The sequence below is a fragment of the Pagrus major genome, chromosome 22, assembly GCF_040436345.1.
Source record: "Pagrus major chromosome 22, Pma_NU_1.0".
NCBI lineage: Eukaryota > Metazoa > Chordata > Actinopteri > Spariformes > Sparidae > Pagrus > Pagrus major.
This window is the reverse complement of record NC_133236.1, coordinates 6,296,031-6,356,978: the sequence shown is the minus strand read 5'-3', so window position 1 is coordinate 6,356,978 and position 60,948 is coordinate 6,296,031. Positions and strand designations below refer to the sequence as shown.

The 60,948-nt window shown below is 41.1% G+C and overlaps 2 protein-coding genes across 2 annotated transcripts; one reads left to right on the top strand and one right to left on the bottom strand.

Moving 5' to 3' along the window:
• Window positions 1-1,703: 1,703 nt before the first annotated feature.
• On the top strand, window positions 1,704-15,807 carry stxbp6l (syntaxin binding protein 6 (amisyn), like). Its single transcript, XM_073492416.1, has 6 exons — window positions 1,704-1,857; window positions 7,808-7,938; window positions 8,179-8,506; window positions 8,599-8,711; window positions 14,470-14,622; window positions 15,784-15,807. Exons 1-6 carry the CDS (start codon window positions 1,704-1,706, stop codon window positions 15,805-15,807), a joined length of 903 nt encoding a protein of 300 aa, XP_073348517.1.
• A 27,882-nt stretch (window positions 15,808-43,689) lies between these two features.
• LOC141018320 (gap junction delta-2 protein-like) lies at window positions 43,690-45,754 on the bottom strand. Its single transcript, XM_073493253.1, has 2 exons — window positions 45,684-45,754; window positions 43,690-44,533 (listed from the first exon to the last, which is right to left on the bottom strand). Exons 1-2 carry the CDS (start codon window positions 45,752-45,754, stop codon window positions 43,690-43,692), a joined length of 915 nt encoding a protein of 304 aa, XP_073349354.1.
• Window positions 45,755-60,948: the final 15,194 nt, after the last annotated feature.

Below are 60,948 nucleotides of genomic sequence, written 5' to 3'. Positions count from 1 at the left end.
ACAGCCAGTCTTTGTCCCTCAGCATGGTGTGCGTACATGCTTACATAATGTCATGACTTGGTGTTCTTTGATGAGATGTTTACTGTAGGTTTGTACACATTATGGGAGCTGGTGTTGGGTTTGTTGATCACATATGTTGGGATGTCGGTTCACTGGGTGCTCGATTGGTTTAATGATAATTATGGTTGACTGTCACTTATGATGCACTTATGGTGGTGCTAAAGAGCACTTTGTTTAAAGTGAAAAGTATATTTTACAATTATGAAGTTTCCTTTGCACAGTCACCAGCATGAATTTGTTAATCATTATTTATGTTGTTTATTTCCTCTATAGGAAACCACACCAAACAGTTTTCAATCATGCTCAATCATCAATAAAGAAATAAATTAAACCTGAAATACTATAATGGACTATGATTCTGACAGATAAACTATGGTGGGTTCGTTTCCCCACACTGGCAACAGTCTCGTCAGGATAGCCACAGTCAGCCAATCCTTCTTTTCATATATTATGTAATATTCTGAGACTTTAGTTCACATTTCAGTTATTTTACATGGGTTTGTGTATTTTTCTAGATGATTTAATATTGTCCTTAACAATTTGGATCTCCATATAAGATCAGCACACAACCACCGCCCCAGCTGGTGCCACCCCTGCCCCTGCAGCAGTCAGCGCTCGCTCTGTCTATGAGACAGCTGGTGTCTGTTCTCTGACTTGCAGCCTTTAACCACGTGCACATCAACCTCTTGAAATGGGATGGACTGTGGTTTATTTGTGCCTTCACAGCAAGGCACGCCGTTTGGTGTGCCTGGGTATAAATACCTGACAGAATCCTGGGAACTATTTAATAAATCTAACTGCCTACTAATTTAACGCTTGAACTAACGACAGTCTCCCTGTACTAGAAGACACAACAAGACTCAAGTGTCAGGCTTTTGGGCGGATAAAAGGACAAGAACAGGTAGGCTTCTTTGTAGGTCAAACCTTTTTGACCTACAGACTCATTAATTATAATTTTACTGTAGGCATGAAATGATCAATCCATCACTACCTGCTTTGTAACCTCCTGAGTATATACTGAAAGTGTTTCTGTGAATGTACCACTTGGTTATCTTACAAAATTGCTATTCATGTCAATCATCATCCCGTTTTCCCAGAGTCAAGGTGATGTCTTTAAATGTGTTTTGTCTAACCTACAGTACAAAATTCAGAGATGTTCAGTTCAAGAAAACACAAAAAAATCTAAAATAATAAATGACCAGAATTGTTAATAAATAACTCACTTCAGCACTAGATTTTATTCTTGACTTAGTGTCATGAGCATTTATTCTGCTAATATTTCTGATTATAAACATATTAGGATGCTAACATGACATTATTGTTTGAATTAACACATGAATTGCTTTATGATACCATTATACTATAGAGTAAATAAAGTAATTCTTAGAACATTTAAGCACTTTCAACAAACATTTTCAGTTTAAGCGCCACATGCAGAAAATCAAACAGACTTTTTCTATATTGTGAGGGCTGTGATCTGAGGTCATCTCTTTTGGTTTCTATTGCTCGTTGTTTTCTTTGCAGTTACTTGTTGGCAGGAAACAACTTGCCTGATTGTCAATCTTTTTGCCCATCTACACTGCCTGAGAGTTGGTCCCGTGTCTAACAGGCCATCCATCACCTGTGTAGGTCTGAGGACTACAATGAACATTCAGTCTGCCATCAACAAAGAGCTCTTCATCCCTCGTGATGAGCGGATGCTGGTGGCAGTGGAGGTGCGGAGGAGGACAAGGAAGAGGATGTCCTCCCTGCTCCCTGGAGCCAAAGCAGACTACACCACATTCATCTGTGTTTCAGGTTAAATCTGAATTTTATACTTTCTTTATTTCAGAGGTCTGAGCTGCTTGCCCCAAGCCATTGCTTCCCATAACATAATACAAACACTTCCATTATTAACATAATACAAAAATTATAAAATGTATTTAAACATTGCACTAGGCTTGTCGTGGTATTCAGTGTTCCTGATGTTACGCATGATCAGGCTTGCACCAATTACATTACCTGCCCTACGAACCCAAACCATCATTTTACTCTTAAAAAATCAATATTTGGACGATGGACGCCACGATTACAAGCTGAGGCATCTACTCCATGCAGCAGCGAGGCCAGCAGCAGAGTCTCAGCACAGAGTAACTGGAGTCACATTTCACTTTAGCTTGGAGAGAGTATAAATTTGTTTGCAAAATATTGATTTAATCCATCTATCCCATTGCAATTCCATTTCCACGCTGTTTCTTTTTGCTATTAGCTTCTCGATTTGCTTCGTCACTTAGCTTCTCCTTTTAATGCAAATTGGTCATGGGATGTAAACGCTCTAAATTAATTAGAGCCACAGACCATAATTGCACTGCACATTCGCATTTTCCTCTGACGTTACGCTCATTGTGGAAGTTGTCATGTTGACATGTATGTATGAAACATAATAAAAGCATAATGCAGCCCAAACTACTGTACAATACACATGAAAATGGTGAGTGTAAAATCAGTTTCTTGGACTTAATGTTAAACATACAATATGTAACGTCTGCCGCTAGGGGGCGCTCTGTCAGTGTTGACAGGGGGGGAATAAGAGGGAGCGAGGGAGAGGAAGTGAAAGTGACAGAGTGCACAGAAAAGAAACTGTCCTTCACCTGTTGTGTGTATTTTCTTCATGTCTGTGACATGTTCTGCACATACAGACATTAAAACTGTAGTAAAATGCTGACATGATGTCCAATGACTGTCTACAGGTCGTTTTAGGGCTATTTTAGCCAAGAACTGCACGCATGTCGCAGTAGAAATAGGCGAGACTCTGAATCTCTAGATGATGCGATGCAGCAGCCACGCTTGACATACAGGAGAAGCGCGTCTCATGTATCCAGCATGAATAATCTAACCTATTAACATGGACGCCACACTGCAGCACTGCACACGCATCCAGTAAAATATACAATTTTTTTCTTACTCCTTTATGCCTAAGTTAACATTTAAAGGTGTCATTTGTAAAATATGGTCAGAATTTGAAGGCGGCTCCAAAAATATAGGGAGCAGCATATCACCAGACTTACCAACAACTGCTGCTCTTTGCTAACCATCCTTGGCTGTAGCTAGCTACAGTTTAGCTCAGGGCTCAGTTAGATGTGGATCTAGCGGCCCTTGAGTTTGCCTTGACAGAGACCTGGATCGAGGGGGTGGGGTGTTGAGGGGTCACTTCGGGCAACAGGGCACAGGAGAGGCATGAAGCGGCAGAGGAGAGAGAGAGTGTCAGACATCAGCAGTTGGTGAAAATGGCGTGTATAGCCAGAATATTTTCACATCTCACCCTGTGAATTGAGGATTTATTTGGACCAAACCAGAGGTGATTGTGGAAAGGCAAACCAAGACTGTCTTGGTGAGTTTCATTGTGTTGCTGTCAAGTTTGAATGATGTGTGTTGATGAGTTAATGAAGCATTTAAGCTGGTTTTGGCTTCGGTAAAAGAGAAACACTTGAATTCAGGAGGTGTGCGGTTGTATTTTTCTGATTGGTAAGGAAAAGACAGGAAAGAGAATTCCCTTTCTTGACATTGTGTTCATTTGTTTTGTTCCTTCATTAAACTAACATTCTGACCATATCTTTGTTTCTTTAAGAGCATTCTGAATTTTAATGCTTGCTGCTCATTTTATTTTTTACTGCCTGCTGTTCCTCATAAGACACAAATAGACTACTATTATTAGAACTGTACACTGTCACATTTTCTAAAGGAATGTGTGTGAAAGTGAAAGTTTAGGTTTAGTGGTTTCGTTAATGTGGTAATGTGAAAAGGTAGTCTTTCTGCTGCCTGCCCTATCTGTCTACATGGAGTTTGCCTTTAAGAATTATCAATAACTATTATACACACTAACTGAAGCCAATCTAATTTAATAGTGAGATAAATGCAGTGGCTATTGGTATTAAGAGCTACATGAATATTAAAATCACCCACAATCATTACTGTAGCTGTTTTAAGGACTAAACTTGAGAAAAACTCTGAGAATTCAGATAAAAATCCAAAATATGGACCAAGGTAAACTATAACAAATAGGATTGGCTGTAGAGTTTTACAGGTTGGGTGAGAAAGACTAAGAATAGGGCTTTTGAATGAATAATAATTGAGTTTAGGTTTGGGAGTGATTAATAAGCTTCCTTGGCTGGTGTCTCGAGGAGTGTGAGCATTAATATGACTGGGGAGGGAGCACACTGAGGGACAGGTTTAGGGTGGGTAACTGCTCTATTAGAAGGGCAGAGGAGCGTGGAGGACTGCAACTCTGCCTCCTGGTCTGAACTCTGTGTTGTCGTGGTTTTGGTCCAATAATAAACTTGGTCAAATTTCTAGATACCAGAGTCACTCCATCCAAATTGGGATAAACGCTGTTTCTCCTAATCAGACCAAGTCTTCCCCAGAAAGTGAACATGGCATACTCTGAAGGTCTGTTGGTTCTGAAGCATACTGGTGAGGGTCCAGGCTGGCTGGGATGTTGTCTTTGATGTGCTGTACAAGCAGTTTCTATAAGTACTTCATCAGAATCGGGGTGAGAGCCACAGGGTGGTAGTCAGTACGACTAGACACGGCAGACTTTTTGTACAGGGAGGATGACTGCTGTCTTGAAGCAGGTTGGGACACTCTCCTGTGACAGCAATATGTTACAAATGTCAGATTGGCACATGTTTTTAGTACAGAGAGGGATGTTATCAGGACAAGCAGCTTTTCTCCTATTCATTCATTCAGGACGGGATACTGACAGTGTCTGGTCCTCTGGAGGTGAAGTAGACATTGTCGAGGAGGATCAAAGCAAGCATAAAACGTGTTAGCTCATCTGGCAATGTGGACTCACACATGATGGACACACTCCTGCTTTTGTTGCCTGTGATATCCTGAATAGTCTGCTTCATATCTTTAGTGCTGTTGGTGTTGAGGTCCCTCTCTAGTCTTTGCTGATGTCTCTTTGCCTCTCTGATGCCAGGCTTGCATTACACTGGTGGGAACCCCGGGAAATGATAGTCTTTGTGATCACCACACCATCAACACAACTATGGCGTGGCTGATGTGTGTTCCTCGAGATTGATGTTGTAATCTGTGCACTCATAACAGTCCTCAAGAGCTGCTGTAGATTGATCGGTCCACAAAACATTTCTGGAGTTCCACAGCAAAACGGCGTTGCAACATTCTCCTAAACAACTGAAGTAGATGGGGACTTGTTTTAAAATGTAATTAACAACTAAAAAAGAAAAACCCACATAAAATGACTTCATGCAGCCAGTGTATTCCAGGTCTCTGGAAGCCTCGAGGTCCCAGATTGATTTTAAAAGAAAATATTTACACCCTTGATTTGTGGTCAAGCTCATGCCCCACTTCAGAGGGGGAACAAGGTAACCTTTTTAGCTTAGCAACTACACTGAAGATTTTGGTTTGAAAAGGGGTATAAATAAAGTCTTTGCAGTTCAATTTGGGAACTCTGGGCTTCTGACATGGATTACGCCAGACAAGCTGTATGGAGCCATTTTATGTTTTTTCCAGTTGTGTTTTAAACATTCAAAACAAGTCCCCAGCTACTTCAGATGTCCTGTAGTATATTAAGCAGTAACCAGAATACACTCTTGCATAGGTCATATTTTATGTAGCGCTGATAAAAAACAAAAGGTATTTGGTCACAAACAAGCTCCAAAACTGAAAAGCACCTCTTGTGTTATAAAACTACATATATGGGCGCATAGCCGATAAAATGTATATGCCATTTGCGTAGGTAATGACTTTGGTCTTGTCTGCTCTCACATCTAGAGGCTGGTTAAAAGCTGCAGGGATAAGTTTTTGCGCTCCTGTCACCTTTTTCTGCCTAGCTCTGGTGATTCACACATCTGGGTGTTGTCTGTTATATGTTCGCATGTTGGACGTATTTCCACTCACAATCCGTACAGCTGCTGCATTTTTGGGTGAACTTATCCTTTAGTTATTCAGGGTAGCAAAACGCTAGTTAAACATAAAATTCAATGTTCTATTGTAAAATTATTATTGAAGACTTTCAAGGTTTTTTTTTAATAGACTTAAACTGTACTGTAAACAGTACAGACAATATATTGTATTTAATGTTCTACCTCATTAATTTTATAAACACAAGGTACAAGGTATTTTAGTCACCATTACACAACACAGGGTTGCTTGAAATGAAATGAAAGTTTGTAAACTCCTTCATGCTACACAAACTACAAAACATATGTACAGTTATTTATATACAAATACACAAACACAGAGCAGCAGCAACAAAATGGATAAGATAATGTGGTCGGCATCTTCATATTCAAAAGTTCGACATCTGAAAAACACTTTGTCTGTGATCACCAAGCATCGATATTAGTTCAGCTCCCCTCTTCCAGCTGTAGTCCTGTACTCTGTCGGCTCAGAACATGGTGCGTCTGTCCAGTCCAACAGCTAAATATGTGCTTATTCTGAATTTGATGGCAACAACACGTTTGAAACAAGTGGGGAGTTCTCAAAAACACCTGTTTGCAACATTTGACAGGTAAACGGGTTCATTGGTAACAGGTGATAGTACCATGATTGGATATGAAAGATGCATCCTCGAAAGGCTCAGTCATTCACAAGCAAGGATGGGACATGTTCACCACTTTTGACACTTGCAGTTACTTCCTGAATCCTCAAACTTTGATTATTTCCAGGTTAATGTGACAGTTTTAGAGATTTTCAGTGTGGCCTCAGACTTGAGGAAACCTGCGTGTGTGCGCTGCAGCGCAAGTTTCATTGCTAGTTTTAGACCGACGCCTGAAAGGCTGCTTTCAGTAATTCTTTAAATATTACCATGCATGCGGTAATGTCACTGCAGCAATTATTGTGCCACAAAACTAAAAGCCGTTTAAACTTGACAGGACGGAGGAAACTCTCCAGAAGAAGCAGAATTAAATGTTAAGCCTCTGAAATAAATATAAAAACTTTAAGACAGCTCTAATGGAGCTCAGGATTTATCAGGACAGCTGCTTTATTCCAAACAATTTTTGTGGGTGGGGGTGTGGGGAAGAACACAGAACTTTAATTAACACGAGTGACCTTTCCTGTCTGTGGGTCAGGAAATTTAAGTAATCAATGAAGTCAATCCGATGTGTCTCATGTGCTGGCTTTCTCAACAGAGAGACACACTTGCTGCAGGTAATGTAATTAATATATTCCTCCATTAAAGGCGTATTTCACCCACCCGCATTCCATCCGTTATTAATCAGCATGATACATTTCCTGAGCCGTGCTGCCTGATCCATGCATCACCGTTACATACACAGACGCGCATCAGCCCTCCTCCTCAGTTAAATATAATTTATCATTGTAATTTCTCATATGTAGTCAAACAGAGTTGTTGATGGGACAGAGGATTGGGAAATGGCAAAAGCAGATGGTCTACCAGCCAAGGACCAAATACCTGTCTCTCAGTGGAGATGAGTGCTGCTGTATACATAGCAACGTGCGGTCCTGGTGCACATAACACTGTGATTGGTTTAATTAATGTTATGCCCAATACGCACCCATGACTAATTTAAAGTCTAAATGTATCCCTACTGTGTCTTGCGCCTTACTTGCACCCAGATTACCTGCTGTTTATCCAACAGAAGGGAGTTGGACATGCCCTAAACACATTTATCCCATGCACTTCAGAACAAGCGCTATAGTTAAATTTATCATTTAAATAGGGCCCATGGTCATAGTAGTTCATCAGGGATATCATTGTTTGTATGATCTGTTTACCTAGTGACCAACACGAGGCCACATCAGCTCCTCATTACAAAGGTGAAGCGGTTTGGTGGCTCCTCCTCCTTCACCAGGAGGTCCCAGTGGAAAGTGGAGCAGCTCAGACAGGTCAACGGCATCAACCCCAACAAGGTCAGCAGCATTTAGGCACTGTTCTTACCCATAGTGGTCCATAAAAGCACCTGTAATGATACGTTACATACACCCCCCTAAAAAACTTTAAACAATTTAGCGTTGTTGATGTACTTGCATTTTGGGGTTCTATCCACATTGTTGAATGCACTTGTAAGTCATGTTTGACAAAAGCATCAGCTAAACAAATGTGATGTGATGTGATTGTTAACTTTGTTCTCTTGTACTCTGCTCTCCTAGGACAGCCCTGAGTTCGACCTGGTGTTTGACAATGCTGTGGACCAGTGGGTGGCCAGCTCATCAGCAGAGAAGTGTATCTTTGTCCAGATCTTGTATCACGCCTGCCAAACCTATTGGGAGGGGAAAGCAGGGAGTCTGGGAAAGGCAGGGAAACTGGGCAAGGTGGGACGCAAAGGGAAACCAAGTCAGCGTGTTCAAGATGAAGTTAGAGCTGGTCCAAGTGACTCCTCATCAGGCTCTGCAGCAAAAACCCTGCGGGCCCGAAGAAAGAGCTATGTCCCCCCCAGACAGGCAGAGTTCATCAACTGCCAGTCCAAACTCACAGGAGGTAGTGTCACATAATTATTGAGGTTCATAATACTGTGGAAATCATTTAGTTTGTACGTGAATTAACATAGTTGTAATGTGTTGTTCTTTCAGATGCCTGCACTATGAATCTGGTCATCTACCGCTGCAAAGCCTTCTTGAATCGTATGAAGAATATGATGGTTGCAAACCAAAGATCATCAGGTCGAGGTAAGGCAGTGACTGAAGTGCTGTATATTTAATTTATATTCAGTTGGTATGCTTGTATTGCAGAAACCATATCAGAAACGCAACCCGAGTAAACAGTTGAAAGGCCTCACCAGGGGTTGGCAAATCAGATCTTCATCAGGTGTAACCAAAGGCTATTTTTTTCTACACAACTAAACTTCTTTTCTTCTAATCTAAACTATCCCATCTTTCACAAAAAATAAACGGCTAATTTCAGAAATGTACTGGTTCAAGCAGATATTGTTTTTAGTGAATTGAATTTATTTTAGTTTTTGAGACAACTTTGTTGTGATTTGTTTTCATAAAATGAACAGAATTTGCTTTGTTACTGTATGTGTGGCACAGTGGCTCATAGGGCTGGGTATTGCCTGAGCTGAACTTGCAGCAGAAAAGGTTATAAACATTACTGAGCTGTAATTAAATGGAAAAAATAAAGTGCATATACACTTAAATGCAAATATTTTCTCTTTGTTTGAGTTGAAATGTAAACAAAGTGCTACTATAATAAGGCTGAGGAAGTGCCCTAGTTTTGGACAACACAATAACTCACATAGGACTGATGGATATAATAAAAGACCAGTGAGACTCTTCAACTCCATTCGTAACTTTACTGAATAAAGGCTCTGAATTCAGTTTGAAATTGTCGTCTTTGTGCAGATAACAAAAAATTCAAATAATAAAAAACGATTATCAAAATCATCTGGCGGGCCAGTTTTGGCTAAAACTCAAAATCAAGAGATTCCCTTTCACTCAACTAAACAGTGCACTCTGACAGTAAAGGGAAATAGTGTAATCCCAATATATAAGCTAACAAGAAAGCTACAGCTAAATAATTCAGAAGTCATCTGACTATGGAAAAGCTGCATGTCTTAGCTTAACAGGTCATCTAGTTTGCTAAATAGCTTAAGTAGCACAGTCAGAATTAACACAATGTCTTAACACAGGAAACACAAATTATCAGTGATAATATTACACATTCTGAACATTAAGTGCTATATATATGAGCTACACAGCATTCATTTTTCTAAGACAAACACTCCTCTCATGCATGCATGCAATGACTCAACTGAGAATGGGAATGCTGCAGTGTGCTATGTGCACACCTAAGGACCCACTGTGGATGCAGCTGCAGTGTAGGCTGCTCTGTCTATGCCTGACTGGATGGTACAGTAAGTAATGATGTTATAAGTTTATTAGTCATGGTTAGTATTACTCGCCCATATAATGTCTTCTGTGGCTCTTGATGTCATGTTGATGTGACTCAGATGATCTGCAATTATGCGTGAAGATGACATATTTACACAACTGCATAAAAGTTTGAGGTGAAAAAATGTAATGTGTTGTGTTGAATAATGTGAAATGCCACTTGGTGCTTCCTGAAGCACATCCAGGTTGGATTGGTTTGATGGACACTTCTTATATACCATATGGTCAAGCTGTTTCCACAGCAGCTCAATAGGTTTGAGATCTGGTGACTGCGCTGGCCACTCTATTATAGACAGAAAACCAGCTGACTGCTCAGTCACTAAATGTTTCTTCATAGTTTGAAGCTGTGCTTTGGGTCATTATACTGGTGTAGGATGCAAAAATAGAGTGATAGCCTTCCTTATTCAAGATCTTTTTGACCCTGTACAAATCTCCCACTTTACCAGCACCACCTTCACAGATGGTGTCAAGCACTCCTCCAGCATCTTTTCATTATTTCTGCGTCTCACAAATGTTCTTCTCATGATCCCAACACCTCAAACTTAGATCTGTCTGTCCATAACACTTTTTTCCTTATTCCTCTGTCCAGTGTTGGTGTTCTTTTGCCCATATGAATCTTTTCCTTTTCTTGGCCAGTCTCAGATGGGTCTTTTTCTTTGATGCCCTGCCTAGAAGGCCAGCATCCTGGAGTCACCTCTTCACTGATGACATTGAGACCGGTGTTTTGTGGGTACCATTTAATGAAGCTGCTAGTTGAGGACCTTTTAAGGCATCTGTTTCTCAAACCTGAGACTCTGATGTACTTGTCCTCTTACTCAGTTGTGCACCAGCATCTCTCACTTCACTTTCTATTGTGGTTAGAGCCAGTTTGTGCTGGTCTTTGATGGAAGCAGTACACACTGATGTATTAGATCTTAAGTTGCTTAATAAGCTGACAGAAGCATTGAATAGCCTTTATTCTCAGACGAAGAATAGACTGAGTTTCAGAATATTTTTTTTTCACTGAGACTCAGACCCACAAATGCTGATGCTCCAGATACTCAACTAGCCTAAGGAATGCCAAATGAATTGCTTCACAAAAGTTTTCATCTGCGCTGACATAATTGCACAAGGGTTTTCTAATGATCACTTAGCCTTTTTAACACAACGAATTTGGATTAGCTAACACAATGTGACAGTGGACCACCGGAGAGATGGTTGCTGAAAAGATATTGAATGATATTTCATTAAAAATCAGCCATTTCCAGTAGAAAAGAATTGTGCCTTTTCTAAGTTTTCAAAATTACAGAAATTTCTAAGTGACCCCAAACTTTTGAACGGTAGTGTATATCAAAAAGCTTATGTAATGAACTGGAGGTGTATGTATTTACCAGGCAGAGAGGGTTTACAATTCAAGAAAAGATGCTGTTTTCTCATATGAACACAAGACAATGTCCAGAGTTGCCCTTTTACACATAAAGCACACAACAGAGGATTGTCTGTGTCAGAGGTATTCATCGGAGTCTGGTTACATTTTAGAATGCAGGTGCTTAATTGAGGCTCTGGGGGTTCTAGTATTAGGAATAGTATTTCTACATCACCTAACCTCTTAGAGCAAGTCAAGTAACAGCCACCTTGTACTTGTCTAATTAGTTACCTTAGACTGAGGATGCTATGAAAACCAATAATGCATCAAGAATTGGGTAGATCAGGACAGGAAATTATTATTAGAAGATTGTTTTTTTCATATTGTGTAGCCTAAAACTGTAAATGTTGTCCTTCTCCTTGTTGTCTCCATGTTGTACAGATGGTAGGTAAACTCTTGTTTTAGCCTTTTTCCTGTACAGACTACTTCTGTCAGCTAATGTGATTAATGAATTGATTTGGGATTTTTCCTACATAAATGCTACAGTAGGAATTTGACAAAATTCCACAATCCAATAGGAGGGAAGTCACATGGTCGACAGTCTGACAGGAAGCGATCCACAAATGGATCAACAAAATATCAATTTTTATAAATAACACAATTTTTGTGGTGAAACTATTTACATTTGTAAAACCTATATTTTTTTATATGAAAATATAATTTGTGTTTACAAAGTAAAGTGGCTTCCTTGATTGGTACTGCACAAACAAACAGAAATGCCGCTTGTCCACTGGCAATGTGAAAGGAGACAATCGTCCGTTTTTAGTGGTCTTTTAGTGTTTAAAATCCTGCATGTATACACTAATTTTGGTGTAGAAGTGGTGAAGGGGTGCTCAGAATTCCTAGCTACATCCTAGCGTAGAGAGAGGCTGCATCTGACTGTATCATTTCCAATCCATTAAAACTCCTGCCAAGAAGATGATCAGTGGAGTCAAGCTCAGACATTACTGACACTTTCCTTCACTAAACAGAAAGACTGCCGTTTCCTTTTCTCAGGGACATTTAGAATTTTTAGAGTATTCTGGGATTCAAAACAACAAACTTCCCGTCCCAGGTTTTCACACTTCACCCGTCTTCAGGGTATATATTCCAGTCATATCATCCTAGGCCTGTGTCTCTCAGTCATTTTTCTTTCTGTCTTTTTGTCTGTTGTCCTCACTGTGCTGCACCTCTCTGCTGCAGCAGAAAGGCCTCTCTGTGATGTGGCGGTCAGATGAGAGGAGACTTTGTTTATTTTTGGGGACATCGGTACAATAGATGGTCTATAGGAAGCCTGGGGCTCTGAGACTGACAGAGAGCACTGCGCACCATTGAACCCGCTGATAGGGGCAGTGTAATGGGTGGGAGACGTGCCAGGCTGCAGCAAGGCCCCAGTTACAGTTCAACAGCACTTCATGCTTAACCTCAGTTGACCTGTGACATGGGATTCCATTGACATACTTAAGTTGTATTTTTTTTTAAATGTACTTATCATACACTACTCAAAATGAGTTAAGGATATTGGGATATTTTTCACTTGCTTGTTTATGCTGTGACATATTTGAATTTTTATTTTGTTTTGTGAATATTTTTGGTCCCCAAAAATAATGCAACACATTTCATTTGACTGTTATTGCATATCCATGCACATGCATATATGCACCCATATTCCAATATCCCCAACTAATTATGTGTACTGTATTTAATCATACCATACTAAGTGCATCTTACATTTTCCCTATATTTAGCTGCATTCATTTTACCATCTACCTTTACAAGCCTTCCAGGTCCCGCTGCTGAGAAGCATCCCCACAGCATGATGCTGCCATCACCATGCTTCACGGTGGGGATGGTGTGTTTGTGGTGATGTGCAATGGTTGGTGTACACCAAACATAGCCTCTAGTCTGATGGCCAAAAAGCTCCTTTTTGGTCTCATCAGACCAAAGAACCTTCTTCCAGTTGACCTTGGAGTCCCCCACATGTCTCTGGGTGAACTTTCTTCAACAGTGGCTTTCTCTTTGCGCCTCTCTTGGAAATGTTTTTGTATCCATCCCCTGACTCATACTTTTCAATAACCTTTTGTGTGAGTGTTCTTTTGTCTTCATGGTGTAATTGTAGCCAGGAATACTGATTAACCAGTGACTGTACCTTCAGACACAGGTGTCTTTATACTACAATCACATGAGACACATTCACTGCACTGAGGTGGTCTCCATTTCACTAATTGCGAGACTACTAGCACCAACTGGCAGGACCTCTGTTGAATGAGGTCAGTCATTTTAAAGGGGGGTGAATACTTATGCGATCACTTATTTTACATCATATATTTTGAATGAATTGACATTACTTTGTAGAAATCTGTTTTCACTTTTGAAAATTATTCATCATTTTTTTTCTCAAAAAAGCCAAATTATATTGACCTTGATACCATTTATAAATATAAAATGTGTGTATAAATCTATATATATATATATATATAGTAAAGTTATTAACTTAAGTCTACTTCCCATTGCTTAATGCACTAAATTCACATTTGCATAATACAATTTTGAACAGACTTTAAAAGCAATTGTACTATAGTACACTTAGAAATACATTACAGGAACGACTACCTCACTAATGAAGAGATGGAACATTTTTTAAACGTTAGTGCAGGATAGTGCTCTGGTAAATTAGGGAAATTGTCTTTAGAGTTCAGGGGTCAGGGTCATGCGCAAAGGGACTTCAGCAGAGTAATACTTGCTGACACAGTCACTGACACAAAAAAAATGTGATTATGTTATATTATACAGCAGTGGATACAAACAAACAGAGCTGTCAACAGTTTAGCTGAGACATTCAATGGGATTTTGTGAAGTTTGCCAAAAGTTAAATGTTTTTCCCTCAGTTAATTAATACATTTAAACATTTTCTCCTGTTTCTTTGCCTTGTCCGTGCTAATTGAAACATTAATAAGCAAGGAAAACAGGTTATGAAGAACATCTGTTTGTGGTTTGGTACAGAAACACATCATCTGTGTTCCTGCAGGATTTCAGGGATCTGCCTGGAGACGTGATTGTAAATATTTCCTGTGTTGTGTCAAATCAATTTCTGAATGTGTGACTGCTCACTAAGATAAAATTCTCTTTACATGCTTTCTCTTCTTTTATGTGTGCAAACAGGTCAGCCTGGACAGCGTGCCACAGGGAGCACTATAAGTAATGTAGTTCAGAGGGTAAATGTGTCTCTGGGGGAGCGTGGAGACAGACTGACTCGTGCTGAGGACAAGACTGTGGAGCTGATGCACAAAGCCCATCAGTTTGCAGACACTGCTCACAAGGTGACATAAACATGCAGTTATTCTACAAGTTAAATAACTTGTTTCTGCTGCAGGGTGACACCTACGGAATTGGTAAAAAAACATGCCTGCTCACTGTTCTAAATAACTGGTCTCACTTCCCTATCACTATTCAACTTGCTCCTCCAGGCTGCTGCCGACAGTACACATGGACTCTCATTTGTTCATCAAAGTCTTGTTGGCTAGATAGTCTTGTTAAAATATACAGTCAAATTATATTCATCATTTGTGAGCTGTACACAAAATTATTTACTTTGAAACTTGCTAGCATAACCATAGCTTAGCTTTCTGGTTAACTGTCAGCCAAGTCTGCGATTGCAGCCATTCTAGACAATGCTCATGGCTCCACCAGGGGAGACACAGCAGGTTTCAGAAGTGTCCCAGGAGCGGTGCTTCACTCTGCTGCTCAATTTTCAAAATAAAACAGCACAGACTACAAACTACAGCACAACAAAGTCAGAAATAATGATAATAAACAAACACAAAACACACAAAAGAAGAAACTATTTAATTATGTGGCCTGTTCAACAATGGCAGAAGCACAACAATCAAGGAAACATGATGAAATAAAGTCAATCTGAGCAAGTCAACAATTTCAGGCAGGCATGACGCTCCAGTTCTGAAACGCTCCCAGTGTGACGCTGTGTGGAGGACGGAACAAAACGGCGACGTAACTGACACCTCACTGAGATGTGACCAGTGGAAGCAAAACATGACAGCTGAGCCAAAGGGTTCTATGAGCTGAACGCGCTACTTTACTTCCAATTACAAAGCATTATATATGACATAAGAGCCTGATGGGATTGTAATGATTGAGCCATTAGTTAAACGGTGGGGTGTTGTTAGGGAAAGAGTGAAAAACTAAAGATAATGGCCGCAAAATGCATGAAAATATAAATTAATGATCTTATGTTTTTTCCATGTTAGAAGTTATAATACCCTGCAAGGTGTCCATAACCAGGAGTTAATGGACTCTGCAGAGACAACAGTTCTGCCCTCTAGGTCATCCATTAATTCCTAATAATGGACACCTCATCAGTCATTATTCTTTACATAATATATGTAATAATACAGATTTTAATATGAGTTTGTATTGGTTTTAACTACAACAAATGTATTTTTGATGTTTTATTACCCATGCAGCTGGCCCTGAAGTACTCAAAGTAGAGTCTGTTGGAGGATGAATGGAGCTCTTCAGGGTGTTAGAGATGATTACTGTAACATGGACACTAACGCTCTGTGATGCAGTCTGGGCCCAGCAGATGCTGCTAACTCCTCGTGAAAGCCTGTTTGTGAGAAGAGGACTGGAGAGGAGCGACCCTCAGGCTTTGGACTGTAACTAAACTGCTTCTCTTATAACTGACTGCAGCCAAAAAACTTAATACACTTTAACCACCTTTTGATTTGACACTTGTGCCTCACGGGGATCATCTACAATGTGTTCACTCTGAATGTTTTTCCTGTTATCAGATTAATCTCTTGTTGTTTATGAGAAAGCTGGACTTTAAGCTGCAGTAGCTTAACATTGTTTTTTGTATAATTAGCTTTAAACACTCCTATTGATTTTTTATTCATAAACATCAAATTGTTTTTACCCAGCACAAGGTAGCCTACTTGTCTGACCTAAGATCCATGTGACAGGTGGCAGTGCTCTGCGTGAATGGTGCTTTTGTTTTTTTAAGTGCACTAAATGTTTGATTTTATAGTACTCTGCACTTTATCACCACTTGTTGTCATCATTCTGTGTTCCTGATATGTGTGTGTGTCTGTGTGTCTGTGCAGTTAACAGTGCACACTGTATTGTGATGTTGTCAAATCTACGTTCTCGTCATTGTTCACGTCGATGTGTCCTGAACACTCATCCGAATGTTGGATGATTAGTTTTCGTCTGCTGTCCTGTGTCTTCTGGTCTGTGTATGTTGTCATGGGTTTTAAGTTTGCATGAGAGGTCTGGAGAGTCAAGTGAAGGCGAGTCAGGTAAGTCAGAGTATTTTTCATTAAGAAGTGTTCCCAAGTGAGCACTGTGAGTAAAGCTGTTCTGTGTAGAAATGTCAGGATGAATTCAGAAGGTTGAAATGTTGCCTTTAGTTGAAAGCCTTCATGTTGATGACTCTTTCAGTAATTTGGTGTAAAACTGATTACAGTAAGGAGTATTTGTTCCTAAGAGCTTTATTTAATTTGGACTTGGACTATGGTTATGTTTGGTTTATTGCTTTTGGCTACAGTTTAATGTATGTGATGTGCCTCTGATGTATTAACTTAGTGACCATGTCCCCACTCCTGTCTTTGAACCCATTAAATAAGCCTCATCCTGTATGTTGAGCTGTGTTTTGTTTTTTTGAATATTTATCATTATTATAAGCTGTTTAGCTTTTTACCACAAGATGGCGCCCACAGAGCAAAAAAAGAGACTCTTCAGCACCATAAGCTGCTGAAATGTAAGGGAGGATCAGACACATTTCTTTCAGTCAATAAATGTCAGTGTTTGACACATAAGTTGCAAGGTGACTGGGGAAGGCTTGACATAAGACCAGCACTGAAATCTGAGGCTTGAAAAGAAAGTAGAGTCAACAACTCTTCAACTTCTAAAAATGTATTTAGAAACATGTGCATGTGCATCAATAACTACATAAACATGGTTAATGATTAAAAGTAACCATTAGCCCACTGATTGTTGGGTTATAAATATGTGTGCGTTCATAAATTCAGTCAGAAGTGGTTGTTCAGCAATTCACAGTTCCAGTTCCAGAGCTTGTTGTGTACAGACGACATTTTTGTTCATAATTAAAATCAAAAAGTCCAAATACAAAATTACAAGAGATACAATCAAAATATTATTTTATCACACTACAAGGAATAATCAGGCTGTAAGTAATCCTAAAAAGAAAAAGGAAATTGAAAAAGCAAATGTAAAATGTAAAATGATAATGTGAAAATGTAAAGTGAAAAAATGAAACGGTAAAATTAAAATGCTAGCTAAAAAGGAAATGCTCAAACTGAAAGCTTAAAGATGAGATTGAAAACAGCAGTGGAAATAAGAAAAGGGATCTCAAAATGGGGAGTGGAAAGCTTAAATAAAAAAAAATATATATTTTTGTTTTGCATTCCAAGTCGGTCATTCATTACATGAAGGGGGAAACAATCAGTAGATCTCGTCAATCTTTACGGTTCCCCTTGCTGTTAGATTGAGGCATTAGACGAAAGGTAACCGACATCGATAGGAATGATCCTCTCAGGACCGTGACCCTCCAAGTAGAGGTACAGTTATATGCATTGCTGTATTGTGTTAATTCTTGCATGACAGTGACATCTGTCAGCGAACATCTGGAGGCCCATGCATTGTGCACTGCTGTTTTAACAAGGACGGGAAGTGAACTTTAAACAGAACAGAACATGAACATTAATTCAAAAACCTGACAGACAGATGTGTGATAAACCTCTGAGCAGATTTATGACTGAAGTCCCTCGTAACAGAGAGAAAACTCTTGTGGGGGTTGAGGCAGAATAGTAGCGCTAGACTGTGGAGGAGGATTAAGGACACACGTACATTACTATTGGGAGCTGATGAAAGTGGGACAGGGAGGTGTGTGTTTTTATGTTTATCTACGGTAGTTCAGAACACAATGAGTTTTAGCAGCATGTGCCTTTTTCGCTCAGAAATCATTTTATGTGAGCTAAAAGCTACATTTCATGCTGTTAACTATACGCAAGCATTAAGGCTTTTGTGGTCTTGAATTGGCAACAGCAGTTGTGTGTAGTGCAGCTCCACTTGTTCATCTCCAGAGCACACACAGAGGACATTATACGAACAGCAAGACAGAAATGATGAGGAGAAGAACAATAGAGATAAAAGAAACGGATGACAAGAACAAAGAAACAAGCTCGAAATGCACCCCTCCCTCCCAATATACTGAGCCAAGCCAAGTATCCGTCCAGTTGTTTGGAGCTGTCGTGTCCTTGAGATGAGTGCAGGGCAGAGAACAGGTCATCTTCATCAGATGAACTGGATCAGCTGCAGGGAAGCTTCTTTCATGTGTTGCCTGATGTAGTCCAATCCTGAAGTATGTTGAAGATGACAGTAGAAATATAAATGACAGGACTATTACAACTCTGCAACATGTCATGACTCCGCCTTCAGGTTTGAGACTTCCAAAACGAAGAGATTTCTCTGTGATCTGAAACAGCAAACAACTTTCAAAATGCTTGTTCCCCGAATGGAGTTTGGATCGATCAGAGCTATGCTGTGCTGACATGACTTACCTGATAGTCTGACTTTCTCACTCACTTCCCTCCACTGCAGCTCCTTATTTGTCCTGTCTCGGTATGAGTAGATGTTATCGTACAGATCTGGGTGTCTGCAGAAGGCCTCGATTAGTGATTATTTTCCTCTCCTTCATTGTTGTCAAAGTCCGGACATTAACGGCATGAGCATCAACGGCGATAGACTTTTTGTGACACAACGTTACATGAAAATTTTGCTTGATCTGAATATTGTTGCTGCAATTATTAGAGGGGGGAGAAGGGGGGAGAGGAAAAGAAAGGGGAAAAGAGAGGAAAAGGGGGAAAATGTGTTGTTATAAACACTCACTTCCAGTTTTGTTTGTTCATAGAAAAAAGAAATAAACACTGTTGAAAGATTTAATTAAAACAGACCACGGAGAGTACAGCAAATACGATGAAGACTTCAAATGTATAAATTTAGATTTTTCATACAACTATTTACAGTAAACACAGAATATATCAATATTTTGATAAACAATATTTACAATCCAACTATTATTTACAACTGTTAACAATACATTTCACCTCATTATTTAGGGAACTTTTTCGTCATGTGCTCCAACCACTGGTGTTTTGGAATAGATTCAGACAGAGGGCAATACACTCTGTCACGGTACTGGCTGTGTCCAGTGTCAGCAGTGTGGAACTGGCCACACTTTTGCAATGTAGTGCCCTGGAGCAGTACAGAGAGCTCCTGCTTCTTATGTCTGTTGTTGTGCCATTGGAGAAGGATGTTCTGGTTCACTTCCACCAGCTGAATCTCTGTTCCCTGCATAACCAGAGAATTGCCAACCACAAGCTGCCTAATCTTATGATAGTCCCTCAGAATTGAGGACCACCTTGAATCAGCCCTCTTACCTTCATTACTGGGCTGGGGTGAAGATCACAGAGTCCTATAAAAATGTTTCCACCAACCGACAGCAGTCAGGCCACTGAGCAGGTGCAGTACTCGCACCTAACATGCAACGGCGGTGCTCTCCAGGCTGGTGTTCTGAACCGTCCACTCAAAGGTCTCTCCTGATGTCATGCTGCATAAACCACCTGCTGCTTGTCACCTTCACCCAGGCTCCTCCACAGTGCTATAACTGTGCTCGCCTGCTGGTTGCTGAGACAGAGAGAGGTCTAATCCCAAAGCTCCACCAAGTACTCAGCAAGTCTGTCCACAAGCCGGTATCAAGGAACATTTTGGTCATCAACAGCTTATGCAAATGATGAAACATGAAGCAATGTAAAACCATCACTGACCTTTAATGACACTTCATTGATGCAGTGGATTTAATCAAATATATGTGCATATGTCCTCAAAAATAGCAAAGAGCAAGGCTCTTATCTATGTACCTTCATATTCTAAATTGATCACACTGACACTTATCATATCTAAATCCTCAGTTTGCATATCAAGCATGCTGATAAGTGTGACATGAAGATTGGGTACAGCTGATAAGTATCTGTTGTGCACCCCAAGGCAAGTTGGCGCATTAAGTGCCAGATATCCAGCCTTATAGTAAGGTCTGGCCACCCGCTGAACCTGGCCTTCAGCTTGGTCTCAAACATATAAGGCAACAGGAGGGTCTACACAAGCCTGCTGGGATATCTTTACCAGCTCCATTATGACAATCTGACCATACTCATTTCCCACAGAGGTGAGCCAGAGTGCTGACCCCTTGGCTGTTCCGGCAAGCTTCTTGGTACAAAATGTATAGTGCCTCTGTGAACATGATTTGGAAATACAGGAAGTAGTTAATAATATCAGCATATTTTAAAGAAAAAAAGATTATTTAACCATTTTGGTTGAATCCATTTTTAGAATGGTGCCATAGATCGATGTTATTCTAGCCTTGATGTCCTCCAGCCTTGATAAAATGTCCTGGCTGTAAACTGAGAGAAGCCACTTACAGATCAGCACCACAGCAGGCTCTGGAGGCTCAGGGAATGCCATGGGCAACAGTCCCAAGGATGTCCACACACTCTGTGGTGTACCTTGCTACACGATGCAGCCACTCCTCTGTGTAGTTCTCCCTCAGCTGCTTTAAAACCCGCGTTGGGCTGTTACCCAGGCCTCTCACCTGCAGAAGCCAGATCACCCAGATGTCACACGCAAACCTTGGTCATAGACAGATATATCAATAAGAATGTTTTACATAATTCTATTTGACAAGGCAAGAGAGAAAACAGGTGTTACTCTCTTTTGTGTGAGGATGACCCGAAATTCTGATCTGTGAGCCAAATCCAATTGAGCAAGGACAGTCTGGCTTAAAGACACATGGGTGGATCTACATTTGGTGCAGGTCAGAGTCTCTGTCACCATATTGTAAATTTTGTCCACATCTAGGACCTGCCATGGCCTCTTGTGCAGCCCCACTCCTGTGAGTTGGTGCCGCCCACAGGCAGGGTTGGGACAGACCACCTTCACCTTCCACAATTTGTAGGACATCCAGACAAGAAGTGGGTGGGCAAAAAAGTGGTCTGGAGCAGGAGCCTGGTGGTAAAGATGGCTTGACTGTGGTGGACAGTAGCAGAGCTTCAGGTTGTCTTGAAGCTCTAGTTTTCCCTTGGGGCCCAACTTCAATAGGGTCTTCACAATCCATTTGTGGTGAGGTGAAAAGCCCTCTGACCATAAACTGGGCAGCTGAGTTTTTGAAGCTTTAAGTGTCTCTGTCCTGGACCAGCAGTCTCAATAACAATAACAAAACAATGCATAAACATACTTAATACTAGTAAAAGACACTGCTGACGCTCTACACAGTATGAAATGAAATGTCAAAAATAGTTCCTGGCACAGTGGCACACACTGCTATGGGACTGAGGACAGGCACTCAAGCATCTGTCAGAGGGTCTGGAGCCTGTAAAAGCATGGCAAAAAATATACTCACATTAGTTAAAACATTCACAGCATTTACAACACAATCAAACCTGAAGTTATTGTTTCATACAGCCGATCTATGAGGGGAAAAATTGTGTTTAGAAATACAATTACAATAACTGTACTCGAAAAATGAGTTATACCATTAATCACTGAGACAGCAATGTTGGCTGGAGAACTGGTACTTCCTTTAGTGGGGTCTGTGACTTGGGTCTGTAAAGCGTTCAGTGTAAGTAACTTAATAATAACCCAATTTAAACAGTTGCTATCTGATCACTACTTACCCGGGTTACTTTTCCGGCTGTACTAAATTTTGGCTTTGCAGCAGCTTGGGCTTTGTAAGCTGAAAGGCAATAAAGCAAAGTGCCGTGCCATGAGAGGACTATATTGTCAGACTATCAGTGAACAAAATGTCAAATATTCATGGTCAATTTATTGGTGTTTAAAACTGTCCAAATACCATTAACAAATTCAATGATGGTCGCTGCTTATGGCCGCTCGCTCCCAGCACTTGTCTCAGCGCTGCACCCTGCTGCCCTATAACCCTTTGGACCGGACCCACTGCTGCAGTCTGTGTGCCTGGGGGCCCCTGAACAATACTTGCTCCAGTTAGCTGTTGTTCCATGGCAGAGTGAATACATCGTTAATTAGTTTGTGTACTGATACACACACACACACACACATACACACACACACACACACACACACACACTACTTGAGTCTTCAATTGACCAGTGTTACCTTCTGAGTGTAAAATCCACACACACACTTCCCCACTTCACCGAACAAGGACTTCTGTCCATGTGTCTGAATTGGACATTTCTCAATTTAAAAATGTACATTTAATTGAATTGAATTGTTATCGTGTTATAACGAGTTAGTTATAATGAGTACAATTAATAACAATTAACACAATATACTGTGCTATGAATATATCCATACCATTTGATACAGCTCATACCACTTGGTCTGCCTGGGAGCTGGCAAACTTTCTCAGGCATGACATCCACTCTGAGTCTGCCATCAGCCTGTGCAATTTGGATTTTGAAGACATTGCCTTTGATGAAATAAATGCATGAAAAACCACATAAGTGCTGGAACATGACAGCCAGACCATCGACCTTGAATTATTGTAATAATCCTATGAAAAACCCCAAACTCATGAATTAACCTGATTTTCATTATAAATATGTGTTCTTATAGTGTGTGGTGGAAAATATCATACATTAGAAAGCTAACTGTATATCTTCTTAGGCAATTCTGTTAATGTTTGGTAATATCAAGTATAGTAAATAGCTCAGAGGTTTTGCTTCCAATGAAACAGAAGAGACAGTGTAACATAACATATGATAGTCAGTTTAAATAATCTGCCGTTTAATAAAACGGATATAATATTGACAACCCAGCTGTAATACTGTAACAACAGTAGCTAGCTATCATTAACATAAACAAGTGATTGTGTGAGGGATACGTTTATACTACATTATCAACATGAACGTAGCCTAGTCTAATATACAAATGAAAACTGTATGACATTTACATTTAGGGCATTTAGCAGACGCTTTTGTCCAAAGCCACTTACAGTAATTCATACAGACATTCATACACTGATGGCGGTGGCTGCCATGTAAGGTGCCGACCAGCACATCAGGAGCAGTTTGGGGTTCAGTATCTTGCCCAAGGACACTTCGACATGCAGACAAGGGGAATCTGATAACAAGATGCTGGCTTTACCCCTGAGCCACAGCCGGTGAAAACTATTGTTTATCATATAAGCAACACTGGCGTTAGTCTTGTAAATACTCATATGACAACCCCCCAATATATTCCTCAATTTAAAGGATGGGGTAGAAATATTCTGCTTCATAGTCAAAACATCTTGTTATCGAAATGCTGTTATTCATACCTACATAAAAGCCACCTTAATAGATAACATTACCAAATGAGATTCAGAAGTGTTTATAATGTGCAGTCTCCCCTGGAGAAGTGGATTCGAATCCAACTTCTGACATGAAGTCTTTTGCACTAAAACTGTTGCCTGGAACATGCTATTGGGAAAGGAAAGTCAGCAATTCTTTGCCTATTACAGGACAAGCGTATGAGAAAAACTGCTAGTAGGCACAAGCTAAGACGTTTCTAACGCTGCTGTGCCTGCATACCTATATGAACAGCTGTTAGTGTTGTGTTGCAAAGGCAGGTCCCGTTCGAATGGCACGTGAGTTTCTACAGCCTGTGAAGAGTTAGCATATTTAAATGTGTTTATATGCAGTATGCGTAATTGTTGCTGGGTTCATTGTTTTGTGGAAACTCGGGCAAGATCAACTAAGCCTAAAAACATGGTGGCATAATCAGTGTAACCTGGGCGGCGTTGGGGGGAGGCGTCAGCAGCAGAGTGGCACACCTGTCTCAGATCAACTCACCCTCTGGCTTTATTATCCTGGTCTCTCCACCACTTCGGCACTAGATTATTACATTACTGTCCCTTTATATACTGTTATCAAGTGGCCTCTTTCTTACACAATGTGGTAGGTTAGGTCACTTGTTGGGCTTTATTTGATTTATTTGAGGAGCCAAGTTGCTTTTTTGGGCTTGTTTCCATAGAGCTGGTTGCTTGTTTCTCCCACAAGATCTGGCAACACTGCCTGCAAGCCCGGTCTTCTCGTCTACGTTTCCCTCAAGGAGAACTAGGTTGTACAAATAAATCCTCTACTCACCATCTTCCTGTCTCCGATCTCTGCATTAGGGTCCAAACAAAAAACCCCACCGTAACAATTTTCTTAGTATGTTAATAATGTATTCCAGCAGACATTATATTTCGTACAGTATGTGAATGTAAGTTAGTTGTATATGAGCATTTAGGAGACAGGGATATAATGTGTGATGGGATGCAGCTAAAGTCTTTCTTTAAACCTCTAAATTTCATCTCAGCACCTCAAAAAGAAAAACAAAACAAATATATATATATATATATATATATATATATATATATATATATATATATATACATAGTGAATTAGATTATCTTTCTTTATTATTTTCCTTGTATCCCTGAAGGGAACAAAATATTTTATTTATTATCATTACTGGGTGACAGTGGAAAACATAAACTATAACAGTGTGAGACATGACGTTTATGTTATTTGTCTAATGTATTTGCACTTGTTTAGGATCATCTCAGCTCTATGTGACAGTCTTTACTGCATTTTGCTGTAATTCCTCTCTCCTCTCTCTGTTACCACGGGCACACAGCGCTGACAGTGGTGTGTTTGTAGTGTGAGACTACCTTGGGCGGGACTCCTCAAGGAGCAGCGTGGAGGAGAGAGGTTAACGCTAAGACAACTTAACTTGAGTTGAAGACAACTAATTACTGTAAGTCAAGTCTCATTCTTTCTGTGTATTCTCCTGTTTAAGATGGATGATGAATTTGGAGGCAGTTAAGCTGTTGACTGTGCCAAAGCCCCCTCTTATTTCATATATGACCCTTAACAAATGTCAGTTTTTCCATAGATGGATAGAAGTTTGTTTTGTTTTTTTCAGCAAACAGCCAGGTTCAGGTGAGAATAAAGTGTTGATGTTACCTGACTGCTTTGCCCCCAGCAACCCAATATTTAATTAGAATAATGTCATAAGTTGATATGAACCTCTAGCGACAGTTCGGACAGGAAGACTACTCTTTCACATGCTCAGTCTTTAGTTTATTTCTCATACCATCCTTTCATTCACTCCTCTCACTCATCAGCCTATCTGTCTCAGGACTCGTCAGCCACCACCAGTGTCTGGATTCCATCATGGGGGGATTCTTCCTGCTGCTTCATGGCAGACGCCCTTCAATCACAAAATCTCCCTGCAGAGTCTAAGCACCAAAGACTTTCTACCAAGCCTCATTATTACTTAACTTAAACCTTTGCTTGATTTCATTGACGAGTCTCTCCTGATTGAAATGGATTGTCCCCCTTCTTCCTACCTCTTATCATATTATCAATACTCTTGTTGATAAGTGCGCCTTTTGGTTAAAAGCACCAAGTAGGAGAGAGAGACCGAGAACAAGGAGCAGGTGGAAAAGTCAGGACCTCAATGATGGATGCGAGATCATGGAACATGGCATAGGTGAGGTACGGGTGATGTGTTGGTCTGTCAGGGCGATGCTTGGTGTGAGTGCGGGCGAGGCAGGGTGAGGCTGAAGGTGACTGAAAAAGTATACACCATATGGTCCTGCTGTGAGCAGGCAACTCTGACCTCAGCTGCTGCTGCACACACAAAACATTGTCACACTATCCATGTGTGTGTTATGTTGTAAGAGCATATGAATAAGGAAAGACATTTTAAAAGGTCCAAATGGTTTTCAATAGGAGTTTCTAGTTTGTCATCATGATTAATTTACTATTTTACGTCCATCACCAACCATTCTTCAGTTAATGTGTGCCAAGGAAGTTGCATCAAGTTTGGATGACATGGGCACAAGTTTACAGTTTGACAGGCTCACACCATCCAACATCTGACTGGATCATTTGTCCAAAGTCAAAAGAAACGACAATTCAGTCTAATTTTAAGAGAATTTTGGTGTCTCTTCAGAAATATATTGTGATGGGGGGATTTTTCTTTTTCTGTCTCTCTCTCTCTCTCTGTCTCTCCCTGTCTCCATCTCTTTCTCTCTCCCTCTCCCTCCCTCTCTCTGTCTCTGTCTCTCAATGGCAGGTGGTGTCACTCTCTCTGACAGATAAAACAATTAAATAAGTCCATGTGTGGGAAACACTGCATGTGTTAAGAAGCTTACAGAGAACATCCCTATTTGAACAGGAGTTGATTTGTGAAACTGGTGAGCATAAGTATCTCTCTCTCTCTCTCTCTCTCTCTCTCTCTCTCTCTCTCTGTGTGTGTGTGTGTGTGTGTGTGTGTGTGTGTAGGGGGGTTATTTCAGGAACGGTGGTTCATGGACAGGGCAAGGTACGGAGAGAAACAGGCTGTTGAGGAATGGACAGTTCAGACGAGGCCATATGGGCTGGAGGTCAGGCTCTCTGCTTCACTACCTGGTAAACCACCCATCTGATCCTCAGCAAATTACTGACAAGCTGGGGGGTGAGCACCAATTCACAGTTTGAGGTGGATGAAACATAGTTTGCATATTGCAAGAATAGTATTCTGGTGAGTGGTGACAGATTGCGGTCCAGCTGTGATTAAAACTGCAGCCTGGCAGCCTTGCTTGAACTCTGTAAACTAGATTGAAAGACAGATGACGGACAGTATGTGCATATTCAATGACCTGACTTGTTTCATTTCTCAGTATTGTAGAAAGATGTGACACAGGTGTAGAGGGCATTCTGCATGAGGTCCATTAGGAAGTCAGACTAGCCACATACAGTCACAAAACCTAAACCTACTGTCTTCATCCTATACTCTATTTGTTACAGTTTTGTTAACTATGTTCCTGTTAATTTCAGATATGTCTAAATATAACTGAAGGGGCACAAGGTAGCTAGTCCCCAAAAACTGGCTTGCTTGTTTGTCTCTTACGTAACATTTTCAGGTACTTTACTTCAGCATTTCCATGTTCTGCTACACTGTTCTGCTACTTCATTTATTTGATACATTTATTTACTAGTTACTCTGCAGATTCATTTAATTCAGTGTTTACAGGCTATTAATTGTGACTAGAGGTGTGGAAATTTCTCGATTATAAGATGCATCACAGTGCAGACAAGGAAGATTCTGCACTGATGCAGAAACGGAGCATAATCGAGAGTCTGCAGCTTATGCTGATTGTTGATTGTCTGGCCTCAGCTGGACAATAAAGTTAAGTCGTGATGTTGTTCAAATGCTTTGAATTATGGGCGGACATTAGGCTTATGTTACTTATGTAGGAGGTATGTCAGAGGGAGGCAGAGATCATCTGAGAGTGATAATAACATCTCGGGGCACATGCCAGATTTTATGAACTTGCTGGGAAGCATGAGCTGAGCGTGACTTCTGTATCACAACAATTACTAATCACGTTAGCCATTTTCACCTGAAGCTAACGTCTGCAGCCATAAATAACTGTTACAGCAAGCCCAGCTAATCAGCCAAGATCTGATGAGGCACTGTCAACTGTCCAACTCTGAGAGAGGTGTGTGCAGCAGAGTCAATAGATGCCTCATCTTGAAGCTGCCATGTGAAAACAGTATTTTTGTACGTAGATAACAACAAATGTGTAAGGCACTGCAGATGGATCAGTGTTTTGTTTTTGGGTCACACCTTATTTTAGAGTACACTCAAAATATGTAATAAGCCATACTTTTTGTCAAACTAGGCAAAAACTTGAAATAATATGGTCTATATTAGACAGTAAACATACACTGTTATATGCTAAGTAATCTAATAAAAATGTTATAGGCCTAACACCTAGAAATATGTTCTTTATTATAAAAGTATCAAAATAGTGTGATATCCTAACTAACTAACTAAGAAGAAACAAACTGAATTTTATATCAAATTAGGTGGATTCACAGAGTACAGGTTTTGCACATCTTAAGGTCGACAGGTGCGTAGGAGAAGACCGAAGCCCAACAAAATCAGGAAGAAGACTCCCGCACACTGTCCACTTCACTTACAATTAAGTGTAATGACAACGTCATTTGTCATTTAACTTGATTGCAAGTGAAGTGGGAGCAGTGTGCGGGAGTCTTCTCTCTGATATCAAATTAGGTAAAAGCTATAAATATTATCTCTATTTATATCCTCATTATAAACCATACACCTAAATACCTAAATCACACTGTAATTAGAAACTGCATATAATGCATTATTAGAGCTAAAATGTACTATACTTTGACACTACTGTACTGAATTATACTTTAATTAGAAACCAAATAGGAGATCCTCATACACTACTACATACATTTCACAAGATTACGCAATAAGAAATCAAATGCAAGACCATATCAGATCCAAAATATATTAATTAGACACTATTTTACCTTTTCTACCAAATAATACTGTAGACAGCAACCTAATGCTACTAACATGGACCTACGGTGGCTTAATAAGACAACACAGGCTGATCTGACAAATGCAGTGCCATATTAATAATGGTCAGACAAAAAACAAAAGAGTTCAGAGGATGACACATTTATTTGTGCTTTATTTAATGTCGTTTTACTTTATTACAGGGTAATTTGTTGCTAATAAAACCTTGTTAGACCATTATTAGACATTTTTAGAGGTTAATTAGCAACACAACACTTATTATGTCTTTATTAGTTTAGTTAGTGTATAACGGTGTATGTTTACCGTCTAATAAAGACCATATCATTTCTAGTTTTTGCCTAATTTGATACAAATTATGGCTTATTACGTCTTTATTAGATTACTTAGTTTAAAACGGTGTATGTTTACTGTCTAATGTAGACCATATTATTTGTAGTTTTTGTCTTAATTTGACAAAAAGTAGAGCTTATTACATCTCATTAGTGTATTCTAAAATAAAGTGCAACCTCTTTTTATGATGCTTATTTATTAAAAAGATGCAGCTTTTATTTTGTACATTGCTGTAGTCTGATTATTGGAAGGACTTTCTGAATAAAAGGGAAATTTAAATGATGAAAAAGTCACCATGTGCAGTAATCCGGATCATTGAGGATGCCATGCACTGAGATGCATCCAGAATCGTTTTGCATTCGAAACATTGACAGCTGACACGTAATCGTAATCGAATGGATTCACACCTCTAATTGTGACGTGTGACCAATCATATAGTGTCGTGGGCTGGACATTGTATGAGGAGATGTTGCATTGGTTTCAGAGTAGCACATTTTTACACACAAATGCTGAATATCTGCCCAGGTAATCGGTCTAACCCTGGTGTGTACAGTACACTGTATATTTGTATTAATTCATTATTATTTGTTAAATGTGGTTTGCCTCTGAATCATCTGAATCACATGAATTGTTCTTGCAGTCTTGCAGGTTCTGAGTTTGCGCTGGTGTCCATTGTCAGGTCCACAGCTGGGCGTGACAGCACTCCTAGCAACCTGAGCGATTAGACAGACTGCACGACAAACAAACAAAGAGAGAGCAGTGTTTGTGTTTGTTGTTGTGGTGCAGCTTCCCCCTCGTCTCAGCGTCACGAGTCATCCTGCTGACATGCTGGTTTGGAGGTCACTCCTTGATGAGATGGACTGTCACACCATGAAATATCTGCTGTGACATCCCTATGTGCAATGTGCTGACACCTGGAAGTGCACACAACACAGCCATTACCCTGAATCCTCTCAGCCAGCAGTGGGACTGTCACAGTCATCGAGGAGAAAGGAAAGGAAGGAGCTCCCCTGTGATCTCCGCTGTACCTTTGTTAAGGTAAAGTCACTGTGGGCTGCTGGAAGACGCCTTCTGGGGCCCAAGATTAGCGTGTCAGGCAGGAAGGTTTGGTCTTAACCCTCATTTAAACCTCAGAAAGATGGCTCACTTTAACAACAATGCATTACTCATAAATCACAAGATTAGATTAGTTCAATCCAGGAGCATCCTGGATTACCCTTAAAGCTTCTATAAGCATATGATTGGCTTTAGATGAAGGATGGGGAATCATTCCTCATCCTGCAATAAGTAAATTGTCTTACAGAAATCTCCTTATCCCAACCAATACCAGCTGAACAGCGCCCGGCTCACCCTCCCTGTGGTGGCCACTAAAAATGTGAAAAACGCAAAACAGCCGTGAGCCGGTGTTTGGTTTGCTCTTTTGTTGTTTTGCACAATGACAATACCGACTTTAATTTGGGTGAAGGGTTAACCAAAGGAAATACTCCTGGGCATTTCTTGATTTGCAGTGCCAAAGATGCCGCTCTGATGATTAACAGCCTGGAAGTCAGTTTTGTTGGAATCCTCCTAACAGGCTTTGTCCTTATTACATCTGGCTCTGTCCCTCGATGGAGAGACCATTAGGCATATTTGGGATTGGTGTTATTCAAAACAGAGTACGATTGTGTCTGGCCTCTTTAATCACCCCGAAGCGCAGCAGTGTGTGTGGATTATGGGATTTGCAGCTGCCCCTCTGTCTCATTGTTTTTCAGGTGAAGTAGGCCAGTGGTTTGGGACACCAGGACTAAAGCCCGGGATGAACCACTGCAAAAAATATATATTTTACCCCTCAGTCCTTACTGACGTTATCTACTGTTACACACTGTTCTGCAACTTTGTATTGAAATCAGTGTATTCTGTATGAAAAGAATCAAGATCACATCACACCAGAGAGCAGAAGGCACCGAGCACAGTGACATGAATGTCAGTGATGTCTGTGATGATGAATGTCAGAATGCTTATTATTATTCCAGTTTTTGTAATCTCAGCAACAAACAAACAAACAAAGGGATAGTTTGCGAAACATTTTGGGAAATATTATTGACTTTCTTTCTGAGGGTGGGATGAGAAGATAACAACCTTGTCTGAGTACAGATCTGGAAAAAGGGCGTGGTTAGCCTAGCTTAACACTGGCAGCAGGGGATAGAACAACAGCAGCAGGCAGACACAGTTCTGTCCACACATATTAAACTCCAGGTTCTTCCACTCTGTCAGTCTGTCTCCCCCTCTGTCTTTCCTCTCTCACTTCCTCCATCCCCTCTTTCCCTCTAAACCAGAGCCCTGAAGTGTGACTTGGTATTTCAGGCATATTGATAGTATGGACAGGTGGAACAATTAAAATGATAAATGACCCTTTCAATGTAAATACTGTATGGACATGCCAGTATTGTTTGAAGAAGCTGTCCTTCTGTGGTAAATATTTTTTTAAGATGGCGGACTATAACGGTCCTTGATAGCAGGCGCACATTGGCTGTGAGGACCATAATAATTCCTGGTGGCCTGCAGGCTGATTGACTTGGAGTGTCAAGTCAGTGTTAAAAATATGTAAGTTAGACAGAAAACATTACAGGGCAGCTACAGTCCCTCAGAATGGTAGAGCATCCCCCCCTCTGTCTGCTGTCATCACATGAGCTTGGTCGCACGCACGTACACATCTAATAGATTTTACTGTTGACTGACTGTTTCCTGTTGGTCAGATATCCATCAGAGTCCTTCTGAAACTGTAACATTCCAGTTATCAAACGGAGCTGTCGGTGCTGTGTCTGTTGGAAATCTTTCCCTATGGAGATGCTGAAAGGGTGCAAATAAGATGTTGTCTCATTAAAAACAATTCTCTTCATGATTTTTACTAATAACTGGCAACCTGCTTTTCCTACATCTTTTTGGTTTCTGTCTTGTTATTGCTCTCTCAACCTCCTCCTTATTGTACAAAAGGTTCATATAAATTATTTGCCTTGCTACATGATTTCCAGAGTTGTCAGATTGCTGTACTGTTCACACTACGCAACTTTCTGTCTTGTAATCTGAAGTTTTACAGTCTTTGTGGTTTGCACACTACATGACTGATCAGCGACAGGGGGTCATACCTTTCATGATCACACACACACACACACACACACACACACACACACACACACACTGCAGTCCAAAACTAGGAATAAAAAGAAGTGTGAGAGAGTGGATTAGGTTGACAGGCAGCAAGGATTATTTTTGCACTGAAAACGTGAAACTGCCAGCTCGTATTGTGGTTCAGCAAGGACGACACAGTTACAGATAGTGAACAGCTTGTGTGTTTGTATTCTGATAGAGACTATAGGCTATTATTGTGGCCGCTGTATGTATGTATGATGAGATGGGTTCAGAGGGCTACTGTGGATGACAGCAGAGGTGAGATGGAGAAAGGAGAGGAGGGTTCTTTATTTCATCTGCTCCCTTTGTCTTCCATCTTTCTTTCTTTTTGTCTTCCCTTTGCTTCTGCTTCTCCTTTTCCTTCCTTCTCTGTATTACTTTCTCACTTCCCCTCTGTTTTCCCTGTTACTTACTCTCCACCTGTATAATATTTCCCCCTTCTTTGACCCCTCTCTCTTTCTTCTCCTATCTCCCCCTTCTCTTTTTGTCTTTATCCTCGTGACTTCCATGTCAGGCACAGATAGTTATTGAAATTGTCCTGAAAAGTTATTTCCTAAAAAGAACGAGGAACCTGCAATAAACTGCATCATTTTCTGGGTCCTCTCCTCCTGCTGGCAGTGGGATGTTGTGATGAATGTCAGCGGTCTCATGGCCTCAGGCTCTGGCTCTGCGGGTGGAGACAGGCCTGGCACAGACAAGCACTCAGGTTTTTTTGTCCCCTCTTGAGGCCTTGGCCACAGGGTAAACTGCTGCTGACCCAAAACCACAGAGCTTAGCACTGCCCCCTGTTGTCTGCTCACAAAAAAGATACACACTGTGTATTTTGTGTGTGTCTATGCTCCCTGTATCTCCACGTGTGGTTGGTCTATTTTTGGTAGCAGTAACAGCTTTCGCCAAGTTGACTCCATCGCAAAGCAGGCTGGTGTTATTCTTCAGCCAAAGTTTGTAAAAAATAACACCAAGACCAAACCAGAGCAAACATTACAATAACGATTAAAACATGACATTTAAGTAACCACACCAAAAACACCAACCATGTTCTACATATTGAATAGTCGGTATTAAATGTTATTGTCATCTGTGGCTCAGAAGGTAGACATCCACTGATCTGCGGTTGGCAGTTTGATCCACACCTCCTCCTGTCCAGATGTCAGAGTGTCCTTGGGCAAGACACTAAACCCAAATTTGTGAGGTACGGCCAACACCATGCGTGGTAGCTGGATGCCATCTGTGCGTGATTTACCATTTATTGTTATAATTAAAGGTCCATTTTGCAATAAAGTTGATCAACTTCTTTGATTGCGTGTTAGCCAAACTAGCCAGTTTACAACTGGGCAACCCACTTGACAGTGTAGCTTTAACTGATGACACACTTATCTTGAGTCAATGAAATTCAAAAGCAACACCCTCTTTCGCACAAATGTTTCCCAGATGGCAAAGTAATTTACCTTGCAAGATTGCTGGATGGTAGGCTTCAAGCTATGCACTTGTGGCCAAACACATTCGGGCATTACTCTGCACAATTCTGTGCAATAAAACTGGTCATGGAAACACAAAGGATGGTTTGACTGGGTGCAGCCAAAAGTGGCAATGCAAAAGCCCTAGTAGTTGTACAGTGTGTTTCTGGTTGTTTGTTTTTCCTGGTTTGCAATGTTTCGTCTGACACTCTGATGACTGTACAAGTACGTCTGGTCAGGAATGACTGATTCATATGATTGTTACGATGATTTTATTCAAAGGAACTCTGGTTATTTCTAGTGTTTATACTCAGGTGATTTATAAATATCCATCTTTTACAAGATATATTACACCTGATTCCTTCCTCCATATTGAGCAGATGCAGTAACATGTTGGCAAAACTGATGCTGATGTTGTCTGACCTGAGAGTGCAGCAGCAGACTGGGATGTCAGGACCATTATCAGCCTGAAAGGATCTGTGAGCAGCTCAGCCTAAAGCTTGCATCTCCCTGGCTGTTTTTCATGTTGTTTGCATGGAGTCCTGGTTGTCTGCATCTGCTGTCCTTATCCAGAGCAGCCACAAATAAGTGAGCAGGTAGGTGGGTACCTTGTATCAAAGATGGGGACTCAAGTTTGCGACTTGGACTCGAGTCGCACACTCAGTGACTTGAGACTTGACTTGAGACTCGCCCTCAAAAGACTTGAGACTCAAGATTTGGGACTCGTGGACAATCTTTATTTTCAATTTTTTTACGCATCAACATTAAGAAATGTCTGACAAGCTGAACCTTACGCACCTGGTGCACGCTGCGTGTGGCCACATATGACAATGACACTTTGTCAACGAGCACAACAAATGCTGCTGCTCTCAGGTTTGTCATAAGCTTTGCCCGTAGGAACTACACACAAGGTGCAAATAAAAGAATCGCCAATCGAAATGTTTGCGGAATGAATACAAAGGATGCTGGATCGACCACATCAAACTTTATCAGGCACCTGAAAACATACCCGGATAGGTCAGTCACTTGGTCATGTGAAAGTTAACCTCAGCGCCTGTGGACGGTTAGCAAACATGTTTAGCTCAGCATCAACAGCATGCAAGGGGTCAGTTCACTTTAAGTTCATCATTTTTCTTCACCATTTTAAACACAGAAAAGTGTTTAGCATGAGAAGGTTGTGCCATCCAGCCAATAAGTAACTGAGTAATCATTGATGCTCTATCATAAGAAAGTAAACCGCAGTGTCTTTTTACATTTCAAATTGGTTTAATTGGAAGTGACTCGAACCAATGCTGCTACACACCTTTAGTACAGTGTGCTACATACATGTTAACCTAGAACTGATGGCAAGCAAAGCATCTCAGAGAAAAGCTTGGTTTGAGTGGGTTTCATTCCAAAACAAACATTTCTTTCAGGAATAAAAGACAGCTGACATTTACTGTTAAACAACACAGACAACTGTATCCACAAAAATGTTCTGTTCTGTAAGAAAAGGACTTAATATTGCCAATAACTCCAATGATATTTCATCACAAGTTTTATATTCACGCAAGGAATCATTTTTGTCACACAAAGAAAGGAGCCAGTTTCACAAATGGTAGATACCTCTTTTTGAACAAAACACTGATGTTTTAACATCACCAGTTAATGGACTTTTTCAGATAATTTGGCAGCAGCAGTGTTTTGCATTTAGCTACTGTAGCTGTGTATTTATATTGCAAACCAGTACCAAATTACAATAAGTCAGTTTTTAAGCCATAATTTTATACCTCACTTTTAGGACTTGGTTGTTTTACTTCTGACAATGTAAACGTTTTTTGCAATCAGACCTCTGGATCTATAGTTTTAGTCTTAAGTTATCTAAAGTTGGCTGTCAGCTTGATATGGCCTACTGATGAGGCTTTCTGGACTGATTTTAAGTTTAAAGCACACTTTTACTGCTTTTAAGCTATCTGGGTGCAACCACCTCATCTCATTCCCTGGCCTGGCTCAATCATTTCAGTAGTTGCGGAGACTGACACTGTTTTAGTCCAGCCTGAAGAGCAGTGGATCACCATGGGAGCAAAGCCGAAAGCAACAGCTATCTCCTCTCCATGTTGCACCCCGGCTGAGGCTCGCAGTCACCCCTCAGCGGAGTAGAGTGAAGGCTCCGTTGAGTTCCACTCCACATCCAGAGCAAGGGTGCAAAGCCCCTGTCCCCACCTGCTCCACCTCAGGACCTCACCCTAGCCAACAGGTTTGGCATCCTGGATATGAAGGACTTTCCTCCATCGTTCATTCTCGAGAAGTTCCAGATTCTGCTTCCACCTCTCCCATCCTCCATAAACAGAGTATTACTCTCTGTGGGATCGGTTGATACAGATCTCTGACATTCTGAGTTGACAAAGGCTCCTTTAAGTGTCTCTTTGAATCTCCTGAAGTCGTGTGGAAAGTCCATGTATTTCTCAGGACCCACTCCCACAGTTGACCGCGGTGCCGTTCTATTCAGCAGACTTCTCAGCCTCCACACCTGGCTTCAGTCTGCTTGTAGGGCTCACGATTCTAGTTTTATTGATAACTTTAATCTGTTTTGGGCCTGTTTTCAAGGGGGGTGGGCCTCACCCAAACTAACTCCGCTCAAGAATACTAGCCGCTAACATACAGCATGCGGTGCAGATGTATGACTATTACTCTCCACCCACATCCCCCAAATCCCTTTTCCCCCGGTTTCAACCCAGTCCTCTGACTCCAGCACTAGCCCTCCCTACTTTCCTCCCCTGGCATTAACACACTTGCCAGCTCCTTTCCCCATCCAGACTATTGTTGTGCCATTTATCCAGCAGGACTTTTGGCTGCGCCGAGTCAAACCGGGACGCACTGATTTGCTTTTCCATTACCAGTTTTACGGCCCTGATTCGTGCCGAGCCGCAGTGGCAATGGACCTGCTCCGAGTAGGGCCCTGCCTCCAATTCGGCTGTGGTGACATATCCCGACTACAGCCAACCCATAACGAGTGTTGCAAATTGGTACTCATGTCTGTGATGGAAACCTGAGAGAAAGAGATTTTTAAAAGTCAGTGTGTTCAGCTCTCAGTACATTTGTAGCTTCTGACTGAATCTCTTTAGTTTCTCTCATCCTGTTTGTTCTTTCAAACATCTGCTGTGTTTTACTGTTTCATCATGTTCACTTTCAGCTGTTTAGGAGTCATGTTTAGTTACTGCTGGTGAAAACACGACATTTCCTGGAATGTTGCTTCATACTCAAAGCTTTTAAATGACTTAATAACGGGGGGCTTTTATTGTGAAGATTCTATTGTTGATTCTTTGATAGTACTGCGGGGATCGAGACAAGTGCGCCATTGGCTTGTAGAGCCAGGCCGGCAGATGTGATGGAAAAACTGCATTACTGTTAGGGTAAGTGTGTCGATCAATGGCCAAGACAGACCCCACCGCCTGCGGCCCCTGGACCACCACTGTTGCTAGTGAGGGGTCTCTGCCTTTAAGGATTGTGCTGCTAAATATTTGGTACATCGCAAATGAGTCTTTCGTATTGAATGATGTCATTGTCTCCAAAAGTTAGAATTTTCTATTTCTGACTGAGACAGGGCCCATTTATAGAATTATGTACACCTGACTGAACATTGGGACTTTCTCCTCATTTGAACTGCAAATAACCAAAGTTCATTGTTGTTGAAATCCGTTTTATGGCATTTTTATTTTAATAGTTCTTTCATTTCTGATTTCACTGAATTTTTATCCTCTGTTATAAAGATGATTTTATTAATATCACTGAGTCTTTTAATTTATTCAACACACGTCTGGTCCCACACACAATAGGGGACATACTTTGGACCTTGCTTTTACGCTGCATTTAAATATTGAGTGCATTATCTCTGAAGAGCTCCATGTCCCTGACCATGAATGTGTTTTGTCCGACTCGTCTTTTAGTTTAGATTCTCTGCCGAGGAAATGTGTTAGTTCCTCTCGCATCCTTAATCATCCTTAATCTCTCTGCTGAGAAGTTCTCAACAGATTTTGTCTCAAGCGCAGTGCTTTCATCACAAACAGACATTGATATTTCGGTCCACCCAATTCACACTGCTCAGTAATTTTGGATAAAATAGCTGATAAGAAAATAAGACTTGTTCCCTGTTAACTCATCCCCCTGGTTATGTGACACCATATGTTGTTTCTGCAGGGAAGGTTTTTTTGATGCCTGCAGCCTGTTTGTGTGTTTTGTGTGTGTGTGTGTCTGTCTGCTGCTCATCTTTGAAGAATAAATACATAAAAAACACAATCACAAACAGCAGTGACACAATTTGTAATAGACAAAGTATTTTCTTGCTGGATTTGCTCACCGCACACGGAGAAAATAGAACGCTGAAAGGATTGCTGCAGATTGGGTCTTTGGCTGCTTTAATCCTTTAAAACTTTTCACTGGGCGTCACTCTAATGCAGCCCAAAAACTGCTTCTCTGGCTACTCATATTGACTTTTATCTACATAATAATGACTCACTTTTTCAGGAATTGGAATGGACTGGTTACTTTCTGAAAAGCCTTATACAGACAGGTCTTTTCACACACAGAGGCATAATGATCCTGATGTGTCCTGTGGGTGGTTAGGACAGACAGAGTGTGACTGCAGACATTACCAAGATTAGTAGTAGAGTGCATGGCTACTATATGTAGTGATAGTGATTACGGCAGTGTTTACTAATCCACTTAGAGTGTATAGCCCAATAAGGATTAAGCTCCCTGATTGAGCAGGCCTTCTAAGAAACTTCCTGCTTGTTTTCAGGGAAACAACCTCTCCCTGTATTGTACAGCGAGGGGCTTGCATGTCCATAAGACAGATATTTAGAGTTTAACAGTAACTTTCTACATTTTCTTAATATATAAAATATATAGTACTCATAAATCAACTCCCTTCTCTACTCCACAGCCACAGATGGACGAATGTAATTGTGTGGTAGAATGATCCCCCTTACTGTTGCTCGCTCATGTGTCCTGGCTGGCAGTGCATGTGCCTCCTTATCTGGAGCTCTGAGCTCAGAGGTAACGTGGCTCCTCCCTGTGCTGCTGTAGAAGCCACTGCCCTGGCCTGACGGAGAGGATGGACAGGAGGTAACACACTGCAACAAACACACATATACTCTACCTCCTCCACAGTCACAATGGATAAACAACCCTATCTGACAATAAAGGCCACCTATACACAAAAATAAATACACTTTGTTTTCATTTGTTTATTCACTTAATAAATAAAAAAATACATATTTCTGAAATATTTCTTCTCCAAAACCACAGAGTGCCCCTTTAAAGTGGTAACACCAAGTTCACACCCCACTTTCAGTCACCTGATACTGGAGGAGAAGATGCATTGCTGCATGTGGATTCCTGCAAGTTTGGTTAGTTTGGTCTATTTAAAGTTGTTCATGCAAACGTTTATGATGAGATTTTAGGATTTTACGCTCTAGTCTACTGCAACATTTTTTTTTAGCGTGGGATGTACATATGCTAAATTCCAGAGCCAGATCATGGTCAACTTTTACAGCAGAGCAATAGAAAGCCTCCTGACTGGAGACATCACAAGCTGACATGGTTCATCACGGCCCATGACAGGAAGGCTCTACAGCGGGCAGAGCTGGTACCATCTACAGAGCATCAGTGATAGAGATGCGCAGATCACAGACCATAATAAGCCGATTTAAGGCATGAGCGGCGACCAGCCCCACAGTGTCAGATACTGTCAGATTTATTCGATCCTGTGTCGGTCACATTTACACACATGCCGCCCGTCCCCCCAATGGGGCCACCAGCCCGAACTGAAAGAAAGAAACTAAATATATTATGTTATAATTTATGTTCATTTCGGCTCAATATGAGAGTCTTTTTTGGATTTTGCTGTCATCAGTCGCGCTAACACCTTTCTCTTTTCCTCTGCTGCCTGTCTCTTGTTTTTTTTTTAACTGCAGGTCCACACACACACGGAACAAAGCTGATGTGACTTGAGTTGACGACACAATGTATTGCTCCATAAATCTGTTGAATATGTTGGCGAGACTGAATCTCTAGAAGAAGCACCGCTGCAGCCTCGCTTGACGCAGGCATGAGCAGCGCCAGTGATACTGGCAGTCCAATTACTCGAGGAATCATTTCCTCCATAATTGACCTCTGGAATCTCATCTGAAAACTGCAATATACATTTATTTGCAATGCCAGTTTAACAATCATTTGTATAAAGTGTGAAGAGTAGAGGTGAGTGGAGGTGATCAAACTCCTGAGTGTACACCGAAGCTCTGCCTGAGTCCAAACACTATATAATATAACACAATGGAGTCTGACTTATCGAAGACAATGGAACAGAACAGAAAATGGATGAATAGAATTGTAGAGAGTAAGACAATAGAGTTGAATGGCAAAGAATACAACAGAGTAAGGCCCTGTTTACACATACACGAGTAATTCCTAAAACTCGTCTTTTTCTATGCATTTCAGCCTCTTGTACACATGTAAACATAGTTTTAGGTCTCTGAAATGGACTTTTCCACTCCTTCCAGGGTGGAGATGTTTAGAAACTTGTTTTCAGTGTTCAAGTCTGGATGGGCAGAAACAGAGATTTTGTAAACCATCACATAGACACCTAGGTCTGCTTCCTACATGGGCTTTATCTGTGTATGTAGCATTATTGGCAAATGTGTACACGCAGTAGGAGTTATATTCTGGAGTATTTCCGTCTCAGTGCTTCGTATACAGATGATGTTGTGTTTCCAGAGCAGGGACGGGGTGTGGACACACACTGGCTGTGTGAGTTAAGACTCCAGCTATTTTTAGCAGGAGGTATTGTTACCAGTGTCGCCCTGCCCTGTGGTATCAGGAAGGTCACTGTGGGAAATATTAGAAACTGATAATCCAATAAGCCATCTGATGGCTAGAACAGTTGCTTGATTTCCATTAAAGTCATGAGGCTCAGAGAGAGGGTAGGTAACATGAAGGTGCTGGTGAAAGTGATGACAGCTCAACGGGATGCACATCCGATAGAGACAGGCAATCACTCTAGAGTGAGACTAACCTAAAACCCCTGTTGTTAAGATAGTTATACTGACACTTTGAGGTCATAGGTCAGATCGGCCGCCATCTAAAAGTGTGAGTATTTGACAAGTTGGGAATAAGACTCAAAAACAAACTACCTGACCAACAGGAGCTTTACAATTTGGCAGCACAGAAAAGACTTTGAAGTAGACCTTGAATTTGAAGTAAGGTTAACCTTAATGTTTAAGGCAGCAGTTGTTCTTACATTTTTAAAGGGTAACTCCACCAATTTCACACATGAAAGTGTGTTTACAGGTGTTGGGGAGTACTAATGCAAATGTGAACAAAGTAGCATAAAGCCTTCTGTGGCTCCAAAGGAAGCTACATGTAATCTGATAAACTGCCTCCAGTGATGTCACTCAGTGGCTAAGTTGCATTGTGGGTAATGTAGGCACCAGGTTTATCAGATGACATAGAGACTTTTTAAAAATGAAATTGCAATTTGTGAGGTGACGTTAAGGATTTATATCTCAACTAGGAATGAATGAGCTCAAAAAAGTAAATATCAAACAGTACTGAAAGATGGACTAACACATAGTTGGTTTTGGCCTTTTATAAAAAAATGCAGCTCTCCACCTCTATTCAGGATGTCAAAACTAATTTCCCTTTCCTCCACAGGCTGTCCAACACGCAGCTGCTGATAACCTTGTGGCCAGCTGCAATGAACACCTAAACATCAGACACCACACTTAACCCATTTATATAACGTCCGTTTTATTAAAGATGCTTTCATATTTGTTCAACAGTGGCATACTTCAGATTACACTTGATAATGGTAACACCAGTGGCAGTAATGCATGGCCTGGCTGCTTCCAATTGAAATTCTAATTTATGCTTCACTTGAATAAGATTAAGTCAGTCAAGATTAAAATCAGATGAATAACCCAGGAATATGCATTGGTCGGTCGATTTTTGTGTTGCAAAATTAAATCCACAATGACAACAGTACAACATTTCCATACTCTCCGTGATGTTATCCGTTTTCTCATGCCTCAGGATCGGGGTTACTCTGCATATGTGTATATATATGTATGGCACTTGACAACATGAAAACAAGAAATATCACAAATGAAAGAAATGGGCGCTTAGGTGTAACAAAAAAAATAATGGTGGCAGTTTTCCTCTAGCTAAACTAAAGTAGCTATCAATTAGGTTAAGGTCAGTGGTGCGAGCACAGGCATCCAAAACAGTGAGATTCCTCAGAGAAAGATATTTGAAATAAGAGATAAACTGTCAGAATGTGTAATGTATTGTAATGTCTGAAGAAGAGCCAGGCCCTTTCAACTACCAGAGATTGTGAGTCAGAGTTGTGATTGGAGGTACTGGGACGTCACTGAGACACCATCATGGCTCAGAGCCGATAGAAAGGTTCATTTGGCATCTTAGTGCAAGACTGAATGTCCATCCAGACATCAGAAGACAACTGCTATCAGTCACATTACATGACCAAAAGCATGAATACTACAGGCTACTCTTGGTCTGGGGCGGGTTTTCATTGGGCTACATCATCAGGTTCCAATTCAAAGACCACATGAACATTTGTTTACATGTTACTAGGAAATCGTACCCCGCCAGTGAAAATGCCAGATTGAATGTCTTGTGGCTGTGGAGGAGCTTTGTCAAGTCTGAGACTTCAAACTGATAACAGAAAGCCTGTGTTACAAATGGAGAGATATACAAATGGACTTTGCCAGGCAAGGGGAGCCACATACCATGTACATACAGGGGTTTGTATGATTATGAATTAACAACTTATAAATAGCCTTGGCATTAACATCTAAGTCGTCAGTGGGACTGTGGTATTCCTGAAAGTTAAAATATGTCTGACCTGGTGCTTGAGAATACTGAAGTGCCTAAAAAGGAAAACAAAGGCCCAAACAACAGGTACAGGGGTATTTCTTCTAAACGTAGCTTGTCAATGTGTTTCGACCTTTGGCACACACATGAACAGCGTTTTAGGTTGCTGAGAACAGACCTTATAGAAAAGTCAAGGGTGAAGTCAGGACGGGTTAAACTGATATTTTTGGAAACAATGACACAGACACCGACACCAACGTTTGCTTCCCAAATGTGTTATTAAGGACAGAGATTATTTCTGAAAGGTTGCTAAAACCCTCGTCTGAAAAGGGATGTTTGTTTTGAAAGCTTTTTTTCAAAAGTACCCGTGTACATGTGAACAAGCCAAATATAGACGACTCACATCAGCAATAAAACAATCGCTTAAGGTAACCCACACTGTATGCACATTGTCAATGCACAGTATTTTAAACAGTCACGCAACCAACTTTTCAATTATATAACCAATCGGATTTTGTCTGATGATGAGACACCCGAGGTGAGGACACCTCTGCTGCACAGATTCTGACCTTTTTCATTTAATCCGTCTATTCTGAGGGCCCCAGTTTTATAAAAGTGTATAGTGCATCATCGGAGTAGCTTTGTCAAGGGAAAGTTATTGCTCCAGAATAGAATACTATTTAAGATAAAAGTGTGCTTCCTACTTTTGTGTCAATAGTTTGTGTTTATCCTTCTCCTCTACATTACAATACCCCCATTCACAAAGGCAGGCCCTAATCCCCATCCAACACCATTGGGATGTGCTAAAACGCTGACTGCACACTTCATTAGTTCCAAACCAGAAGAGTGAAGGATGTTAAAACAAAAAAATAAATAATGCCCACGTAGGTGTTACGTATGGCTGGAAAGTCGGGGTGTTCACATACATGATGCTTTTTATAAACACTTTACACGATTCTTCATCAGTGCCTTCTTCACGTCAATTAGACAAATGTCTTATCCATCTTTGTCTCTCCATTAAAGACAATAAAAAATCACTCCCCTGCCAAACTCTATACCCTGATATTGATCATTACTTCCAGCAGCCTCCTCATGTACTCATGTATATTGAACAGGCAGTTACACATAAGCAGAGTCACTGGACTGAGTGCGCCCAAAGTTGGGCATACTCATCCTGGGCATGTCTTTGTTCCTGATCTCATAAATGGACTTCCTCCTGGCCTGCACTCCTCTCACAGCAGTTTTGATCTTCCTCCAGCCAAGGTGGTTGAGCTCTGCCAAGTTCAGCACCACACAAAGGCCACTGACTGCAAACATGAAGACCAGAAACACCGTCTTCTCTGTCGGCCTGGAAACGTAGCACTCCACATCTTTTATGCAAGGGTATCGATCACACTCATACACCACAGGGACATTGAATCCGTACAGGAAGTATTGACCCACCAGAAACCCTATCTCTAATGCATTTCTGAACACCACCTGGATGATGTAGAACCTGGAGATGCCCTCCTGCCTTCTCATTTTTGACTTTGTAGTTCGCATGACAGAGTTGCCGATGTCCTTGAACTCCAGGCAGTCGGACACTGCCTCCTTGTTGGAGTTTTCTGTGTTCTGTAGCACTCCATTCACAATGGTGTTCTTGATCTTCTTGCTGTCATCTCTCTTCATGAAGTCTTGGTCTCTATCCAGGGAGAGGTACACTGTGGAAAAACGCCGCTCCTTCTGCTTGGCAGACTGGTGCACGGAGTAGGTGATGAAGCAGAGGCTGGGGCAACACACCATGATGATCTGGAACACCCAGTACCTGATGTGGGAGATGGGAAAAGCCTTGTCGTAGCAGGCCTGGTTGCAGCCTGGCTGTAAGGTGTTGCACACGAACATGGACTGCTCGTCATTGTATACAGTCTCTCCGACTATCGCCACGATGAGAATCCGGAAGATCACCACCACAGTCAGTAAGATCCTGAGGAAAAATCCGCAACAGAAACATATTCACATTTCCACTGATTGTACTAGTTTAACCCACAAGCCTCAAGATTAGGCGCCCAAAATATAATTGTCACTGTTCTTGACCCAGTTTGAATATTCACATAATTTTTGTAAAAGGTAACCATTTGGAGTTCATTACAAAGTCAGAATTAGTCAAAATAATACTGTAACTAACATGTCACCAGCATTTTGTTTATGAATTAAATATATGCCCGTAGCTTCCTGGTGAGCGACAGTAATTAGTTATCGCTAGCTTGACCACAGAGCCCTTGACCCACCCCACCCCCCCATGTGTACATGTAATGCATGTTTGTATGCATGTCAGAACTACTATCCAGTCTAAAATATATCATTTTATTTGTTTCTCCACAAGCATCTGGCGACCCCTTGACATTAACTCTTGACCCCTGTGAGGGTCCCAGCAGGTTGAGTCCAGTGCATTACCAGATTACATGGCATAATGTATGTAGGGGCATGAATTTACTGTATGTGCATATATGGCCATCTGGCCATTGCATGTATTATACCTGTACATTTTTCATGTGAGACACGGACATCTGCCCTGGGAAAATGAAAAGTCTCTGTCCTTAGCAAAAGTCAATAAAACATTCACTAATACTTTATGAATCTGTTAGAAACCACTAACAACTCATTTTGAGCTTAAACATGTATCAATAATGAGCAATACTGATTTATTAACCATTCATAAAGCCACTGCCTATACACCCTTGACAAAGCGTGCTTTATTAGAAGGAGCTAATGTCTCCAGTGACAGACCATCAGCAGGTGCAGGAGGGTGGAGGATGGACTTTAGGTGGAGGGGGAGCAGACCCCGCAGGTCCTCTGTGGGAGCTGTCCAGTGCTGAAAGAACAGCATGGCCCCGCAGTTCACCTCTGATAGTCTACATGTCACCTGTCACACTGTGAATATTAATCTCTTGTCCTCAACGTTATCTTTGGATATGAAAACACTTTCACGTGTTTACAGTCTGAAGAAGCAAACGTGCTGTACTCTCGGCTGACACAGAGCTGAATCTTGAGCTGGACTCGAAAACTCTTCATCTTTTCAAAACGTGAACGACACACGATTCTTTTTTCTTTTTTCTCTTTTTACCAACTCTTACCTTCCGATCATAGTAGAGTGCTGCTGGACAGCCGCCTCCAACAGTCGCTCTAGTATGGTCCATTCCCCCATGATTGTTCATTCGGAGAGGACAAAAATCGGAGGATCTTGTTATTCCCTTTCTGTTAGTCCAAGAGCTCCGCAAATATCCAGTGACTGCATTAGTGTGTGTTTGTGTGTGTTGTCTCCCGCTGTGCAGCTCTGGTGAAAGCCGGAGCGCTCCCGTCCCTCCGTCCTCCAGGCGCTGATTGGTGGACAGCCGTCCTGAGCGCCTGTGCGCGGAGGGCGGGCTGTGTGCCTGAGCGCAGTGTGGAGCACGGTGTGCCGCTCAGCTCTAATCCCGCTTTAAGTAGACTTCTTTGCGTCACACGCACACCGGTTGATGTGTGGGAGTCAGAGTATCTTACCCATCCATCGACTGCCGCCCTCCGCCAGTGAAAGTGCTGCGCTGCAAGAAGTGACACACTCAACAAGTGACTTTAGCCCATATGCAGTGTATCCACACGATCTGATCAGCCTGTGGTTATCACTGGCCTGATGGCACAAGTATGGTGGTGATGATTATTAATAAACACTATAAGGACTTTCTTTTCCTTTTTAAAAAGTATTGATAATTCATTGATCGTCCTGTAACAACAACAACAACAACAACAACAGTAATAATAATAATAATAATGTTAACTATTTTTTATTGTAATTAATCATATAATATCATTATTATTATTATGTTGGTAGTAACAGTGATAGGAGAATAGGAGAAGAAGTAGTTGAAACACCAGTTGTACAAAAGATAATTAAACTCCCCCATAGCAATGGTACATTCCGGGGGATGGGCCATTGTCACCTGCAGTGCACCTAATCAGACCACCTGTTATCCCCTATACAGCTGATCTTCTCCCACACAGCCAGTCTTTGTCCCTCAGCATGGTGTGCGTACATGCTTACATAATGTCATGACTTGGTGTTCTTTGATGAGATGTTTACTGTAGGTTTGTACACATTATGGGAGCTGGTGTTGGGTTTGCTGATCACATATGTTGGGATGTTGGTTCACTGGGTGCTCGATTGGTTTAATGATAATTATGGTTGACTGTCACTTATGATGCACTTATGGTGGTGCCATTAATTTAACAAACAGGAGCCTCAGTAGCGTGTGGAGGAACCATACACAGCCACAACAGCCTGGCACCTCCTGCTCATGCTGGTCACCCGCCTAGATGCCAAATCGGATAAGCAAATGATTACATTTTGTTTATTGTCTTATGCAGTGTTCCAACTTTCCTGAAATTGGGGTTGAACTTTTCTTTTTGGTACTATTAGTTTGCTTGTATTTTCAAAATGTAAGTCTACTTTAGATAATAAAACCCCTGCCTTCAAAGATTTCTTGTAATTTATCCAGTCAGTCTGATGTCAGAGGTGAAGCATATTATTAGCTGACAGGGCATTCAACCAGCACTGACTTCAGTACGAGCACTAAAGTCTTTAATCAGAGAGATCACAGACTTTAAACAGTGTACTGCACTGCACCTACGCTTACAAAGTACATATACTTGCATGCAGTAGGCATACATTTGGGACATAACTTTGTCATAACATGAAATCTGTCTTGTTGTCATCTGTCTGTGTTCTCTCAGTGACCCAGTTGACGTGATGTATCTTCCACTGCCCAGAGGATTGTGATTCAGAACAGCCAGAAAAGCATGATGAGCTGCATACTGTAAATTGCAGCTGGGTACAGGAGGACATCCTGGTATTTTTGTGTGTAACGACAATGACACAGGTTAATGACAATTAAGTGTTTAAAAAAAGCTCTTTAAGCTAAGACTTTGTGGATTATTGTTCCCCCCTTGCTTTTGGCACACTTTGGGCTGACAGCGTGATCACTCTGCTGATCACACTCATGGTGCAGGTGACCTCATATTTTCAGGTCATAATTTAAAGTAGAGGTCCAAAAACATTGTTATTTTATTACTCTACTAGAAATAATCAGGCCATGATGAACTTAATAAGAAAATGATATCAGATGATAATTTGACAATGTGTGTGAAAATTTAGAAATTGAAATAGATTAAATAGAAATTCCAACTGAAAGCTTAAATTGTAAAGATGAAACTGAAAATAGCAATGGAAATAAGACAAGAAGACATCAGATATGGAATTAAAAATGAAACATGGAAAAGTTTAAATGTTGTTATTTTAATTTGCTTCTTTTTCCATTTTCCATCAGGCTTTTGGCATTTTATATTTTAAATTTGGCTTTTCAAGCTGTAAGTAAATGTGGGAGGGTTTGAAACAGCTGGGGTGCAGAGGCACTTATGGACAGCAATGGGAGCTGACTGCTTAAGAGCCTGCTGCAATGAAAATGGAGAAAACGGTAATGCTATGCGGTAATGTAACGCTAATGAAATTAAAGTTTACTATTTTATGCAGCAGTGTTTTGAACATCGCCAGAAACCAACGGACCAATAAAGACCTGGTTCAGCCAACTGAATGACTACAGCTGGTGTAGCTACACCAGTCCAATTAAACAATGGCCACGATTCATACAGATGTCTTTTGAAGATTTATTTGCTCCCTCTCTGTTTCAGCAGTGAAAACAGAGTGAAATCTACAACAAAAAATAAAAGACAAAGTTTCAACAATCACAAACAACTCCCCACTCTGTTAAAGTCTCTTAAGCTGGTGTCCAATGAGCAGTCCGGAACAGAAATGTGCTGAAGTAACATAAAATAACTTAAAATGCATCACTAATGTCCATGCAAGAACACATTAACAACATTATACATAAACATTAAACATGTAAATGAAAATGACCGTGTGCGCCTCTTGGACCACATGTAGAATATTGTCACTCTGGAGTCGTATGTTCCTCATTGGCAGCCATGTTGTTCTGACCCACAATGCTACTGACATGACTTCACCACATGACATCACATTTCCCACAATGCCCTCAACTAAACTGCAATCATTTTATGTTCTGCAGTAAAAACCTTACATAAAGGACAAAACATGTTTCAAACAAACATTTTTAAGTACCCTTTAGACACATTTCTTATCAACCTTTGAACAACTTATTTATTACATTTTGAATCCAATTTTAACAACTTTACAGCTGTTGTTTGCCACTGCCTTTCACTGAAGCAATTTCAAGGCTTTGAACTGCACTGTGACTTTTATTCTTTAGTCTTGTCTCTTTTAAACCTATTTTAGCTTACTTCCCTATTTCTTAGCTTGTTTTAATGTTTTGTTTCTCGATGTCTTCCTACTTGTTTTTAATGTATTTTAAATGCAATTTTGAATTTCTTTTAATGCCATTTTTATGCCCCTGTAAAGCACTTTGTGTTGCCTTGTGTCTGAATTGTGCTATACAAATAAAAGTGCCTTGCCTTATGAACTTGCCTTATGAATGATTATGCATTTATGACTGATACATACACAATAAACACATCAATGAAACTGTCTCTGAGACAGTTACAGCTGGTCCTATTCCTGCCCAGATAGAGATTTTAAGGGCACCTGTGTTCTGGCTACCAGATCTGAACCACCTAAAATAAAACACATAGAAGATGCCTTCCACACGTGGGTATGACAGATGCTACATAACAACAGTGGTGGTGCAGTTAATAAAATGACATGTTTATTAGTTGTGTTTGTGTGAACATCAACTAAAGCTTTAGTTTGCAGAACATTAACACAGTGAGAGCAAAGTGCCAGCCGGCCCGGTCCACCAAGTCTTGTCTGCTGGAAGACATGAATGCATGAGCTGTCTCTCACAGTGGGAGCACGCCTGAAAGAAATCACAGGGGGTTCAGGAAACACTTGACTCAAAATGGTGTCATTCTCAATGATGGCCCAGTTTCATTATACAGTTTGACAGTTCAGCATGTGTACTGTGTGTGGTTACAAAAAAGGACAGGACCGATGTAGAGGCTTATGTCTGCTGTGTTTTTGAAGAAGAGTATCCCGCTCAACTGACTGTGCTCTGTCTGTTTACCACCCTCGGTTTGTAAGCTCTCTCGGACATGGCCTCAGCCTGTTTACTGTACATTTCTCAAGATTATTAAAGGGAAAAAACTAGACTACGTTTACTGTACAATAATTAAAGGGAAAGTCAGCTCTAACTGCATTACAGTGTTGATCATTTTCTCATATTTCAACTGTAATAAAAATTAATCCTTAACAGGTTTGTGGGGAAAAAAAAGTTGGCAGCCCTGTAGACGTTTTTGACGTCAAACTGTTATTTTTTCACATTCTGTTGATACAGAACATTTTGAACTAAATGCTTACACGTAGGTCCTTTTAAACTGAGTGTTTCCCTATAAAGTTCAGAGCACCCTGCAGGATATGTGAGCTTGTGTTTTTAAAAGATTCACAGCAGCCACAGACAGATGCATTTTTTCACAAAGATATAAATAATGGATGTTCTTTTTCAGTGAACAGAGCTGCAAAATTTATGAGCCATTTTAACATTGGTGTTTCACCCTTTAAGAATTTTGTTGCCGAACAACAACATGCTCAACACTAAATATTTTAAGGTATTTTGCAATATAGATCCCATATCTGAACACTTTGTAACAATATTGCAAATTTCTCTCTATCAAACTCTCATGATGGTTGTTTTTTCTACAGGGATTTTGAAACATGTTTGCTGAATATTTGAGATTGCCATTGTTGTTTGTTATTCAGCTGAGTGCCAGCAAGGCCTTTTTTCTATCTACCACAGCAGGGAGAGAAGGCCGTGATGGGGATCCTAAGTGACTCTTATGCCTTGATTCCACCGGTATCGTCTCTGTTAGCTGGCTAGTTAGCTGCAGTGCAGTTTTGTTCTGTCCTACACACGGCTTCATATCCCACTGAAAGAACACTGACACTGAAGCTTCATACCCGCCTGACATTGTTGAATTGCCCATATTGTTTATTTCGTAAATGTTCCTTGATTTCCGTGTGCTAGTGGGCTACGTAGTAAAATGATTTCTTCTTTTTGTTGGTTTAAAGTGTGTGTGTATTTGAATTTGGTTTTCTGGTTTTTAGTTTTTTGATTCTGAAAACAAAAAATAGAAGAACGGCTTTGTTTTTTTACTTTTTTAGTTTTTGATTTTAAACAAAAAAACAAGAAAACCATGTTTCTGTTATTTCCTCATTGATTTAAACAGGAAATCGAATGAGACAAAGGTACACGGACCGCCTCCCCTCATGCATCCTGGTTGCTCTTTGTTCAACCTGGTGTATTATACACAGCCTCTTACACTGGCCCTGTGCTGGCCCTGTACAGTGGTGGTTCCTGTCACACCATCCAACAAAGTCCTCAACAAGGTCTCTGTTCTGGTCTTCCTCACTGTCTGTGATACAGCCAACAATGGAGGAGTCATCTGAGAACTTCTGCAAGTGGCATGTTCCCCAGTTGAAGCAGAAGTCAGAGGTGTAGAGGGTGAACAGAAACGCTGACAGTACAGTTCCCTGGGTGTGCCGGTGTTGCCCATCACCACGTCAGACAAGCAGCCTAGCATCCTGACATACTGCAGCCTGTCTGTCAGGTAGCCAGTAATCCATGCCTTGAGGTTCTGGTCCACCCGCTTCACTGAGAGCATCTCAGCCAGCCGGAGTGGCTGGACAAAGGTGTCAAAAGCATGAGAAAAGTAAAAAAACATAATCCTCACAGTGCTTTGTGGCTTCTCCAGGTGTATGTGAGCTCTGTGAAGTATTGGATTAACAGAAAATTTGACCTGAAAATGAAAAGTCTGACTGGCACTGGAGACCCTGAATTACAGCCAGGCGGGAGCAACTCAAATCCGAGTGCAGTGGGTGCGAGGTATACGCAGATATGTTTAGCCTTCTGATGTACTGAACTGTTAAAAATACTGGACCAAGCACCAGAAACAGCTGTAACCTCAGGTGATCGTTCAAAGGAACAAGTGTGAAGTCACAATGTTGACATTCTGACAAAGACGTCTCTGTACTGTGTTGCAGAGGTGTTTACTGAAGTTAGCATGCTAACCAGCTAGCCCCAGCCCGTACTGTCTCATAATACCACTTTGTAACTCAAGAGGATTGTCTGACAGCCCCTGCAGTTTCAGCTAGGAGATAGCAAGTTTAACTCTAGGGCTGCTGACTCCACAGCTAACTGAGCCATGAGCCAACTGAGCCAGTAGCAAGGTACAGCCAAGTAAGCAGCAGTGGTTACTGTGGTGATATGCTGCCCACAATACTTTTGGGGCTGCCTATGAATTCTGCTCATATTCTACAAATTACACCTTTAAGAGGAAAGGATGTCTCATTCATGTCTATGCATTTCTAGATTTTGCTTTCCTCACCTTCATCTCCTCTCACCTGTTGAGTGAGAGGGGCACAGATATTATATATACAGCATATATGATATATAGACTATACCATATACATACACATGTATGCATGCATACTTACCATGCATAACAATCCAGTTCATGTATATTTTCATGGCACTATTTGTATTGTTTCATATACAGAAGAATTTGCCTTGTGCATTTGGCTTGTGTACACTAGTCCATGCCCGTTCAAAACATGCTTTTGGTCACAGATGATCTGGTAATGTGAGGGTTTACAGATCCAGTGCTTTGTCGTCTTTGTTTTTAGCTGTATGTCCTATCTTCCTGTGAATCTTTCTTGTGAACTGTGCGTAACATTGTGTGATAGGTTTGTGTCTACATGCACTACCGCAGCTAATTCTGATTCTGACCAGCTGTGTCCCATCTGACGTGCCTCAGACACTGACCTGGCACTGCATGCAAAGTGTTCATAAGCTCATAAGCAAAGTGTCAAATTGCTGGACATGTTGAAAAAACAACAACAGCTTTAATATATAGCTACCCATAGGAGGTGGTGACATGACTGCCACAGTTAAAACCAAAAGTGGACCAACTGAGACCTGCTGAGAAGTGCACTTCACTTGAACTCACACCGCTGCCCACCGATGGTTGAGTGACATTTTTACTGAGCTCATAATAAAAACATAAGGCTGCATTCTCCCGAACATTCTGAGCTTATTTTAGAAGCATCTTGTAGGCTAGCACAACTAATGGCTAACTGGTACTGGAGCCAAAGACCTGAGTGCTGCTCGGCAGTCGGCACAGAAAGCTCAGTCAACACAGGAAATAAATAGATGCATCTGTGTGGATGATACAGAAAGCCTTCGTCCCTAAACCTGCAGCACTATTATACTTCAGAGAGACTCAAAGCAATGAGAGTAAAAGCCAGTAAATGAAGCATAGAATTAGTTAAGTGCTTATATTGGCTGATTGGCATCAGGTGTTTGTAGTATGCTTGAAAATGATTGGCTCATTCACCAGTAATGTCCAATCATATTCATGTAGATGTACAGCGCAGACATGTGACACTTCTCACTGTTACTCTGCCGATTACCCTCAACCTACAACCTCCCCCTTCTGTATTTTTTGTCATTTTATTCATTTTACCAAGATACATGTTGTTTGTGTTTATCAGGGGGATATGCTTTCTCATTGTAATCCCCATCGCTGCTCAGATTCTTTCAGAGCAGTGCTGCCAAATCTAAGCATTTGCTGTGAACAGATCTGTCATGTAAGTATCTCTGGCTTAAATACAAGTTAATAACTAACTTTTCAGGTATCCCCTGAAAACAGAATTGCATGGCTTACATATAAGCCTGCTCACCTGCTGGAAATTCTCCGTGTTGAGGTAGAGAGAAAAAGAGTTGCTAATTCTCTGAACAATTACAAGCTCAACGTGATGTATCAGATCTCTTTAATACATGCACCATGGAGAGAAGACCCACAGTTTTCTTTGCAGTCTTCCATTTTGTCTTGAGAGTCACTGTAATCATAAATGTCTGTCGTTTAAACATGCTTTTGCACAGCAGTAGTAAATCAATGGGTAGCAGCCACATGTCAGTCACATGACTGCTGAGGATATGGAGAAGGATGGTATCATTCAGTGTGAAGACCATAGATCTGGGTGACCTCTGATTTTAGGCTACTTTAATTTACTTTAGCCGGGCTCATTTAACTGGTTACTAGCTTTTCACAGTCCGGACCAACACTGCTGAGAAGAATGCAGGATGACACCTAGGTAACGTTGCATAAACATTTCTCTTCTGTGACACTTCACTGCTGACAGAAACAACTCAACTACCTGTAACAGCACTGTTTTGTGACTCTGTCCATGTGCTAGTTCTTTTGTAACACTGCCTCACTTCCCACAACAAACGTGCTAGATGTCACCACACAGGTTACCCCAGCACTGCTGGGGGAGGCTCAGCCAGTGACACGTAGGTCAGAGCAACACAATCACCCACATCAATGCCTCATCATACAGCCTCATATTGCATTGAGAATGATCAGTCTGTCTGTCTGTTGTTAGTTAGTTAGTTAGTTAGTTAGTTAGTTTCTTTGTGTCCCCCTGCCATAACTGAGAGTTGTTGAACAATCTAATGGCCAGGGGGGACCAAAGAGTTTCTAAGTCTGTCAGTGGAGCAGGACTGGGGCGGCAGTCTTCCACTGAACACGCTCCTCTGCCTGGTGGAGGTGCTGTGCAGAGGGTGGTGGGTGTTGCAGTTCATCCAGGGTCCTTCTCTCTCCCACTGTCACCACTGAGTCCAGGTCTGTGTCCACCACAGAGCCAGCCCTCCTCACCAGTCAGTCCAGTCGTGCTGTGTCCCTCTTCTTGCTGCTTCCTCCCCAGCACACCACAGCGTCGAAAAGGACACTTGCCATCACAGACCTTATTGGGAAGTACAGACGGCTCTGCCCCTTCCTGTGCAGAACGTTGATGTTTGCTGACGTCCAGCTGTAATCCCAGATATGTGTACGTCCGGACCAACTCCACCCCCTCGATAACCCACGGTGTCCTCCACACCCACCTTCAACTGGTATGCGAACTGCAGTTGATCCTTCGCGTGGTGGACTTGGATATAATAGGATGTAATAGGTTTAGCGCTGATCTGGACACTGCAAAACCATTAGGATTTCAGGATTTGGCGATGTCGCTATAGATGGCACCTATTGTCTCCAAGTGTTGGGTAACGTTACTTTTAAAAGTGCTATATCGTAGGAATTTGGACTTGTTTCAGTTTCTTGAAGATGTTTCACCTCTCATCCAAGAGGCTTCTTCACTTCTAACTAACTGGAGGGGAGCTGCAGGCTTTTAAACTCTGTGTGGGAGTGTCCTTACAGAGTAGTTAAGGACACGTGTGAGCTCTGAGTTTCAGAGTTGTTAGGGCCACTTGTGGGTTGTTCATGCAGGGCTGGTTTTTGCTATGGGCAATGTGGGCGACCGCCTAGGGCGCAATCTATGTGAGGGTGCACGAGTGCCCTCAAAAAAAAAAAAAAAAAAAAGACAAAACAAAACTCGCCAGTTTTCTAGACTACCGCTCATTTCCATGTCAAGTTAGTGGAGTGGGTGCTGGGGCCTCATTGTCACGTCAACTTGCTGCTGAGAGTCACACAGGTTGTGTGTGTCAGCAGAGGCGAGGGGGAGGGGGAGAGGGATAGACTGATGATCCCAGGCCACACAACACAAACTGCTTCAAATAAATTGTATTTCATTCCTAAAATTAATATAGACCCATATACCTACATGTAATTAACTGGGTTATGTGAAAAATGTAAAAAAAAATAAATAAAAAATCTGTGCATGCATCTACGTGAATTTGTTTACATCACGTGACTCCGGTTGTTTGACGGGCGAACGGACGGGGTTGGCAAAAGGTAATGATGTCTTCATCTTCATCTTCATCATGGATCAAAGTAAAAGAGCAAAGAAGCCATCAGGTGCCCAGTTCAGAAAAAGAAGAAAAGAAGAAGAGAAACGGGCAAAAGATAAAGGTATGCAGATTTCTATGAGTGACGTGAGTGACAGTAGCCTATAGGCTATTTATTAGCCTCTTGCTAATATGTTGCTACTTAGCCAAAGAAGGTTTTTAGTTTTGCTGATCTAGCAACTATTAGAATTGAGGCATCATGTCATGCAACTAATTTCACCCATAGGCAACCTAGGTTAGTTTGTGTTTGCAACACAACAAGTGCAAATTCACACAGACGTCCTGACTGTGGAGTTTTTAATGCTATACGCTATATGCTAACTTAAATAACTTCTAATATACATTGACATGGCATTTTGTAAGCTACATGTGATAAAGCTTTTTGAATAGTTTGTAGTGTGTTATGCTTAGTTGATAGGATGTTAACAAATGTTAATCAAATGTGCATTATGGTCATTTTAATTGGGTAACTGATGCATGTGTGATGTAAGTGTGATCTAACTTACATATTGTATCTTAATTGTAAATTCAGGGGCACTTCTGATATATTTTGGAGCTGGAGCACCCACTGGCCAAAATGAGGAGTCAGATACTTCCACAGCAGCCCCAGACATGGTCCTGGAGTCTGATGAGGAGCCATCTACCTCTGCAGCCACACAGGCCTCTTCAGGGATGGTCCTGGAGCCATCTACCTCCTCAGCCACATGTTCCTTGCAGGACTCCTCAGGTGTGTGTGTGTGTGTGTGTGTGTGTGTGTGTGTGTGTGTGTGTGTGTGTGTGTATGTGTGTGTGTGCATGAGTGTGTGTGTGGGGGGGGTGTATGTGTGTGTTTTTGCATAATTTTTTACTTTTGGAAACGCTATAAATGCTGTGAATAACATGTATACTAATGACAATACAATATTTTTTAGCTTTCTTCAGGGATTTTTCAAGCATGGTTATTAGATCCTGTGATGAAGGATTTGTGCAATTTACATTGGTGTTTATAGTCAAGGGATGGTTCGCCCAGGTTGTAAATCTAGCCAGGACCACCCCTGCGTTCATGTGGTCTCGGTGAATGGTTGTTAAGCTGTCTGGGGAGGAAACAACGACCATTCACACCTGGGCTCACCTAGCCCTAGCAACCCACCTGCGCACTGACACAGCTGTAGGTTTACCTTCAGCTGGCACGCAGCCACCTGCTGAGCAGCAGGAGACAAACAGAATCAGTGACATGCTTCAGCGATTATATTTTATTTTTGTGGAGACAAAAGGAAAGGACAAGACAACAATTTTTCCAGTAACGGATTACTTTTAGGAAAAAGTAACGGATTACTCGAATTTGCAGAACTAACGCGTTATGTTACTCGTTACAACAACAAAGTAATCCGAGCACTCTCACGGATTACTTTGTAACAAGTTACCCCAACACTGTTTGAGTCAAGTTAAAAAAAAGCTAGATCCTGCACATCCCATAATGTAACTCTTTATTATCTTGTGTCTGTCTGTTAAATGCTCTCATCTGTCAGACTCCATGCCCTCATATTTAAGACGTAGAAGTGCGGCAGGCTTTCCGACAGATATTTGATGTCTCTGATGACATGATCAGGATTTTTTTCTTAGACTTGACAAAGCCACAGAAGACATGCTGAGTAGTCCTCTCCACGACAGTAGAACTGATTATTTAACCACCTTAGAAAACATAAATAGATGATGGTGAAAACGTTTGAAAACTGAAGCAAAACTAAATTCTTTCTCTTTTCAAAGCGCTGCCTTTCAGAGATATGGTAATTAGAGCTATAAATATTTCTCAAGACTTTTCTGGCCTTTTCTTCAAGCCCGTCATAAACAGGCCTTCTCTTGTCATTATGGTTGTGCAGTCTTATTCTCCTGTTTATTAATATGACTGCAGTAGTTCGATAAGAGCTATATTTAGTAAGTTATGTAATCAACCAGGCACTAAAATAGGCGAGACAACATCTCTGTTGCTTTATTATACTCAGTGACTGAGATTGAAGATTCAAGTTCTGTCTTCTCTGCATTCAAAGTGGGCAAAGAAACAGAAACACACTAGTTAGAAGAAGCACACTCATATCATGATTGAGAGCAGGCTGTATTTGAGCACAGCTGCAGGACCTTTAGGCAGATGGACTCTGGTGTTTATTTCCCTACTGCACATTATGAATCCCACACAGTGAGTGACGAGCGTGGTGTACATCCATGGCTGTCTAACCCAATCAAAGAAAGAGGTACACAGGTCAGGGGGGGTGCTCCCAGGATTAGATCTTGTGTGTACATACACCAAAGCAGTGTCACAGATTAAATTACCCTGTAATCATGCGCTGACCTATAAAATCTGCAGTTGTGATGAGTCTGGGAGCAGCCCGGCTCAGACTCACAGCCAGGGAAAAAAAACCTTGCTGAGGTAAGAAACGCAAACAGATTCAAATAGTTTACAGTCTGAGGCTCAGTGAGAGTGTGATGCTGAACTGAGGCTACCAGTTAAATGTTAGAGAGCTCCCGTCAGGATCAAACTTCATATTTTTGAAGACAGATTTTCATTCAGATGTTCATACAGTAATGACCAGAATTAATCTGCTCAATCCTCATATCACTGTGGTGTCACAGCAGGGAGCGATACAATTACAGACAGAGCAGTCAGACAGCATACAGCCTCTGTTCTGTCAAAGGGTTTGGACTGAGGATCAGCTACAGGGTTCAAAGCTGACCGTTCTTTAAAATAAAAAGAACACGTTCTCACTCTGTCATATTTCAACAATCAAGACTCACTGGGTAAATCCAACAGCAGGAAAATGGTGCCACCTTGTGGTAAATCTGCAAAACCACAGAACACCTAATAGAGAGCTTGTATCTCCTTTAAAAACAGAAGGAAAACTGTACAATCCAGCATACTGTCTCCACAGTCATGATGCTGCCACTGCTCAATCACTGGTGCCATTAGATCCATTACACAAGACAGCTATACTCACCACTGTAAGTTATATGGAAAAGTTGGATGGTCAACATTTGCAATCTAGAAGGCATCAGCATACCTGTGATTTTTTTTTCATATATAATTTCTTGTACACAGAGAATAAATGCTGTGCCCTCATCTAAGATTACTGTCGTAGCAGGTTGTTGGGCACAGGTGCTCTGGTAATGTGAGGGGTTTACAGATCCAGTCTGCAGCCTCCTGAGCTGCTCACAGAGTCATGCCCATAAAGTGCAACATGTTTGCTTGTTGTGTCCCGGCTCTAAATGGCAAAGAGAGAGGCCTCCTGGAGCAGCTGACAGTGCCGCCAAGCAACAGCAAACATTCTATTCCTTGAGGCTAACGTTAGCTAGCATGCTACTTTTGACAGAAACTTAAAATCTCATCTCCAGTTCTCGCTGAAGGACAAAAAATCGTACTACTTGTTCCACTTGTACATCAAGTTGTTGCAAGCTGTCTGCTTTAAGATCTCGTAATGTGGTGGATTGCTCCCTCTGGTACGATCACCTTGTCTGTACGGGGTGATGTGCCATTACTTAAAAAACATTTGTACTGTGTGTTCATTTAAGATTAGAAAGAAGAAAATCTGTGAGCTTTTTATGTGTGTGACATGACCCGAGTTCAAAATTGGTTAAGATTTTAAAAGATCTGTAGTGAGAGACCAGCTTCAGTCTTCAGAGCCATGGAGCCAGAGCCACACCTCGGCTGTGTATTCAGTTTTTTTCTCACTGCAACTTACGCCTGCTTACACCTCCATTTGCCCCTCCTGACAATCAGGAGAAATCTGGGCAGAGAGCTTGGTCAGTCCTGAAGGTCGGTCTGGTAATATGAGGGGTGTGAACCACATTTGACACTGCACTTCCTTGGGTCCTCAGCAACAAACTTGTCAAGTGTGAAGTAGATCTGATGAATGGTTCATGACATGCGGAAAAACTTACAGACAGAGATTCCTTGCTTTACAGTTAGAGTAACTAGAACTCCATCTCTTCTGCACAAATGCTTCTGATGCTCAGATATTATAAAACTGAATTTGGTCCCTAATAACAAATTATTCAATTAAAATGTATCAGTGGAGATGAAGGCAAGTGTCCCTCACACCTACAATAGTTTTTAATTAAGGCTTTAAAGGAGCACTCTGTAGTTTTAGGGAAGAAATTCAAACTCAGAATTTTGATATTTACAATATAATAATATTAATAATAATAAAGGTCCCAGAACACTGTTTGAAGCTAGAGAGGTGGCAGGGTCCGCCACATATAAACAAAGTAAAACAGTATAAATTGTGTTGTCCTTTAAGGTCAGTTTGTTTATTCAGTTTATACAGTCATGAAGACAAAGAGAGTTTGTAGCTCTCTCTCTCTCTCTCGCCCTCTCTCTCTCTCTCTTTCTCTCTCACCAGGTGCACAGTTTTACACAAGCATTGTCTCTTTCCTTAAATGTGCTGTCATATCTGAATAAAATTGTCTGAATGACAAAAAGAAATCACTTCAACCCATACTTGAGGTTACTTACTCCAGTGTGTGTGTGTTACTGAACAGGACAGCAGTATTGAGGTTTTCTTCACTATCAACAATCTCCACTGCCATTAGAAATGTGAAGGAGAAAACACAAGCAGCAAAAGCTGACCAATCACAGTTCTCATTATCTTCTCATAGCATCTACATAGGCATCCTTCGCTTCTTCATATCTAAACAACTGGATAGGTGATTGCCTGTGACCCCAAAGCAACATGACCGTCACATCTTGCCACTGACAGGGGTACCTTCATCATACTGTCACAGTTTGGTTAGGGTGAGGAAAACATTGCAGTTTGGGTTAGAATAAATACATCACATCACTGTAACTTCACTTATGAAAAGTATGTAATGTAATGTAACGTACAGCTACATTATGTACATTACATCCCTTAACTATGTAAAATTACTCACTGTAGACTTTTGGATTCATGCTGGACACAAACAGCGGTCTCCTAAAGTCCTGTGTATGTTTAACCAAACCACCTGCCCCCCGTTCTCCTCCGCATGTGGACCTTGTTGCTTATTCAACTTCTTCGCTTAACTTCCTTCTTTGCTGCTGTGATAATTACTACGGCCACCAGAGGTCACTGCCTAGCAAGAAACGTAAATATGGGTCATAGTCAGCTGCTTTGCAGTCAACTATATTGTCTTTCTTACGAGAACAGCATGACGTGCAGCCAATATCGAAACCTTCACAGTAATACACTACATAAATCCATTATTATAGCATATCTTTATATGACACTGTTATATTTACTGATTCTGCTTAATGTTAAGATGTAGGGAGAGGGAAAAATTAGGAGCTCTTTGACAAGATAATGTTTGTTTTGAATAAATCTAAAGATTCTTGTGTATTCTGTGTTCCTCCAAACTGCCACATTGCTGTTAGTTTATCATGCTGTAGAAAATGAAGTCCTGTAGAAAGCACCATTACACCACCACATACAACCAGAACTCACTGTTTACACTTTTCAGTAAATATTAAAAGGTCGGGAAGGCCATTCTGGAG

Excerpts from the sequence above, each read along its gene's own strand:
- stxbp6l (XM_073492416.1), top strand. The coding sequence starts at position 1,704 with ATGAACATTCAGTCTGCCATCAACAAAGAGCTCTTCATCCCTCGTGAT. Across the intron at positions 1,858-7,807 it reads CACATTCATCTGTGTTTCAG|TGACCAACACGAGGCCACAT; the intron begins GTTAAATCTGAA and ends CTGTTTACCTAG. Across the intron at positions 14,623-15,783 it reads TTGCAGACACTGCTCACAAG|CTGGCCCTGAAGTACTCAAA; the intron begins GTGACATAAACA and ends TTACCCATGCAG.
- LOC141018320 (XM_073493253.1), bottom strand. The coding sequence starts at position 45,754 with ATGGGGGAATGGACCATACTAGAGCGACTGTTGGAGGCGGCTGTCCAG. Across the intron at positions 44,534-45,683 it reads CACTCTACTATGATCGGAAG|GATCTTACTGACTGTGGTGG; the intron begins GTAAGAGTTGGT and ends ATTTTTCCTCAG.